General features: G+C 42.4%; 1 protein-coding gene across 2 annotated transcripts; it reads right to left on the bottom strand.

Moving 5' to 3' along the window:
• Positions 1-6,161: 6,161 nt before the first annotated feature.
• Positions 6,162-42,140, bottom strand: GUCA1C (guanylate cyclase activator 1C). Of its 2 annotated transcripts, none has more exons than XM_037378484.1 (4): positions 41,805-42,140; positions 14,283-14,432; positions 11,476-11,563; positions 6,162-7,711 (listed from the first exon to the last, which is right to left on the bottom strand). In XM_037378484.1, exons 1-4 carry the CDS (start codon positions 42,006-42,008, stop codon positions 7,581-7,583), a joined length of 573 nt encoding a protein of 190 aa, XP_037234381.1. In that variant the 5' UTR covers positions 42,009-42,140; the 3' UTR covers positions 6,162-7,580. The 2 variants fall into 2 exon arrangements, with proteins under 2 accessions (XP_037234381.1, XP_037234382.1); XM_037378485.1 differs by lacking the exon at positions 41,805-42,140 and adding an exon at positions 35,866-36,137.
• Between the last annotated feature and the right edge of the window lie 18,808 nt (positions 42,141-60,948).

Here is a 60,948-nt window from a genome sequence, read left to right as displayed (position 1 = left end):
TGGGAATAGTGTCACAAGTCCTCCTTGCACCATGACACTCATTTCCAGATGTCTTTGTTTTAGATATATGGGAAAAGATGCTTTATTTTATCTCTCCAGTAAACAGGACAGTTCATCTTCTCAGTGTGCCTCGAATGTCAATGCAAAGCAGAAATGAAAGAAATCAAAATAAGCAGCAGGGGTAGCATATCTGTGAGTAAACCATTTTCTCCAGCACAAAAGCTACTCCCCAGATGCCAGAAAGCCTTTTTTATCTGTCCTCTCCTGCTTGTTCTCAAGGTCTGACTCCCTCTCCCTTGAGCTTCCCCTTGAGCTTCCAGTAGTACTTTTGGCAAGTAGGAGAAAGTGGGAAGAATTGAGGGGGGGCGGGTGGGTGGGTGGATAAGGAAACCCACCTCAGCCACAAGCAGACGAAAACAGTGGGAGCAGGAAAAAAAGACATGGACAAACAGCCCATCATACTGCGTTCATATCTTATTTGCTTGCTTGTCACATAAAATATTCCCTCCTGGCAGCTGCGGGCTGTTTTGCCACAGACATACTTTGCCATCACCACTTTCAGGAGATAGTGGGGATGGGGCTAGAAGGGTTTTGCTCTGAGGATTTCTCTTCCATCTGAAACAACAATACAGGTTTATTTGTTGAACTCTTTCCCCCTAACTTTTGTACCTGCAGAACAGTCATTTCTTATGTGTCCACCATCACTTTGGGCTGTCTTAAAGTCGCTGGGCAGCACTTTGCTGGGAATAGCTTCTTGCCTTCTTCTTGGGCACGTTTGGCTTCTCTTCAGAGACATGGCAGCATTCAGTACTTTTCTAGGCAGGAGGCAGAGAAGGTGACAGCAGAATGCATCCTCTATCTGAGCAGGCACAAATGTGCTTTCAACAGTCAAACCCACCAGGAAGCACCAGGTTAAGATTTATAAATCCCTAGAAGCATTTGCTAACCCTGACAGCCAGAATGCATCGTTTTGGAGTTTCCCATTTTGGGGAGCAGCACGACACCTTTATTTTCCTTGATTATTCCTATCAGCTTCGTTAGGTGCTAGGTCTGATGTGCTGACCTACCACTACAAGAGCTTCCTCTTTCTCCTGACTAAGGAAAGTCAGCTCCTACCCTGGGTGCTTGGGAACCTCACCAGCTTAGATACTTAGAAGAAAACTGACCGATAATTAAAAAGCTTCAAATTTTTGTGTGTTTTCCCTGTGCACTTTGAAGTTCTAGGGAAAAGCCTAAATTTTCTTGGAAAATTGAAAAAATATTCTGCTTGGAGGTAGTTCTTATCAGAAGTTACAGTTTGTGTTTTACGAGCTGTTTGATGTTCACTGTTTATGGAATGTTATTGGAAGTCATTACGTTACTTGGAAGATGACTAAATTATGATCTTACCAGAAGTTGATTGCTAGCTGACATTACCATTAGAGCTGAGCTGGTGAACAGGATATCAAAGGGAACACTGACCTAATTAAAAAATAAATGAGGGCAAGGGAATAAAGATCCTCTTTTGATATAAGCACCATTAGTGTAATAAAGGAACAATAAAAACCCAATAAAAACGTGCTTAATTGCAAATGTTCAACTTTTTCTTCTAAGTGTTAGAAGCTCTTTAAATGTGAGCTGTGTTTTAAATCTCAGGGGATTTGGAATCCTCCATGATAGAAGCAGTTTGTCAAATATTTGTAATTTAAATAAAAAGAAGAGAAAAAGTGCAAACTGTTCCCATATTGTCCAGGACCATTAGAGCGATGTGCCAGAGGTATGCTGCCAGTGTAAAAAAACACGTAATTTTTATTGCTTTGGGGACAGGGATGGAAGGAACATGTGAATGAATGCTAAGAATGAAAAGCTGTGCCTGAAGCCTGATGGGAGTTTAGTTTCTTTTGATACACTCAAAACTGTGTCAACCCTTTCCATGAATATTTCATTGATTTTTAAAAGGAAAATGATCATGGCTGTAATACATTACTCTTTTATTATTATTATTATTTTTAAGTGTTTTCAAAATACTTCATTCATTCCCTGCACCCTTCTGCATTAGTCTACAGAAATACTGTGCTGCAGAAAGGGTTAATAAAAGTCTGAATAAATCAAGAATTTGATATATTCTTTAGATGTTAAGAATGAATGAATTATGTTCTAGTTTTCAATCAGTGGAATCATTGACATGTATAGGACCACAACTGGTCTGTAAGTCCACATGTGTACTTTGAGTTTTCTAGGAAAGGTGGAGTTTAAAAGACCTGTAATTGCTATGCATATTCAAAAAGCCAGGAGACTAGATGTCTCATGGGACAGGATAGTGGAATACCAACCTTTTTCTCTTCAGATCGGTTGCTCAAACTCAGTTGTGAGAAACAGTGCTCAAGCACCGTTGCCATTCAGAGGGTGTTTAGCGATGTGAGGAAGAAATGGCTGCGTTTCCTAAAATAGTTTCCCACAGCATGCAAAATTCCACATGCCAGCACAGCCGTTGGTACCTTGCTAACTTGGACAGCTAATGAAAATAGTCTAGAGAGGAACATCAAAAAGTACATTTGTTTTGCTGGGCTGTTGAACATCCTCTGTGAAGAAACAGAAGATGTCTTGTGTGGTTAATTCCCTTGGGATTTGAGAAATCAGGTGAACAGCAGTAACATCCCAGCACTATCCTTGGGGAGAAAAAACTGCTAGGGCAGAGGATCATTATTTCAAATTCCTTGTTTGTAAATTGCCAATCTGATTCTTTCTGAATGTTAGGCAAGCTCAGAAGGCAATTTTGGTTTGTACCGTTGTGCAAGAGATAGGCATATACGGGGCAGCGTGTATGAATGACCTCTGTGGGATCTTCCTTCGATAGTGCATCCATGGAGAAATTTTGCATTTCCATTAGGGCAGCAAGGAAAGCTAAATCTCAGACAGTCCCAGATGAAACGCTTTATACTATCTATGGTGAACCCTTGCTTTATTCTCCAGTGACATGACAACTTCTGACCTTAAGGTTAGGAAAGGAGGTCCTGTCAGCTGGTACGTTTAGGGAACCTTCTTCTTCTGCAGCCCAACTGGGACACAGAGCAGGAGACAAAGCTCTAACTTGGATCACCTTGGAAAGTGACATCCTATGCTTAGGTCTGCGCCGATTTTTGCCTTACAGCAGCCACGTCAGAGCAAGTTCATCCATCAAAGGTAACAACTGTCAAAACCAGTTGTTCTAAAAAGCTTTCCTGTATCACTGCTTCGTTTTTACTTCTGCCTCCTCTGCAGTAGAACTGCAAAAGGATTGAAGACGGCTTGCTACGCGGTTGTTGCTGCGCTTACTCTAATGGAATACTGGCTTTTGAGTTACTAAGCCATCAGACACTACTGGCTCCAGTTTGAATGTCTAGTTGCTTTTAGTAAGGCCTGAACTTCTTGTCTCATTTAAAGCTGCGCAGTTTACAAAACCCATAGGTTAACCCGTGTCCCATGCAGAATACTGGAGAGAGACTGGGAGGGTGGATAGTGGGGGGAGTCACAGAACACCCAAAGAGACCACAGGGAAAGAGAAGCAGGGGAAGGAACCTGAAGAGGGAGAGATCAGCCCCATGGTGTGACAAGGTCTGGCCCTAAGGGACATGCTCTAGAGGAAAGTCCAAATGTCCAAGTATAGAAAAGAGGAAAAGGAGATGAGACAAAGGCTATGCAGGGGCACGTCCATGTTGTGGCTGTTCTGTGCCTCAGATGATACTTGACAACTCAGCTGCTTCTGCGAGTGCTCAACAAAACCGTAAACTGGTTAGTAATGTAGAAACGCCAGTGATGCAGACAGTTTGGGTAAGGACCAGAAAAAAGTGCCTGTTCCAGCCTATCATTATGGTTATTATTTCAGACAGAGCTCTTGCAACCTAAAGTCAGCTACAGTTTGCCATGTTAAAGCTGTATACTTAAGCTGTTTGCCTCAGCTTTCCGATAAGGACAGGTCAAAAAGTACAATTTAAAACTACATACATTTCCGCTTTTTTAAAATATTCTACCGTATTTAGCAGAAGTTATAAAAATGGTGTTTAAAAATCCCTCCCTGATACCTTCAGCAATTTCTGTAATCCTGCAAGACTTCCAGAAATCTTTCCATACAGAAAATCTTTACCAAGTAAATGGACATATGTCCTTGCACACAGGGGACTCGAGCTTTGAATATTTAGTTGAATATTTAGCTGTAATGGTCTATATGGTACAGCTAATCCTACATAAGGGCAAAAATTAAATGCAGCTATGAGATCTATTCCACACCGTGGCAAGCTATCCTCCTACTTTGTCAGGGATGCATGACTGTAGCACAAGGTTTAATCATGCCTGTTGATGCTTAAGCAATTTCATATCTACAAGAAAAGGCAGTTTGCTTGTGGCTTTGAATTCCCAGATTCTCAAAAGAAAAAGTGCCTATTTATTTTCTAAGCACATTGAGCTACCAGAAAAGGAGATAATTTTAGAACAATTAAGAATTGTTTGAAAAAGGGGACTGTCAAACTGATTACCTTTAGCTATTTAGATGCAATAAAAAGAACATAAAATCATAAGGATTTCTTAACAGTAAAAGAGCTTATATTAGAAGAGAAATTAGCAATTGCCCTGTTGATTGGCAAAGCTGACCCAGCTGCACAGAGTGAGTTTGAAGCCTGTGATTCTTTCCAAGGTGAATACAGTGACAAAATGATGAGGCATTCTCAATACACATCTATCTTAATTAAAGCCTACCTCCCTGTGACGATGATACAGGCAGCCCAGCTTCTCCAGACACTCCCAGCTGGCATCAATCTTGTTGACAAAGACACTTCTTGAGAGCATGTGCTGTTGATGTTTTTTCTCTCCCATCCGGGGCTTTGAAGCAGAAGCATTCCTGTGGGCTTCAGGAGCCCTGAGGAACAGTGGCTCAGCACTGCCCATTAACCACTTAAGTGTTTGCTAAGGGGGTACCTAAGGTGACCTGACACCGGGCTTGCTTTTCCTAGCTAATGCTTGCAATTAGCATTCCAATAGTCAGGGCAATTTACCTTCACTTACCTCCACCTCGCTGAGCTGCAGCTTCAGGCTGTTTCAGAGCAAGACTTTGGGGTGTCACCCTTGACAAGTTTTCCATGTGCCACCTTATTCCACTGATATGCTTGATGAGCAGCTGACAAATTTAGGAGACCGATAGAAAACTGTGGCCATAATGCATTTATCTCAAGCAGTTGTGTGTCAAATTGTGCTTCAGTAGTTACAGGCAATTTATGTTAATCCACTTACAAAAATACTAGATAGAATCTCAGGAACAGTTCCAAACACATGTGGAGTTACTGTAGGTAAATATTTTTGGCAATGATGTGCCAAAGCATTTACATTAAACCAGCAGAGATACTTGCTTCTTAATTGCACAGGTTTCTGTTAAATGATTTTAAAGTGTGGAAAATGAGCGTGTCAGCTATGCCATTAAAATTTAGTCTGATGAAAAATGTCAAACAACTTCCTTATGTACATAATTTTTTAATACAACACTCCTCCTTAGTTGGCAATTCAGTTCATATAATTACAGTTACACAGAAAAATTAGATAAATTTGGAGAAATACTCTTTTTAAAATCCCTTTATTAAGGAAAAAAAAAAGAAGAATCTGTATGTAGATAGTAGTAATTTGACAAAGACCGTAACTTGACTAGTTTAAAAGCAGAATCCAAAACACAGCCGTTTCCTTACACCCAAGTTGCTTAGACTGGACCGTTTTGTTTTAAATCTTGTAAAGTCAGTTCTGAAGGACACCACCCCCACAGGATCTAAATACAAAAGTGTTAGATTAAGAAAAGTAACTTTTTGAAGTCTGGCTGTGAGAAAACTGATACTGACAATGACATCTTAATGTGTCAATGATGAATAAATACAAGAACTTAAAATCTGAACCACCAGCAATCTCATACATCATTCTCTCTTTTTTTTTTTTTTAAAGAGTATATAAGAGATTCAAATGTCAGAACTATAATGTCAGAACTGTTTATAATGTCAAGTGATGCATGTTGCATACTCTTAGTATATTCCATTGATCAAACCAGAAGCTGGGATAATAATTGCAGATGATGGAGCACATTTCATGTGCAAATGGACGTAGATTTGAAGTGAATTTGCAAGAAAAACATTTTCATATTGAAATGTTAATAATTGTTCCGTTAAACCTGCACTGATCCATGCACACTTTATTTTGCATAATGCTGATGCTTCTAACAATAATAAATATTAGTGTGATGCCTGCAGGGCACTGTCAGCCAAGGAGGATTTATTCTCAGGATATAATGTAGTAATTTGATAAAACTTGTTGCAGACTTGAGAGAGAATCAATCCCAAGAGAACCAGAGAGAACTGTAATTTTCCCCTTGCAGACAGTTCACAGCAGTTCCGTTTCAGCTCATATAATTATCCTTGCTCTTTATAAACTAAGGTTGAGCTGGTTTTAGCCTGGTTTCCTAAGAAAATGAGGCATAAGTGCTTGTGCTATCTGCAGATGCCTTCCCTGCCCTCCTAACAGCTACCACCTTCAGAGACAATTGAAACGCAGTTTGAAAGAAGGTAGAAGTTTCAAAGAGACTAAACTGCTAAAAGCTTTCGCCCAGGTATCTGGGCAGGGAGAAGATACCTAAATTACTACTCTCTGACAGGGAAAGACAGAAGAATTCAGCTGTTAAACAGGCTGTTTGGCAGAAGCCAGCAGTTGCATCAGCAGAGATGAATTGTGATACTTCTTACCTTTTGCCTCACGCAGCTGTGGCAAAAAGCCCAGTGAAAATGAATTGGTTTGAAAAGGAGGGCATGTGAGTCAAAGGACACAAAACAGAGTGCTTACAAAATGATTTGGGTTTCGCTATTCTTTGAACTTCTAATTTTACCCTACAAAGATAACAAAATTTCATTCCGGTGCTTCTATATATAAGGTTAATTTGAAAGAACAGCAGCTGAACCCTGCCAAAACCATCAAACCATCACGTTATTTTAATTTATGCATGTAATAAAGTCAAGAGCGGTAGATAGATTGTTAAAGAGGATGCACATCTCAGGAATATTAAGCTGGCTGAGGTGTTTCCCAGAGAACTTACTCCAATTTTGAGTACTGATTAGAGCAAATGTTAGGTTAATGGAAACCAGGCTTCATTCTTAATTGATCTGGATAGAACCCAGCCCTACCTAGAAGTTTATGTTCACACTTTAAATAGCAGGTCAAAGAGCCTGTGCTTAAAAGAAGACATTTATTAACTCCATGTTTTCTCTAAAGATTGCATTTTGTGATATTTCCATTATTTTATTGATTAGTCTGAACAGTGTTCATAGAGACCAAGCAAGTTATATGTAATGCATCAAAGTAGCTTTTCTGTTATATATAAGCAAAGGGTTGTGTTCTGTGGCTGCCACAGTTATTACTGAGGGAAAGAATACAGAAAAAAAAAAAAAAAAAGAGATAGGGAGTCAAGAGTGAAAATTGTTACTCCTGGAGCAGGTTGCTCGATATTGCCCGGGCAGGCTTTGATGACATCGAGCTTTCTGAAAATATCAACTATTATCTTCCTTGAACTGATGCCACAGATGCCACATCTGTCGCTGGATCCTTCAGACGCTGTGCCTCCTGCCGTTCTGTATGACTTTGAGTACGTTGGAAAGGTCAAAATTCTTTGTAATCAATTCCATTAGGCCCTCATCTCCTTCCACGCCATTGATAAATTCTTCTAAAGTCAGTTCCCCTGAAAGGAAGCCAGATACTCCTTAGGAACCCAGAAACCCAGCACTCCCTCTCAAGCCAACGCGAGGCCAGCCGTGCCCGATGGACCCCCTCTGGAAGGTTTCTGTTCTCTGCTGACAGGCAGATGCAGGAAGAGTATTTGCTAATTTTTTTTCCCCACTTTGCATCAGATCCTGGAACTCAGAGTCACCTTTTTTCTGTTAAAATGGTTCAAACACAACTGTCACTGGTCTAAGGCAACTGTGAGTACTCAGTACCTGTGGCGACATAAATGTATGAAGAATGTATCAAGGCTGAATTTAGATGTATGGACCTCACTCAGCTAACTTAAATTTATCTTATAACTGGTTTTAACAGAGATTAGGGTGTGATTTGCTGAGGATTACTAGGCATACTCCCCGTGTTGACTACTTGGATTATTTAGGGCCATAATAAGATGGACAAAAAAGTCACTTGAGTGGTTTGATCAGATAAATTCTTCCAAGCAACTGAAATGGTCATTTAGAATGTGATTTTTTGGGCTCAGGTCAAAATCAGGTAATACCTTGGAAGTTGCAGGACGACTATAAAATCTCTTTTATTGAGGAGCAGGAATGCCTGCTAGTGTTCTTCTTTTCCTGCTCCCTTCCCTGTTAGCGAAGGTGAAGGCCAGTTCTAGTTGTGTGCCTGCTCGCATTGTGCACGGGGACGTACCCAGTTCTCCAGTTAGGAGTTATTCTAGTGATAACACAGGGGTGTACCCAATTCTTCAGTTAGGAGCTATTCCAGTGATACACGGGGGTGTACCCAATTCTCCAGTTAGGAGTTATTCCAGTGATACATGGGGGTGTACCCAATTCTCCAGTTAGGAGTTATTCCAGTGATACACGGGGGTGTACCTAATTCTTCGGTTAGGAGTTATTCCAGTGTTACTGCCTGTTTTTCCCTGAGAGGGGAAACAGAGTTTGGTTTAATACGAAGAGCCTGAGTCTTTCCTCTGGGAACGGTTTAAAGTTTCTTGTTCAAATCACAAGAATGAATAATTTCTCACTGAAATGAGAAATGACAAGAGGCCAGGCAAAGAGGAAAATAGCTGGATGAGTTGGGGCTCCAGCGTGCCGGGGAGCAGCAGTTCAAGTCATGTGCACTGCTGGTGAGTGCTTAGCTCGATGCTTTGGGCTGGTTTCAGATTTAAGCACTCCCCGGAGGTTTTTTTTGTTATTTGGATTTTGTTCATGGCAGCCTTGGAAACTTCATCTGATGTGAAAAAGGAAAATGACCATAATTTTAAAAATGTGAAACCCACTTTCTACCCCTGGGCAGTAAAGCCTGCTTCCTCTTCAGTCATATTGTTATCCCACACCTGGGTTCTGCACCCGGCGTGCCAGCGCCGATCCCCGTGCAGAGCCCACATTTCATCTTTTGCACGTCTGCGCCGAGATGGTGCTGGGTGGTAAATCCACCCACCAGCACACCTCTCTACCCCCAAGGCAGCGCTTGGTACGCACTTGGAACACTTGTTTACAATTACCTTTAGTCACAATTCCTGCTGGTTCTTAGGAGGCTGTGCACTTTCTGTGGGGAGGGGGCTTTGGTAGTAGGGGGCTCTCTTTGCTCCAGGGGGGATGTTCTAGTGTGCTAATTGGCATAGTTCACACATACTTCCAGTAATTTTCTGTTTAGTCTCATTAACCATTTGGTTCTGCTTGAGCTTATCTTGTTGTGCCCCAGCTTGACATATTTATGGGTCTGTTCCTGCTCCCAAGGCCAATTTTTGTTAACTGTAAGGATTAACTAACATCCTCTATTTTTCAAGTTCTTTTTTTTTTTTTTTCCCTATACATACTTACTTCTTTTCCCCCTCTCCTTTTTTTAAAAAAGTAAATAATAAATAAATATATTCATATTTATATCACATAAAATAATACTAAAGTAATAAATATTAAAAATTGTATCAATATGGGTCCTCCCTGCACTGGTGAGCAGACTCATATCCACACTATTAAAGTGGAAAGACGTCCCTTGGCAGAAGGTCTGGCTCTTGGGCTTCAACGAGAGGAGCAAGACCCTCTCCAGGGGCTGGCGTGGAGTGCCCTGAGGATGTTTGTGCCTCCCCTCTCAACACCAGAGCCCCTACATAAACCATCCCAGGAGCAGAGACAGAACAAGCCACCTCTCTAAGCTCGTCTGCGTCCTCCTGCGTTGCCACTGGTGCGCTCACTGCCTCTGAGCTCCCATCCCAGGCACTGCCCTTACTGCCCATCTCCTTCTCTCTGTGTTGCCTTTGGCTGGATGAGGGCTCATCAGATGGACATGCGGCATCATTTCCCTCTTTATGCAGGTCAAGTGGTCTTGAATTCCTTCCTCTTGACCCCAGGTTATATATTTAAAAGTACCAATACCAGCATGCAGGCACACAAACACCGCACTGGGTCTCAGATTTCCTTGAGCTAATGAAAATAAATTGCAAAGTCATCAGGAGATTTGTTTTAAGAATCACTCCTTACAACCATGGGATTATTTCTTGTATTTTAATATGAGGAAGGACATTGCAACTTCCTTGTCTATTTGCCCATTTCTTTAATAGGAAGCTACAAGAAAGTAGCATAGTTGAAGGTAAACTTGGTAAAATTTTTCCCATGCCTCAGGTGGAGCCAGTCCTGCTGCCCTGCAGCTATTTAAAAAATAACTTAACTATGGAAAGCAGTTTGAAATGGGAGTATTATGAAGATAGTTTTGAATAATTCATGTTCTGGCATTTCATTCATAAAATGTAAGGCGCAAAAGTTACTTTTTTCAGCTGATGCCCTAGCTTCAGATAGAGTTATTACTTGCAGTAAACATATGGTCAAAGAGGGGGCCAAAGTACAAATAATTATAGAATTTGGGTTAGATTCTAGAATATGACTATTTGGAGGTTTTTGGTAACTTGCCTTCACCTAAAAGATGAGCCAAGCAGGTGGGGGGAAAATCCTCCATGAATTATTCACGTGCATCACAAGATCACTGTTTATACTCCGATGAAATGTCGCAAATAGCTTTTCAAAAAAATAACCTTAATGCACCACATCAGACCAGGAAAATCAACCAAAAATGCCCAGAATACTGGCTGGGATCTGGTTTTGTTCTGCAATGCTTTCCTAAAATTCCTAATTTGTCAATGATTGCAGTAATTGATGTAAAGTGTCATTGCCAGTGGAAGGAGGATCTTCATGATTAGAAGTACAAGGGAAGACATTTACATGAGACGAGTTTTCTATTAGAAAACACTCTCAAGCAGTGAATTAAAGTTTTAGTTTCCAAATGCAAGTCCCATTGGCTTAGTCTAGCTATCTTGAGAAAAAAAGGATAGCATGTGTCTTAGCATGTGTTAACAGTCAGCCTTCAAGGGACATCCAACATGCTGTCCGATCTTTAGAACATGCTAGAGCATATGGTGGCATGCATCTTGATTAGTTTTCTTATCCATTTTAGAGGAAGCCAACACAAATATACTAAACCTCCCCCCCATCAAACTTTCATTTTGCTGTGCAACCAGGGCACACAAATAGTGCGAGACCTCTCTGGTTTAGCCCCTACTGCATGTAATTCCCGTGTCAGCTTAATAGAGTCCGTTAATTTACACTTCACTGTAAAGCTGAAGTGATCTGAGTAAAGACGAACAGATTCCAGCTTTCACTTAATCTAAAAGTCACTTCTTCAGTGGCGTGTTCCACTCCCCTCTTGATCCCAGGCTTCCTTGGGGAGGTAACTCCCTGCCAATGCCAACAACCCCTCGATTCTTACCGTCATTGTTCACATCTATCTTCTGAAATACCATGTTGGTGAAGTCTTCAGCTGACAAGTTGCTGTGGCCATTAATAGCCTGGATAGCCTGAAGGCAGAAAACGCAGAAAGTTCTTTCAGACTTTTTTCCATCAAGTTGTGAAAAAAATACTCTGGCAACTGCAGTCATTGCCATGCAACTCTTTGGATCACCAACCCTTTCAAAAATCACTAAATAAAAAGCTGTTTCAAGTAAATCTTCACTAATGAAGATTGGAAATTTAATTAACATAACACAGCCTGAAGATTACAGACTAATTTACATATCTCTGAAGGTCTTCTGAAATCATGTGGCACCTCTGCTCTGCAATACACTTTAGATTCCACACCAGCATCTTTATCTGGCCCTAGAGAGTTTGGTGTCTTCGGAGAGTGCCCTATCGTCTGTGTGATTTAAATATAGTGTTGTTTTTCACAGCTGGAAGCACGTGCAGAGAAAGCCTAAATCGCTTTTCTATTAAGATATGTTTAACTTAAGTCAGACCAGCAGTCCTGGAAGCTGGCAGAATTTGCTTGTCCTCCAAAGAAATTAAGAAACCCAGAAGTCTCTCTTCTACTTTTTCTGTGGCAAAAGGACCCAATATTTGGAATAAAGGTATAAATGATTATTTTTGCAAAAGTATGTCCCCTTCACTGAGGCAGTCATTTTTGCATTATGGTGTTCATTTGGGTTAATAAAATAGGAGCCTGTGTGTTAATAGTCAGTGGTTCAGGTGCAACAAGCATGTGTTTATAGAGCGAGATTCAAATTCGATATCCCAATTGGTAAGTGACTGGGAAAATACTTGCATATATAATTATAAATATACATGCATGTGTTCTATAATGGGCATACTATAGAATTTGTTTTTCTACACCTGAATTGTCTTGACCTGAACTGTGTTGTGCAAGATAATACACCGTATATGCCAGCTGTTTCTTTCAGTATTCCTGATATGACAATAGAATTAATTACATTTAAATAAAATGTAAGTTAAACCTGTTCAGCACTGATGTGGAATTCTTGACCTTCGCTGTATTTATCTTACTTTGCACAAACGAGTTCCAAAAGGCAGCAAGAATTTTACAAAACTAGGTACACACACTTGTTTGTATTACCAATCCATTCTTCGGATACTTTTGGTGCTTTATATGCCTGACCCTGATGCGGTCTTCAGAAGAAAGTTGTGCCTCTGCCACAGTTACAATGGTTGTAAGTGCTGAGTAAAGCAGTGGTTCCTGAAGTGCTTGAATCCCTGACTACCAAAGAATCACCATAAATAATAAAACAAAATAACTGGGCTGTTAAAAGGCATTGAGAGGGTGCATGGTTGTCTGGAAGGAATTTTGATGGTTGATAGTCATTTGTTGGTTCAAAGTATGCATAGCTGCAGGGCCAGGTGAAGTTTTAATAGGACTTCTGTGATTTAACTTAATGCCTCAGATATGGCATATCTTTTCGGACAAGCCCTTGTTTACTGATGCTTAGTATAAGCAGGGCCCCTAATGACTGTGAGCCTGTATTTTTGTTTTTGTTTAGAGCCTGCTGGTTTTAATCTAGCCTAGGTTAAATGGCACAGGCAGGTTTAAGTTAAAGTTCTCGTACTCCAAAAGAGAAGAAAACACACAGATCATTACACTGGTTTAAAAGCCAGATAAGTTGAAAAAGAAATCTTTATATGAAAAGGATTTTAATGCTGTTTTTGAGTAGATCCCGAGAAAAAACTCAGTTGCCTCACTACCTCTGGGTGAAAAATGATGGAGAGTATCTGCAAAAGAAAGATGTCATTAGTCTTAAATGAGGAGAAATCTGGGAGATGAAGCCTCTCCTTCTACCTTTAGAAAGCTGCTCTTTGGAAGGTGATGCATCAGCGTTATTTGTTCGACCCCATGGCTCCGTCTGGCTCCAGTTCCTTTTAATTTGGGCAGTGGCTCTTGAAAGTCTGAAACAGTGACTAGCCAGGCACCAGCAGTGATACAGAAGCCAGGAAAAGTATGTTCCTTGTTTATTATGACATTAAATCCCTATTTAGATTTTATTCTCCCTGCAGCAAAACCTTGATCTGTAACAAGTCCTGTACATTTAGGGAGAGTATTAAGTCATTCATATTTGCAAGGAGCCCTGTAATACCTTTTGGATTAAACCAGCAGGTTGAAAAATACAGAGATCATTTAAAAAAAAGAATTGCACTGCTTTGGTTTTATGGGTTTCAAATGGATCCATTTTCAGCAAAATTCTCTACAATATTTGTATTCACACGGCACTGCATGATTTAGTGGTAAAATTACATTTCCCCAGTTTTATTTTAAAATATGGGCGATGGCATTTGTACTAAACAAATCTAAAAGCCTTTCAAAAAATTAAAATACTGGATTATTTTGATGAGATCTGTATTGTTTCTTGCAGCAAGTTCTGTTTGAGAAGCCAGTTTTCCACAACAGACTGGCACAAACACTTGCAACCAGCTGTTTTATTCATTATACTGCTTCAGTTCCGCTCTGCCTTGTAGTATAGTTTATCACGATAATCTCTCTACCTTTTTTACAATTTTTCACTTTCAGTAAAGCATTGTATCTGTAGAACTATGGGTTAAAGCAAAATACTACTTAGATATTTTTATTTCAGTAAGTGAGAAACGAATGGCAGCAGTGTCACTAGCCAGAACAATTCTGGTTTTACAGCTGTAAAACATTAGGTAAAGTGCAGACAATCCGTTTACAACACATGATGAACCACAGGGGCAATGTACCGTGTCAAATACTCTTGCTATTGGTCATAACTTGCTTACCGTGAATATGCTTATTAGTTCTTTTTTGTCAATACATCCGTTTCCATCAGCATCATATAGCTTAAAATACCATTTCAATTTTTGGTCAATTTTCCCTCGTATGACCAAGTTTATTGCAGCTATGAACTCCAAGAAGTCTATAAATCCATCCTAAGAGAGAGAGAAAAATAAAGCACATTTTAACATTGGGTTGCTGTTTGTTCTGGCAATTTCACAGAAACAGGTCATCGAATTCTCAGTCATACACACTGATTTATAAAGCACTTTAACATAGAAACCTCCTGTGGTGTTTGAAAAGGATGCACTCAACTGGAAGTGCAATAGGAAGGGGTGTTAGCACAGACAGTTTTGTTCTGCCCTGAAAGCCGGGGGCAGCATGGGTGGGGGGCGAGTTGGCTCTGAGCAATTGTTATTGACCTTTTTTTGAGTAGAAGAGAAAGAGGTTTGTGCTAGACACGTGAAAAAGGGGAACCTGAGATATCTGGTTTGGTACTAATGCGATACCTACAGCGGGTTTGCTTAAATTCACATGGGTACTCAGAAGTGCAGATGGTTCTCAGTGCAACAGAGCTGTTCCAGGTGTTACCCATCCCAGAGATCATGTGCTAAGTGTTACACGTAGTAACCAATAACCTGGCATGGAGCCCAGGTGCTGTGGTTTATCCGTGTAAACCCCAGGTCTCTCTGACCAATACATTTCACATGGGATGTAAAGCCTTCAAGTCATAAACTCGTTTCTAAATAGTAAGGATTGGGGATAGTCCTAGGGAAAGAGCATTTCAGATCAATTTGATTTCATATTTTCTGCTTCCTTCTCTGAAGCTACTGATGGAAGCCTGTCAAGGACAAGCCTCAATGGTCAGGTTCCTCAGTTTCTGTGAAAATGTGGTGAGGATGGAAGAAACAGTTGCTGAATTTGGAGAGTGCTTGCTCCAACTGTTTCTCCTGTGCATGTAGAAAGAATTAACAACTGGTAAATTTAATCTTGTGATCTTTACATTGGCCATAATCCAATTGCATGGAAAACCTTGGAAGGGCTGTCATCAGTTTCAGATGGTCTGTGATTGAGAAGAGAAGGCTGGATAAGTACGTAGTAGGTTTAGCATGTTACTAATTTTTATTGTCGTATATCAACACATATCTTGCCAGCTGAGGTTTTGCAATCAGCAGGCATTAATCGGCCCTCAAGACTGTACTAGACTAAAGGAAAAGTCCCGTAAAGGCGCGGTGTGACTCAGTGCCACGCTTGTAGCGCTTGTTTGGATTTCTGTGCAAGGCTTTTTGGTCAGAGTAGCACCCAAGAGGTAAATCCAGTGCTTCAAACACACCAGATTCAATGTGCACGCAGAAATGGTGCATGCCTACCTGGTGCAGCCTCAGCACTGCTTCCCGGACCCGCTGCACAGGTTCTGCTGTGGTTGCTGGGTTTGCTCTGATTGCAATCATAGCAAACACAGCAAAGGCAGACGCCCTTCAACCGCTGTTCGGGATTAGATGAAATTTGGCAGTAACTGCATAGTTTTCAAAAAAGATTAGGCCCAGTATTAAAAGCAGATGCTTTACCCAAAAATGACATATCATGTACCACAAACTTTATGCTTCTTTTTGGCACTCCAGCTTGAATTTCAATTTTGCGAGTATTATTCCAAGAAGAGTCTGAACGAGTATTTTGCTGGAGGGCAAGGTTTATTTTTCTGATTACATTTCCATCATCTCATTTGATAGATCTATTAAGAATGTGGTGAGATGCATTTCACATTGCTGCCTTTTTATTGCACTTCATACTACTTGCTGAAACTACAGATTAATTTTAGGCTTGCTGGATGTCCGTGACCAGATTAATTTTCTTCTTTTTCCCTTACTTTTCCCTTTGGATTTTGGAAAATAGTATTTTGCTTGCTTTCTTCCTATGTCTCAGTGTCACTGTGATTGCTCTGACAAAATATCAGAGGTTTAGACAATGTAATAATCACTTTAATATGTTTGGGTATGTAGTTCTGCTCTAGTGGATTGTTTGGCCCATCCTGAGCAGGAAGGGACTGAAGGCCAAGGTCAAAAACCTCCCCTCTGAAAAACACCTGAGATAAATTGTAGTTGCCAGGATAGCCCTGGCCACATTCTGTAGACATGCAAAGACCACTGGCAACGTGTTAACCTCAGCAGCCGGTGCACCAGGAGTAGCAATGCTGATAAAACAGACACATTTAGCTATACAATGCAGAACGAGAAGTGTTGCACAAAAGCATTGATGAGAAATGTACTGGTTTTCCTTTCCACACCAAAAAACGTACATTGTAGGTAGAAAAGAAAATGCTTATGTGATGTAGAAGGCGATGGCGGTCTTGTTACTCATATACAGAGCTTTCCCAGACAAAGAAAAATACTGCGCTTTTTACAGTAGCATCCAAGACCCTCAGAATAGTACATTAAATAATTTAAGAAATCATAACAGCTACCTATGAAGATCGTCCTGTGGTTCTGTGAGTACAATAGATAATACAATAAATGTGTTATGATGTTATTAAAAGAATACTGCCGTGGTGATTTACCCACCTGCTGCTCTATAACCATCCACAATACCAGTATCTGGGTAGGTCCTCACGTGTCTGCACTCTGTAAAACTAAACTCCGTGCAGTGCACACAGTAAAGTCTCTGTGGCTCGTTGGGAAGCCAGTAATTCACAAGCAAAGGGCTAACATAAAAATAACAAATGATAATGAAATAAAATAAAAAAAAAAAACAAAACCAAAACAACCTAACCAAAACAACAACCTCAAACCATAATAAGCTGATTATTGGTAATGGAAGATACTAATAATTTACTTCAGGTGCTTTACTCTGTTGTTCCAAAGGGAAAATTTCTAATATTTTTAATAAATGGAATTAATGCTGGTGAAGTCTAATTATTTGGCAACTTAGGATACTAGCCAGATCTGAGTGACGGATGCATTTCGTGTGTGGAGGCTTATTTTCCATGGCTGTATGGTGCTGGCCCTCCCTTCCTTGGCTGCACCACATTACTGGGATACCGTGGGCATCTGCAGGGTGGGTGGGTGAAGTCCTGCTCCCTTCCCTGCCCGAATGGGCAGAGCCAGCTGGGGCAAGCTCACTGGGTACCCTCTGCATGTGGTGTGAAACAGGGGCCAGAAATCCCCTAATACAGTTCTAAGGAGCAGGCTGGAGAGACCCCCCCCAAAAAAAAACCCCAAAAAGCTCAAAACTTTGTTTACATGCCCCAAAGTTTTCTGAACTTTCTACTTAACCTAGTAGACTTAATTAAATAAAATATATATTATTCTTTTTAGTCTCTTAACGGCCTCACCAGATGAACTAGATGCTGAAGGATGCATTGTGGTTGTGTGCCTGTGCCTGTTGATGCTGTGGTTTATATAATGTGTTTTGCTTTCACTGATGAGTGATTTTTTTTTAAGCTGCCCTGTACAGTTTGATTCACAAAACAAAAACAAAAGGCAGCTCCAAAACTGGAATTTGCTGATGGTAATGATGATGCTGGATGATGCTGGTGTCCTGAGGGCACTGCCAGCCCTGCCCACCCCTGCCCACAGCCCAGGTCTCATTTCAGTTGTTTGTTACTGGCTCTCCTGAGGAGAAAGCAAATTATTTTTTTTAGGAGAAGTTTCTGCTTCAGAGTGTCAGCCGATGCCCAGTTGCTGGCGGCTGCTGGCTGTTCAGTGGGGATGGGGATGTGTCCCCTGTGGGGGCAAACTGGGCAGGGAGGGACCGTGGCGTTACACAACAGCCACCAGTACCCCCAGCGGGGAGCTGTGGGAGGGCATTACCCTTCGGTGCCAAGAATAGTCTTGCTAATCTTCAGAAGCCTTAAAAAACTCTCGCAGCTTCAAACTGTTTGAATACAGCTTAAAAATAATTGACTTGTCAGCACAGCTGATCTTAAATAGCACGGTAATTCAGATGCGGCCAGAAGGATTTGAACTTGGCGTTTTGGCTGCCCAGCTCTTCCCTGGGAGTGATTTCCCAGTAGTGCTGGTGCCATGCTACTGGGACAGCCACCCAGCTCCCAGCACGGCCGTGCTGGTGGGGAGGGACAACCTCTGTCCCTGCAAAACCCTACGGATAGGGAGCTCATCGCCCTGGGGCACTGAAGGCTCCACCAAGAGTCTATAGACAATAAGCAGTGTCTTGTGTCCAAAATCTGCTCCTGAAAAAAACCTCTCAACTCAACCTGCCACCAGGAGAATAGCTCAGCAGGCTTTACCAGGATTAACAAGGGTGCAAATAGAGATGGTCGAGGTATTTCGAACCTAGGGCTTAGGACATTAAACCACCTTCCCTCCCCACCTGCTGTCTTCCAAAATACTACTACTTAAACCTCAGGAGGCAGGGAGGGGAAGCACAAGTCAAACAACAGATTACAACAGCTCAGAGTAACCGTGACATTTATAGCTAATCCGATGTGCTTCCCTCTTTCTCTCTAGATCCCCTTTCAAATATAGTGCTGCTTTCTCTGCCCTCAGTGGCCTAAAGGAGGATTCATTTCACTCCGTTTCATCTTCCCACATTCCCTTGCTTTCTTTTCTGCTTCTGAAGGCTCTCAGGTGTCCCTCAGAGGTTGCATACGCATTATTGAAATATGGAGCTACCAGGGTGACTCTGCTCCTTTGACATCCCTGCAGGCTATGGCCAGAGTCACCGCTTCCCTAAGGAAGCAGAGCCGGCATTTGCCGTGGCTGGGGGGGCCTCTTGGCCAGCAAAAGCGATTTGGTAAGAACGAGCAGGGAATTAGTAGCTGCAGATCGTTAAGTGGTTTTGTGAGAGTTGCACACCCACCGTTATATAAAGAGACCAGGCTGTACTGACCAGACCGTTAGACAAGGTTCTGCGTTGTCCACATGAGGAGGACCTGTGAGATTTGGGGATTTGGAAAATACCAGAACCTTTGCCTTAGAGGAGCTGGAAGTGCAGAGCCAGCTGTGTGTCCTGGCTCTCAGACTCATAGGCCACGCTGGTAAAACCTTAACCAAAATGTTAAGATGAAACCCAATTTTTATTTCTTTAAAATGGACAACTACCCCTCAACTCTCTGCCGTCACTTGTGATTTTCTTTCGGGATTACGGGGGAAGCAGGCGGGCGGGGGTGTCAGCAGGGCAGCGGCGGGGTCCGGTGCTCAGCCTGCAGCGGTGCCGGGGGCTGTGCCGAGGGGAAGCATGTGCGCAGGGACCCAGCCCTCTGCCACCATCGCCCGGATCGGGGGGCAGCTTTCCGCACCCCTCATTTTGAGCCTTTGCCTGTGCTTTTCAGAGCGTCTTTCCCAACTTAAAGCAGTAGGCAAGAGAGAGGAAACTAAAAATAAGCAGCCATGACCACATAACACATTTTCCGGCAAATTTCTTGCTGACAATTCAAGCATATTTTTCTTGTTTGAAAGCCCAAGAATGTAGCAGGACAAGCCTCCAGGAAAAGAAATTTGAAGACCTATATGTCTTCTAGTGGCAAAGATGCTCTATTTGGCAGATTGTCTCGGGTGCTCCTAGATAATATTTTTAGAAATTGATGTCTCAAGGGATCTATGCAAGAGGGCTCCTAAAAGTTAAACACATATAGCATCATTCTGTAAGCAACTCGGTATTATCAGATCAAGGACCTCAGGGAAGGGAAAAGTTAATACTCTCTACCTTCTTTACCTCGTAGGCATTTTTTATTTCTGTAAGAAATGGGACTTGGTAGATCATGTTTTGTCACCAGAAAGCGATTACCAATTTATTGTCACAACATGAGCTTGCGGCCAAGCTAGCTAAACCAGATCATTCAATTTCTGCTGTATTTTTTCTGCAATTATTATTTCCAAAGCGTGGTTCACCAACATCATTGTTAGCAACAAATGTGTGAATCACGATTGCATATTTCTGGATGTTTCAAAGCAACAATTACATGATAAAGGGAAAAAAGAAGAAAATACGAACCTGGAGTAGCTTCTAACTGCTGCACTTATAATTAATAAGGAAATACATAGAAAAAAAAGACATTTGAACTTTAAAAAACTAGTTAAAATTTCTTTAAGTAAGTGAGGCAGATTCTTGAACTGCTTCTCATTAAAATTACTTTCCCCTTTATCATAATATAACAAGTAGTATTTAAAAGTAATTATGATTAATTGTACAGAGTTAATCTTGGCTATTCACATAATGTGACGAAATTACAGCGTTAGCTGGTGATGGTGGTAATACGCTCCAAGTGCTTTTTAAGCTCAGTGAAAGCTGCAGAGTACATGCTAATTTGTTTACACCTAAATGAAAATTTCAAACAGCCCTACAGGTGTCGTTAGGAAAGTGTAGTTGCTTCAGTTTGATGTGCAATATCGGTCTCTGAGTAACTGCAGAGGAAACAAGCCTAAACCCTTTCTTTTGTTCTAAAAACAGCCAGGGAGTGTAGGAGCTCAGGCAGCACAACTCAAAGGGAGACTGTGCAGACAATGAAGATTGTTTTGAAATAAAATTAAACTTCATCATTTTTTCGTATTCCTCCCTTTCTGTACTGACACACGTTGAGTTTTGCTACATTTGCTTCTGCAGGACATTCAGTAAAAATGTATGTGCTACAAACTTAATCAGTGTTAAATTAAAAAAAAAACATGGAAAAAATGAAAAAAAACGTTAAGCCAAAGAATCACTTGATCAAACCTCTAAGTGCTTAACTTTTATCGTTGGGACTTTTCCCTGCTGGTTTCTCTGTATCCAATGCAGTGATTCATTTTCTTTAGGTCTCTTCTGCACCCTGGCACCGCAGCTTGCTGCAGGACCGGGCTGGGCTCTCCCAACCCCCGGCTTTGGGCTGCTGGGTCCCGGTGTGAAAGCGGGCTCCGGACAGCCCGCTGCCGAGGCACCTGCACCGTGCACAAATCCTGCCTTTGGGCCTGGCACGCTCTGCAGTGTGCTGGACCTGCTGCCCAAGCACGGCAGGTCTCCGTGACGCAGCAGCGAGTCTGGACAGGCGGTGACCGTGGGGGCGGCGGGGGCTCTGCAGTGAGGTGGGGGCAGCCCGCAGTGTGCACTGTCCCACCGCCCCACCGCATAGCTTCACCCGACCCCGCCGAGCATCCAGACTGCAACGCGAGGGAAATTCAGTGGGGTTACTGCTTAATAGCACTTGCCTACATGAATGTTTTGAAGTTTTGTTTATAAAGAGAAAATTTCTTGGGCATCCAGATTAACTTTTATGAAATGCAAAAAATACATCAGCCACTGACCTGTGCAATGCTGTGATAGAAATCTGAGACAGAACTCATTGTAACATCCCATTACAGATTCGGCCTTCCGCACTTGATGGTACTGTGCCACTGCTGGGGAATTATCTCTGGTGTAAAACTTCTAGATCATAACTCGTGCCATCAAATCCCATAGTCAAGGATTTGATGGTGCTGATGTTAAGCAAGTGATGATTTTACTGATAATGTTAATTTAGGCTTTTAGCTGGCAATGACACATTATTGCAGCATGTTAGTAATATTACAGCAGTAAGTCCTGTGCTGAACCACTGGAAAACAAAATTAAGATTGTGAAATTACACCAATAATTGTGGGAGGTCCTGACAAGTTAATAGATTCCCTTTTGGAATCAATCTATAAAATTGGATGTAAAAAAATTCTGGAAGCAGGTAAAAAGTAGAACAAAGACATTCTTTAAGAAAGTCTATAAATAAACAGAGTAGTATTTAATGGAACCAGGTAAAATATTAATAGAACATAGTTTCTATTCCATGGAATTTTTTATAAGGGTACAGTACCTTTCAAAATCACTTAAGCATGCTTAAGCATGATGTAACTACACTGCTTTGAACCCAGCAAGGCATTATTTAACCTCCTCTTTATTTACAGTAATCAGACTAGTTACTTTACATTTGAGATAGTTTTATGCAACATTACTCCAGATTAAGGAGAAACAAATGTTTAGGCTTTCTTGTTCTTGTTGCTTTTGTTGGATTGTGTCCAAAACTAATGGGAAGCAGATATGTACATGTACGTGTCAGCTCCAAAAAGCCCAAATATTTCAGGAAGTAAGAGCTGTAGGTCTGAGAGAATTCTTTCTGGCTAAGAGATATCTTGATTCTTCTTTTCTTCTAGCCCTTGTTTGGAAGCTGATTTATTTTTTGACACACAGGCTTTTATTGCTGACTCTACAATGTAATAGCTATGACTATCATGAAAAGAAAATCAGTTTTTCTGAGTTTACTGCCTTGGTTAAGCTGACTTGTTAGAGTAAGCTAAGAAAAGTGTACCTGCCCAGAGAGCCATTTCAGCCTGAAGACATCCCTAACATTGTGTGTACAGCTGAACTTGCATTTGCACAACTATTGGAATATTCAGGATACAAAAGAGGAAAATTGGTTAGGAGAGTTTGGGGAAATATTTCTGTAATTATCATCCTCTGTCACCCTGCTTTGGATAACTATTAACTATTGCACCCAATTCTGTTGCGTCAGCATTGGTAACGCCTGCAAACGTGTAAGGATGCACAGTCTAGGCAGCTCCTTGGGCAGCCTGGCAATTCCTACCACAGCAGCGATTCCTGCTCCTGAGGACACATTGGAACAAGGCAACCTGAGAAAGGAAGCCCAACTGAAGATCAAGTTTTCCAACAAAACGGAGTTAGCAAAGATACCTTGAGCCATTATAATTAATGCCACAAGATGTGAAACCCCTTAATATTTAGGTTCCAGGTAGTGTTTGAAGCGTTGCTGACTAGCAGTCATTTTATTTCATCTTTTAAGAGCCTCCACAAGAACATGGAAGGCAGCTATCACGCAGTGCTAGGTAATCGTTGCCTAGCTGGACCATGCTTGTCTTTGATAAAATAATGTCTCCAGTAGAATCTCTGGCAACTATTTGCCTCATATTGATGACAATAATAATCCTCTGTCTCTCACAGTTCTTAAGAAGGGGGAAAAACTGGAGGGAGGAAACAACTGAAAGACAAATGAAGAGTGAGTTCCATTAATCATCAAAATATTGCTGAAAAATAGCACATCTTTCTGTGAGCACCTGCATGCTTTTCTTGGAATATGAGGTGCAATCACTGCTTTCACAGAGAATTTCATGGCCAGATGATTTGCATTCCTTCTACTACAATACCTGAGAGGATAGACTTGGCTAATCCCATTCGTGTCCCTACAGCCAGAGAGGATAGCATCTATTTATAGCCAGGACACAGGTGATGAAGAGTCTGCCTGAAAATTGGAACTATAAAGACCCAGCAGGACAGTGGGGAAGGAGCTAGGATAAGGAAAAAAGGAAGAGTGGTCTGCCTCCTAACACTTGTCAGCACAGTGCAAAATGTGAGGAGTGAAGTGAAACTTATTCTTCAGGAGAAAAAAAAAATGTGGCTTGAGATATAGTTCACATTGCTACAAAGTCATTTCATCACACAACAAGGTTCTATTCAGTAACACATTTTTGCATTTATTTGCTGTTCTATGTTAAACAGCCTGTTTTAACTTCTTTAAATTTAAAAATGGATTCCTTTTAAAATCTTTTTATAGTTCTGAGCGGCGCAATGATGTCAGAGGATCCCCAGTTTATCACAGAACTACTTTAAATTTTAAATGAAAAAACACAAACTGGAAAGGTGAAGATTTACATTAGCTGGTAGCTCTTTATCTACAGACTTCTTCAAGTCTTTGCTGTGGAGTGTCCATTCTTCCGCATCTACCAAATTTATCTCTGCCTAAGAAATGTAGCAGAAAATGCTGTTCTGTGTTGAGGACTAGCCGGTGCTTTATGAAATGTTAACAGAAAATCCTTGAACTTGCATAATTTTCCTTCAATGCCACATACCTATTAATCTTCTTCATTCTTCACAGTATATCCTACCTTTTAAAATCCAATTTTCTTACAAAGCAACAGACCCTTATTCCTGGAGCTAGTTTCAATTAATGCCAAAATGAGCAATAAGAGAATGAGAACAGCAGCATCCCGCTTTTGGTGCATTGCTTCACGTGGTAAATGGCTCTGCAAATTTTGCCTTCACAGGCCATAAGAACACGATCAATCAATCAGTTCGTACAGTGTGAAATTTTTATTTTTAGTGGTGGCAAAACCTATCTGCAAGCCGGTGGAAGTGGATGATGATGGTCTGGGTTTCCAATATAAAGAAAGATTTTTTAGAATAAGTGTTAAATAGTAGCAGTGCCAACTGTGGAATGTTTCCTTAGTTCTGTTTAAGCGCAACTAACAATTCCAGTATATTATGGATACACCAGACATTATTTTTCTAGATATGCTCTCTCCTTTAACATCAGAGTAACCTAATTTTGAAGGATATAATCTCTCTGAAATAGGATACATATTATCACAAAAAACTTAAATATACATCAGTATACTTGGCAACTACTGAAGTATTTTAGTAAACATAACTGTTTCTAAAATTCATCAGTAGGCTGCACAAACTAGGACTGCATGACAGTTATGCATGGACTGAGATGCAGAAGGAATAAAAAAAGCAGGAGGAATTCAGCTTGCTTGTATGTGGTTGCAGCTTTTTCATTTTTGTATTGCAAACAGCTGAAGGGTGAAGAAGACCGAGATAATTTTTCCCTAAAATGACCTAATAAAGAGAAACTTTCAAGAAATGAACTCTGTTGCACTTGTATTTTAATAATCACAACATTCTTTTTTAAGATTTTCTTTGGAAAGCTGTGGCAAAAGATAAACCCACCACTTATTATACTGCCAGTGCCATTGTATAAATAATGCTTGTGATATTAATGTGTGAATCATGAGTAAAACGTTTGCCTAAACGCTACCTCCTGCACTCCTTGTGATAATCTCAAGGAAACTTAGCTCGGCAATTACAGTTCTGAACATTCAGCATCTTTATTTTTCACTGGAGCTAGGAGTGATGAGGAACAGCTTTCAAACTCCACTAGCAAATTGGTTGGTTGGTTTGTTTGTTTATTTAATTATTAGCAAACCATCCCACAGCAGTCAAGGAAGGGATGAAAAGTCTTGACATAGAATTCTCGTTTTTGAGAAACATGGAAGAATTAAAGATATCTGCATACTTGGCATAAGGTCATTTAATTATGAAATAGCTGGCGGTCTGGACAAGAGACACACCAGAGATGGTTAGCATGAGTGCTGGGCCCAGTGCTGGGCTCCCCAGTTCAAGGGAGACAGGGAACTGCTGGAGAAGGGTGGGCAGATGCTGTGAAGATGATGAGGAGATGGAGCATCTCCCTGATGGGGACAGGCTGAGGGAGCTGGGGCTGCTCAGCCTGGAGAGGAGAAGGCTGAGAGGGGACCTTTCCAGTGTCTACAGACACCTTAAGGGCGGGTGCCAAGAGGACGGGGCCGGGCTCCTTTCAGCGGTGCCCAGGGACAGGACACGGGGCGATGGGCACACACTGCAGCACAGGGGGTTCCTTCTGAATATGAGGAAGAACTTCTTTACCTTGAGGGTGATGGAGCCCCGGGACAGGCTGCCCAGGGAGGCTGTGGGGTCTCCTTCTCCGGAGACATTCAAACCCACCTGGGTGCGATCCCGTGCAACCTGCTCTGGGAGACCCTGCTCTAGCAGGGGTTGGACTGGGTGGTCTCCAGAGGTCCCTTGAACCTCAACCGGTCTGGGATTCTGTGATTTGGTATGTTCCTGAGAAGAAAGCTTTTAGGACATAGCCTGTGTCACTAATCCCCAGTAGAAGCGGGCAGTGACTGGGAACAGCGTTTACGCTTGGAGCAGGCGCAGACTGCTGAGCCGGAGGCGTGCATCCTGTGCAGTACGGTGCTCTGCTGCGCAGAGACATGCACAGGAGCTGAGTCCACGCAGCCATACAGCCACAGCAGCATCGCCTCTTTGGCACAGTAAGCTAGTGCAATGCTCCGAGCTTACATGATCTGCCTGCTGCCAAGACCAGAGGTAACCTCATTCGCTCCATGACACTGAATTATGCTGTGAAGTTGTGCCCCCTGCCCCCCTCATACATCTACTGACCATTTCCATGAGTGGGGGGCTGAACTATTCTATTATCTCCAACCTAAAGAAATCCAGGGAATTATAAGGTTTGGCTTGCAACTGAATTCCTGTTGGTATTTGTATGGATGACTTGAATGAAACAAGATTTGACTAGGCTTTCAGTCTATCACAAATTGTCAAAAAACCCTACCACACTGCCTTAATTCCCTTTTTACTGTTTCCAGTTTAGTGGCAAGTTGTTTTCTTTAACGTGGAAATACTAGGGAGAAGAAGATGTCTATAATCCTAAGTGGAAGGGTGTCTGTAACAGTCTTCAGCTGGAAGCAGCAAGGCAACAAGGAGATGAAATACAATTTCACAACTGTAATTACACCCTTGCCCCAAGACCCACTGGCATTTTACGAGATTAATATTCCACACTTTACCTCCTAGAGGTTTCAACCTGGGCATGCATGAAACAGAGGAGAAAGTCTACACACGTTTTAAGAGTGTTTTATCATCTTATTTGATGATAGAATACCTCCAAGCATGGATGACCCCAACTTAACTCAAGGAGCATTAGGCTGCTATAGTCAGAATTGCAGATTAATCTCAGGCCTAACACTTTAGCACAGCTTTCTGAGCAGATTCCTATTTGTGAGAAAACAGAAGTCTACATAAGAATAATATATTTTATGCTGAGAGTAGAAGATCTTTTTAAATGACTTAAGTTTTCCAGAATGAGTTTCTTCAGATTTAGATCAACTGTAAACCAGTCCCCCAACTACATGCTTTTCTGTATAAGCTTTAGCAATAGAAGTCATGACAATTTTAAGCTGTAAAAGCCCCAGTATTAAATCATAGTATTTTCTGGCCACAAAGAGTTAGACAAGTTAAAGAAACAGGTCATATTTCTATATAAGTCAGCTGGGGAAAGCATGGGAGAATGTTCACATTTGCTAGCTGTCTAGCTAAACAGCACTTCTATATAAAGGGTACTATTGAGAGAAAGGAAATAATTTCTGTCAGGACATTTTGTATACTTCACCACTCACTGGGATAATGGCCCCATTATTAGAAAACAACAACCAGACAAGAATACAACAGCAAAGGAAATAAAATGTTGATCTACAAACCTGAGAAGATGCTATAGTACTGAAGGAAACTGAACGCAAGGAACAACTCAAATGGCCAAATTATTCCTGTGTTATGCATGCAAGCGCTTGCATCCATTAAATTCTGTGGCGTGGAGATGAAATCACATGTTTAATGCTGCACAGTGCTTAGATGTTCTACATAATGTCATGGAAGGATAATGACCCCTTATTTGTACAGTGGCAGCTGCCATTTCAGAGCCCACAGTTTGATACTCCCAGCCAGCCAGCCACTGACCGCTCCTCACACAGCTGTACTTAACTAAAAGTGCTTTCTGTGACCAAAGCCTACATTACTGCCAAAAACCCCAGTGAGAAAAAAAGCTCTAGAAAGGGTATAAGACAAAAAGTGAGCGTGTGGAATAAGGAAATCCTATTGTTTTGCCTCATCAATACCATACAACCTTCCTTTCTCCTGCCCTGAGGGGCTGGTCTGTTGCCACTGTATGCCCACCGCAACCACATAAAAAGCGCCATAGCCCTGTACTTTAAAAGTGTTTGATTGATGCTTGTTATTTCTAAAAGTATATCTTAAAAATAGTGGTCGTTAGTCTTGGTAATAAAGAAAAAACCCCATAATTAAACTTAGGAAAACAGAGTGCTGCTAACAACGTTAAGGAAAGAAACAGAGGCTGCATGGTGACAGAAATGCAATCGTTATACTGAATAGAGATTAAAATACAACAAATCTTTAAAACTCTGTGAGAAGTTGTCGTGGGCTCAGGATACAAATCTTACATGTTAAATTGTACCTTTCCGTTTCTGTTCTGAATATACATCTCTGCTGGTCTCAAATATGCCGGATTTAGTTCCGTTTGCCTGACATCCTTCCCCAGCAAGCTGATCCTCTCAATACCTGACATCCTTTGGAAGTGCTCAGAGCTGGTGAGCAGCATGGCTTTCTGACCTTTGCTGCCATCTAGCTTGATTGCTAGCTGCTGCGTTGGTTAATACCCATTCCTCTACTTTGTTTTTCTGAGTTGTTTTTGCCTCATTTTTCTTTCAGCTTGGAAGCTAATCTACAGGTTGGGATGTCCTTGCTGTAGTCACAGCTCAACTCCACATTCCATAGAGAGCTGAAATTTTCAGCAAACCTAGGTATGAAACAAATGGGAGAAAAGGATATCTATAAGGACTGGAAGAGCTGCTATGCTAAGACCCTCCAAGAGGCATTCAAGGATCACAATCTCTGTCAATGGCCATGCATCTGGAGAAGTCCTTAGCTGTGAAGTCTGGCAGATGCGTAGGTTTTCTCTACTTGAGTGGCCCAGCCCCATTTGGCAGGTGGTGGGGTGCTGGTGCTGGATGCACGTGGCCTTCTGTTGTGGAGGGACTGCTGTTCCAAGCTGCCCAGTTTGCTGTAACCAAGCAGGGCACCCCTCGTTGGTCTGCCCTCTGGGGCCTCGGGTATTATAAAATAGACGGGGGAGAAGACAGGAGGGAGAAAGGCTTCCTCTTGTATTGACTATAGAGCCATACCCTGCTGTCCCCCCAAGGATGTGTTCCGGAAAGGTGTGATGGTTCGCAATACTATGGGCGATGAAGCCTTTTTTCTGCAAGACTGGATTCCTGGTCATTACCCTGTTTTACCATCCTTTAGCCTTGATTGATCTTTGTTCACCTGAGGAAGATGAGGATGTAGACAATGATAAGGTGAAGTTCAGAAAGATGCAGCAAGGAGGTTCCTGTTGAAAGTGGGAGTTCAGTCACACAGATGAAGCAGCTGAGATCTTTCAGGATGGTGATCCTGAAAGCCATGCTGAAAGGAAAGCATGTTCTCCAGCTGACCATCCTGGTGCAGCTCCTCCTGCCTCTCTGTCCTCCACACTATACATACTGTCCCTCTGTGTTTACAACACATGCTTTAAGTCCCCCCCAGCATCTGCACACTGCTTCTTAAGGGAAAAGTTGCTTTGCTATCTGGCAGCTTGACCACTTCATACGTGACAGCGGTGACAGCCTGCAGAGCAGGGTGACGCAAGTCTGAAACACCAGATAGAGAAGCAACGGTTAGTAGAGGGTTCCCATTTTCTTTTAAGTGTGTTTAGCCACCGCCACAGCAACGGAAGGTGAGCAAATGCTCCTTCTGAAACCTGCTTTTGTTCCACTCTCCTCACTTTCGCGTTAATCCGAAGGCTGACGGTCTCACAGATCTGAAGGTTGCACAGTTCTGTGCTGACAAGCAGTGCCCTGGGACACTCCAGCGTTGCTGTGAGTGGAGGGCTCAGGGTGGCCCGCTCCAGGACCTTACAGCACGAGGCAGTGCCCAAGGCAGACCTGGAAAACAGCCCGCACTTGCCTGCCAGCTGTTAGATCCCCTGATGCCTATTGCCCATTACCTCCACAACCACATGGTCTAAGGTCTTCTACACCTCCTGAAAGGTGCTATGCACAAGTACCAGATGGCCATGGCTTTGGCTTGGTCTGTACACCTAAGGAAAATATATATTGTCTGTCTGGGAGCCAGCTACATTATGCAGAGCTGATTGCCATCACAAGCAGTTCTTGCAGCAGCAGGGAGGGTAAATTAGAAATACAGGCTGGAGAAGCTGCTTGACCTTTTCATTGGGTAGTCTGTTTGGTCTTGTAACTCGGGCACTGTGTGTGCACTCCTCACCTGGGTTACCTTTTCCCCTCTGCTGCAGGTTCAATACAGTACTTTGTGCAAATCTGTTTCTCTCTGCTGCATTTCATCATTGGTTAAGTGCAGACCATATTTTCCCCTCTTCTAGCATTTTGGTAAAAAGTACTAACGTTGTATTTGAGCACACCAATATTTTCATATGCATATATACAAGTACAGGATAAGCAAAGGATGAAAGAATAACCACTGAACTGCAAATGACATCTCATTTTCAGAATTGTTTCTTGAGGTTTTCAAGTGCCGCTGGAAAGTACTAACAAGAGCGCTACTCAAAGCCCTCAAAGCCCAGTCCCACTTCTTCACCCCTCGTGCACCGTAACAACAACCCTGTTCACAGAAGCAGGCAAAGAAGAGGCTGCAACTCGCAAAGAAAACAATAGTATGAGATAAAACAAATAAAGGAAAGAAGGTTTACCTGGTTCAGATCAGAGATATCAAACACTCATTTAATGTGCATAAACATTGTTAACAAGGGCTGTGGATCCAGCCCTCGCAGACCCAGGAGTTTCTTGCAATTCATGCAGAAAGCTCCCCAGATGGGCTTTCTCTTATAAATTTGCTGTAATAACAGGGCATCTCCGGGGCAGGGCCATCACCTGGCAATGATTCTTTGGCGTGCATGTTATTATGCAGAAAACCTCTCTTTTTTCTATTCACATTTATATCTCTCAGGTTCAGATTCTTGCTCATGACCAGAACTCAGACAAATACTGCACTTTAAATCTTTCATCTCTTCCACTTGGACAATGACAGCTCTCGCATCTCTTCACATGACCTTCTGCAAACACTGTTCACAGGATCCCACTTAGGCGTAGGGAGCTTGGGAATTGCTCACATCTACTGATCCCTTTGCTCTCCCTCCCATTTTCTCCCCCTGAAAACCCACACACTTCCTCTATGCAAGCTACTTGCTTCCAGACAGCAAGTTTTTGGGAAATGTACCCATGGTGACGGAGTCACATGAGAGACACTGCTGCAGTGACTTCAAGATGAGGCCTTAGAAGTCAGATTTTAGTCAGATTTTGTACATTCTGGTAAAAAACTTACAAAAGAATGTTAAATTAAACTTGGAATGATTTTAAATTATTCCCTGTTTTCAGGATCCCATTAGTTTAATAGCAATAAGCAAGATACCTGTAAACGACAGCAAAAATGCCTGGGGAATAAGTGATCTGATTTATAGTTGAGTCTCATAGCATCCCTCACCCCTAGTAGGGGACTGGAACAATATATAATAGCTGATATTACACCTGACAGAAAAAGCAAGGCAGGTTTCGTGGGGCAAAAAAAGGCTAATATTTACCGTTGCATAGTTTGACATGCTTAATAAATTCACAAAGCGTGTGCTAAGGCAGTAGAAATTCTATAGAGATCGCCTGTTCCAGAAGCTGATGGCAATGGAGAAATTCTAATTTTATAAATAAGAATAGAAAAATGCATAACAATGTGGAGCTGAAGGAATTAATCTAGCAAAGCCATTTCAAAGAGCACTGACACAATGGGCATAGAGCCTAGTTTATCTATAGGAATCCCAGTGATGCAATTCCAAGTTGTAGCAAACTGATGCTAAAAGATGAAGATAAAATTACAGCATCTATTGAGATCTACATTAAGCAAGAAGTTTTCTGGAGCCTGTACAATATTCTGGGGATTAAGAAAAAGCTACAAACGGGCAACAGTGGGACTGTGTATTTGCTCTGGACATGACAGTCCCGTAACAATGACGATTACTGGTTCAAGGACAAACTGTTGCTAAAATGCAAGAACATAGGGCACATAGAGAATGCACACTGCAGGTAAAGCAAAACTGTCTCCATAGGGAAACAGGAGAAAAAAACCCCAGATTAATTAGTCCTGCTGTGAAAATGGTATAAAATCTCATCAGTTTTAGAAGAGATGATGTAATTTAGATTTCTTTACAAGTGAAAAAAGGGAGTCTTTTGACAGAGTTAAAAAATAGAGATTGCTCCTTTTAAAAAAAAAAAAACCCGAACAAAAAAACCCCCAAACAAACCAAAACAAAAACAAACCGACTTCACAGCAGGGTGATCGGGAATTACCTTGATATGAAAAATGACAGAAAAGTAAAATAATAAACATGACATCCCCTTTCCCGTGGGCATTGTGAAAGCAGCAGTAACGTGGCTGTAGGCAGCGGATACTAAATCCCTGTGTTGTGAAACAAGGAGGTCACAGGCATCTTTCCACTCTGATAGATTCAGCTGAATGCTTAAGACAAGAAAAAGACAACTGCTGGTGCCTGAAGTGGCAAATGCCAACTTGTAAATGTATTTGCATAAAAAGTGCATCTGCAGATTTTTATCTAAATTGGTGTCATCTTTGCTAGCTAACTTTTTTGCCTTTTCCTCTTGATTTTTGAATCCACTCTGGCTCACTCCAGCCCCACTCCCTTTTTCCTTCCTTGGTAATTTCTACCTGCTGTTTGCTCTGAAAAATGCCATTTTTGCCTCCTGGGTTACTCAGCTCATGCTTCTGGACATTGCCCCATTGTTCTCTTCTTCCATCCCCTTTCTTCCCTGTGTTCCACTGCTGCCAGATGCCGGATCCTGCCAGTGCTGAGCTGTGGGGCAGGACCAGAGAAAGCACCACTGGGGCATTCCCACATCCTTTCCAGCCCAGGCAGAGCTGGGTGACGTATTTGCAGAGGGACTACCGAGGCTGCCCAAATGAGAGAGTCATCTGGACAAATTACGCAATTGTAGAAAGAGGAGCTTAACCTCTAGGCAGAGCTGCAACAGCCTATCCTGGTCAGAAAATTTACCTCATGAGGTCCTTATTTTTTTTGTATTTTTTTTTCAAGGTCCCAAGCGTCACCATCTTCTCCCTACGGCCCACCCTACATTTTTCTAAATATTTGAAGCGTGTTCATCTGCTCAGTGCTGCTTTCCTATGCATGTCACAAGGAGGAGGACCAAACTAGCCTTTCCTTCTCCTGTATCTTTATCAGAATATACCCTGCTTTTAAGGATTGTTTCCCTCTCCTTCATTAACCAGAAGGCTTTTGCCCCGATAAGGCAAGTTTCTAGTAGGAACGACCTCTAATCTTTGCCTGAGAGGAGAGGATTTACCAAATTCTTGCTAAATCAGTCATGGGGATGAGGAAAAGAGAGGTTATCGCTACTTTCCATGGCATTTTAACCATGCATAGACAGCAAAATGTGTGGGAATATGCACACGATTGCTTAATTATTCTGTCATTGAAAACACTGATCAAGCACTGGCACAACTTTGTTAGTTCACTGTCACATTCCTTGCATGCCTGCTGCTGTATTTCTGCAAACAATGAACTCCTTGGGTTTGCGTGTGGATTTAAAACCAAAACAGAAGGGCAGTGACCATTTCAAAATCCATCTATAGAGGCCCATTATGTCTTGTTCATTCCTTTTTGTACTACTGCTTCATTATTCCTGACATGGAGATTATGAGTGTAGCAGAGTGATACGTGCCCTGGCGACAAGATAAGCAATTGCGCTTATCGCAGTTGTGCACAGTCTAGCCTAGGCTTTTTGTTTTTTTTTTTTTTTTAATTTTTTTTTTTTTTGGTCATTAAACCAACCATTTACAGACGCGATTTTGTGGGTGTTGTTAGCCACACATGCTACAGCGCACCGGTATCTGTGAATAACCAGCAGACCGTGCATAATGAAATAAGCCTTATCCTTCCCACAGAGCCATTTGTAGCGCGGTTGTTTTCATTTTAACGACTGTGGGAAGCGCTCTGAGATACTTTATGGTTTCTGTTTTGGGTTAAATACTTAACACAATGAGGCCCCGCTCTGGAAGGTGTTATTTTCATCAAGGTCTCTATTGCCAAAGAGATGTAGCCCCTGTCAGGAGAAGAAGTCAGGAATCCTTCCTTTTTGTAGCTATTGCACAACTCACTGATTCTCCTGCACTCGGGGCTGGCAAGCGCTGGGGCTGCTCCTTGCTTTGTGGGCATCGGGGAAGTGCAGTGGGGCTAACAACAGCTGTGTAAGGATGGAGAGGCAGCGTAAGGACTGTTAAAGTGTTATTTTTAAGTGGTCTTATTAGAAACGAAGTGAAGGAGTCCTCTCACCCAGGGAAAATCTGAGTGGCCACTGAAATAACCCTGGCTCCAACGGGGAGAAATAAAAAGGAAAGAAATCCCTAAAGTTTTGCATGCTGGTAGTCTGGGGAGGAAGGGGGTTTAGATTTATTGAAAATAATTTAAGTTAATAAATTGTTACAAAAGTCCCCAGAGGTTTTGTGTTAAGGATAGCATCTCTGAATGAACCCCCACGCCAATGACATTTTGATGCCACAAGCTGTTTTCATGAAGGATTTCAGCTTAAACAAATTGGATTTTTCCAGTTAATAATGTTACATATAGATCCTTAAACAACTCTAAATCCTAGCTTCCTCTTTTTATCTGCCTACGCAGCGCAGCTATTTGGAAGAACTTTGGATATGAAAGCATCCTTCCCTTCCCCTCCCCGCCACCCCAGCAGTAAAATCCACTGAGTAAAGCATTTTGGAGAGGGGAAAGCCAAGCCAATAGAGAGAGGCAGCAGTAAACATTTAATTAAAAGGAGAGGCTGTCTTCTCTAATTAGGTACCGCTATTTTGGTTGGAGATGTTCTCCTTCTTGGCGCCTGAAGTCTTTCCCAAAGCCAGCAGACACTGAGCAATGTGCATCTCCTAGGGCTCTGGCGGGCCAGGCAGGGGTGTGTTGCAGTTGCTGAATTGCACGGCAATATTTACACCTGGTGATCCCTGTCCAGGTGCTTCTCTGGGCCAGCAGAGAGGCAGCCCCTGCGGAGGGCCACCGCGAGGGGCTGGATCTGGCAGGGACCATGGCCAGCCTCTTCTCCCTCTTCCTGCAGCTGAGCAAGTGACCGCGCTTATTCCCGCATGTTGGTTTTGTCCAAGTATCGGCCCCATTTCGGATGGAGAAGGAATCTCTCGCTAAGATGTTAGCTGCCTTTTCAACGCTTGTCCCTGCGCAGCTTGCATTTCAGTTCCGCCAGGGTTTCAATTAGTGCACCAAGAAGGGATGAAACGCTATTTCCTCCTTCCACTCTTTGAACATTTTTTTTCCAACCCTTTATACTTGTGCTGAAATTTGGGTGGATTTTTTTTTACTTTTCATTTTTATATTTCACTTACTTCTTCCCTCTTCTGGAAAGCTGATATCTAATTTACCTTATTCCTGGCTCTTCCTGGGTTTTGACTGTACTTTTTCTGCTGCATTTCTTGATTCTTTCCATTTGTCTTTTGGAAGCAACAGTCTTCAGATTTCTGATCTCTACAATAAATCAAGTCTACCTTCCTTTTACTGCTCAGCTTTAAAAGTTGCTTTCTTTAAGAGGTGGGTAGGGAAGTGAAACAGCTATATTACTCTTTTACAAACTTTCCAAACAAGAATAAAAATTGTATTAATAAAATAAAGAAAAAAAATAGATTCATTGTAACTATAAAAAAAATGCAGCTCAATAGATTTGAACAGACTTTGCTTTGGAAATGGTGGGGAAACTAATTTCTAAAAAAGAGAGCGAGGATAAAAATATTCACACAATCTTCCAGTAGTGAAAGGCAGGAATATAAGGGGTTTAAGGCTCTTATCCAGGCCCACCTACAAAGAATCAAACGTGTTTAGTAGGTTTTGAAGAGCCCTTCTCTTAAACAACCTAAATGACATTGTAAGTGACTCAGTAAATCTGTTTTTCTCAGTTTAGGTAAAGCTGCTGGAAATTAATGAGGGGAAAAAAACAGTTCCCAGTTACCTACTGCTTCTTATGTGATATCACTAGGCCAAAGTCCTCTACTGTCCATGCTAACAGATACATTTCAGGATGAAAATAGAAGAAAATTTCTTACCTGATTCTTATCAAAGGTGTGAAACACCCGCTCAATATACGTGTTTGCCTGAGGGTTCATACCGTGTAAACCCAGTATCGTCTTAAACTCGTAGAGACTAAGTTGCCCGGAGGGACAGTGGTCCATAAATTTCCTGTACCACTGGCTGTTTTCTGTTGCAGCAAAATCATCAGCTGATTCCCCTGCTCCCATCGCACCGTCCACCCTTGCTCTCTGGTGCTCCCGCGTTCCCTGGCTCACCTCCAGCAAGAAGTGAACCACAAACTGGGAGCTATGAAACTGTTGTAAACCTCTTAAAGATCCATGTGGATCTGGATTAGGTGAAAATAGAAACTCCATGGGATGGTGCTCGTGACCTATTTGAACGCAAGCAGGCTTGTCAATAGGTGGTGGATCCTTCCCCCTGGCCAGGGCAACCTTGTTGTGTTCCCAGGGCTCAACATGCCTCTGCCATGGCTCACTTGAAAACAAAACGTGGCATTTGTGCTCGTTTTGGGCAAGATCCTTGGTCAGGTTCGCAGCCCTGGGACTCTTCCTAAACTTACAGTGCCTCGCACTAAAAATGCACTGGCTAAGGTGACTTTGTGTGCGTCCCAAACTATGAAATGGTGTTGCTGTGCTTTGTTTGGAGGGCTTTGCATTCAGCACCTTGGGAAACGAGGAGAATCGTAAATCCTGCGAGATACTAATGACGCATATGGTGACGCTGGTGTGCATTCTTCCAGCTGAAGGAAGATACATAAACAGACCAGACAGCATCATAACGTTAGCATTGAAAAAAAATGTTCTGATAAATGATTCCTCTCACAGGAAACATCAGGTTATTTAAATACAAAACCTGGTGAAATTCACACAGCAGAACTTGAAGAAAGCATATAAATCAGAAAATCAGGAAGGGGACTTTTTAACTGAAGGCAGACTCTTTGTGACTCTCCAATTAAAAGTGCAGACTCTGAATTTGACTTAACATCCCATCTAAACCAAGCATGTGATAAATACTTTTTGTCTAATCTTAAGGTAAAAAGAACTAGGAACATGTCCTTATGTATATAATTCTGAAACAGTAAGAGCGTGGGGAGGCACTAAGCAGTAATCATATTGCATTATTTGCATAATCCACTTAACACACGTGCTGTTCACACAGTCTTAGTGATGGGTTTTCAGATAATACAGTGGGAGAAATTTGAATATTTAAAGCCCGGCACTTTCAGTATCACAGAAACTGGAAGCTGGCAGAGGCACCTTCAGCAATTTCAGGTTGAGGGAGACACTCGCAGCACACCAAAGTGTGGTGTTTGCTTGGAATCTCACTTCCTAAATGCCAAATATGTGCTGCAAGAGATTAAATCCCAAATTCTTTTCCTCATCCAGTCATGTCAAAGACCTGGCAGTGATTTTAACCATCATGACAGTAGGCAAAATCTTACCCTCTAACAGAAGAAAAATAACATATAGACCTCAGGGAAAAAAAACAACAAACAACCCTCCCCCCCCAACTAACTTTGCAATTTTCAACTTTGAAATATAATTGCACTGCAGAGGGCAGGACAGTCTGAACGATAATGATTTCTTGCATGTCTAAATGTTATGGCACTTCAGAACCTTGTATCATGTGTAGTTTCTTTCGAAACCAGTAAAAAGCATCTGCTTATTCTGTTAAGAAAGAGTTAAATAGTTTCTGCTGACCAAACCAGTTATTCCACTGAAGTGTAAGGGAGGGTGGTGTAGTGGGTTTCATCTGACTTGTGAAGAGCTGACTCATCTTGAAATAAGATCCTTTGGCTCTGCTAAGCATGGAAAGGAGTCCCGAGCTGGATTTCTGTATGGAGAGCAGAACCCAGAAGACGAATGCATTTTGACTGTACTACGTCATGTACAAGTCATGCTCTTGTTAGAGAAGTGCTGATACAGTCAGAATGATCAAGAACCGCATGAGGATACGTTACTGAGGAAGCCGATGCCAAGCCCTAAAGCCCCCCAAAGCATTACTCTTGGCCAGCTGCTACGCCAACAGCTCCTTCTTCTTCTCCTGTAAGTAAGCTGGCTCCCTGAGCCAGCCTGAGGGCCCATAGAATGGCCTCACTGGAAACATAAGTTGCAACAGATAAATATGTGCATCCTATTAAAGTAAGCAGGCGTGGTGTGAATCCCAGAGGGGAAGCTTCTGAAGTCCTGCCCTGTGGCTTGAGAGGTCCCGGTCCGGTTTGCCGCAGGCTTTTCAGTGAGGCTCTCACGACAAGACTTCGAGGCAAGAGAAAAATAAAACTGAGCTACAGCTTACCTAGATGCTCTGTGTCGTGCCTGAATCTTGTAGTTATACTGTTTTATACTCTTGTCATTTCATTAAAAATTATGCTGTTGCTATTTCATCAAAAATAGATATCCCCCCCCCCCCCCCCCCCCCCCCCCCCCCCTTATTAAAAAAAGTAAAACATTCAGGTAAAACATCCTGGTTCACTTGATCCATTTCTCTAAGCATTTAAGCCTTTCCAGACACTGCATGATACAAATAGATTGGACTATGAAAAAAACTTGCCAGCCTTTTATCCGGTAGTAGTTGCCATATTCTTCATATTCTTTCCAGCTGAAGAAGGGTACAGACTGTACAGCCCCACATATACGACTACCCTAAATGTGCCATTCCAGTTCTGCCTCATACATAACTGTCCCTGGGCCTATTGCTGCAACAGCTCAATTAAGAAAACATACAATAAAATCTGCGCCTCAGATTACAGTAGCTGATGAAGGGTTGTTACAACATCTTGCAGAACTGGAAATGAGTATCAGATCTTTAGCAGGAGCTCATTATTAAATAATGAAGTTATAAGCCTAGCATAAGCAGTTTTATAGCGGATTTTATGAAGCCCTGAAGGCCAAATCGCTGCTTAATTTCATTAAAATGGGGGGAAGGCTTCCAAACGGATGAAACATTGAAACATCTTTTCCTTTCTAACATGGAACATTAATTAAACAAGCTCTTCTGGGAACAGCAAAACAGAAAGCCTAAATTTGTACAGGCTTTGTCTTTTGTCCCCTGAATCTCTGGCCCCTGGTACCCCAGCTCCAGCCAGCATCCTCACGGGGCAGGAGGGAACCCATGCCTGGGTGTTCTGCCAGCTGCCAGCTGCTGCCCTGACAAGGAATAAAAAGCTGAATTCTGCATGAGCGGGGCTGCCACTCGGCGTGTGTCCCTGTGACCCAGCTGCCAATTTCTGTGAAAACTTTAGGAACCAATGAGATGAAATGCCTGCTTTTTGAAATTTCGTTGAAATATGACGATTGATTAAAAAGTCACGTGGAAACAGGAGAAGGGGGGCAGAGACTGATGGATAGGATCAAGTAACAGTCAAACTCTGATGTGGGAATAACCTGACAGGTTTAAGGAGTATGTCTTAATATTCATCAGATAACTTGAGCAAGCTTCTCCCTGGCTGCTAAGCTATTTGTACCGGGAGGGGGCTCCTGCAATTAGTAACTTGTAAAAAACCAAAAGACACCCTCTGAAAACGAAAAAAAAAAAAAAAAAAAAGAAAACCAACAAAAAAAAACACCCCAACTAAACAACTCCCCACCTTTCTGGTTTGGAGCTTTTCCCATGTTTAGACAGGTTCCAGGTTCACCAAGGGCTTGTCTTCATACAGAGTGACTAGCTACATGTGCAAATTATTTTTCCCTCACAGAAAAGTACTTTATATAATCTAGCTATAGGAAAGTATTCTTCGCAGCTGTAACACGTTGGATTGCAATAGTTTAAGTATATAAAAAGCAAAGGGCAGCATCTATGTGCACATTCTCAATACTATAAGCAATATAAACAAGCGAAGAAAATGTGGGTTTGATTACAGACAGTATTACAAAGACTACAAATAGGAGAGAAAGCTGAATGGGGTAAGGTGGTAAAGAACAACTGCACCCTGAAAGTTTGTATCTAATTTATTTTGTACCCTCTGCCTGTACTGGATGCACCATTTACCGAGTGCAAGAGATATTTTCAAATATATAGTCCAAGCTCAGCAGCAGTGGTGAGTACTCCTCAGCATTTCTGTTGGCACAAAGTGATCTGAAGGGGACTTTCTTCTTCCCTCTCCACACCCTCAGCTATGTCATGACATTCAGTTTCCCCACACCCATGGTCAGTCCTGCACTGCTATGCTAGTGTCTTGGCAGAAGCCTGATTTTCTGGATGTATTTATTTCATGTTCCCCTTTTTTTTGAAAAGTAACTAAAAGCAGCTGCAGGCTCAACTTCCTGCAATGTCCTCAAGTCACTACCTGCTTTGAAAGTATTTGTCTAAAATAAATTTTGGAAATATTTCCAAATATTTTTCAAGAGCACTGAAATGTCAAGGGCTTTTTGCAGTACACGTTGAAGCTGACCTGAAAAGGCTCTTAAATGAGCTCAGACACTGTCCATGCCTGTTACCCAACAAAATTAGCACCAGTAGGGCTTCACCGGGGAACATAGTGCATCAATTTATTAATTGAAAAGAACACGGTAAGTTGACAATTTCTGCCAGCCATGTGCCATATTTATGGACTAGAGGTTTGCTCATCATCTGTAATTATCACATCTATTGAATTAGCTGATGCTACTTGGTCTAATTCCAGTATATTTAACCATCTAATTGATTGGGGGGGTGTGTGTGTGTGTGGAGAAAAGAGCATGCGATGAGCCTGGGTTTATAGGAAATCTTAACTGACAATTAGGTAAGAAAGAATTACATGATACCAAAAGCACAAGCAGAAGCAGGTGTGGGGCTGGAAATACACATAGCAAGAAAAAGGTGTAACAAAGATACCAACTCTGGGAATTCTTAGTCTACTGGGCACCATACAGGAGATTAAAAATTGGATGTAAAACCACAAAAGGTACCTTTTACTCTCAGCATTTTTCGAAACAAATATAATTCATTTCATAATAAAGAACAGAAAGGCCATTTCTGGAAATTGAAACTGTCTGGAGTAGTTCTGGCTACAATTTGGACCAGTTTTAACCCGCCACAGAAGTAATTCATGTAATGTAATAAGACATTTGTCATTACATCCCTGAATTCATTGAGATCAATGGTGTGAGTAGAGAACACTAATGGTGGTTTTTGTTTTCTTTTTTAAAATAAGTTTTTATACCATGATGAGCCCATCTGTTCTATTAGCTGGAAGCAGCCTTTGCTTGTGTAGTATTGACAGTTCAGCCTAAACCTTATTTCAGTCAAGGACAAACACTTTTGTAGGAATTACAAATGACTCTCTGCTTCTTTTGTAACATTTGATAGAAAGTGTTATTTTGTCCTAAGGGGAAAATAACAAGGCACAGTCTTCTTGGATGGGTCTCATGGCTAGAAGGAACCTGTACAAACACCCAGTTGGAGGAACATAAGACAGCAACGCAACTAGCAGCTGCTGGATGCCTTTGGGATGACCTAGGATGTTAGACATTAAAATTGGGATGATGGATCAAAACCGGACAGATGCATCTTTGGAAAGGGGAGATTGACTGATACCAAACTAAACCACAGAAGGTGCTTGGAATGGATCCAACAACAGAAGGAATCATGTTGTGTCTTAAAGCATTAGTATCTATGAATCCAGCCGAACACTTACTGCTTTAAAAATAGTTTTCCAAGCACACTTATATAAATAAAACTTCCAAATATTCACACACAGTGTAAATAATAATAAAAATCTGGGTTTCAAAGACAAGAAACCATTCAACATGTATTAGAATGATTGTATGCAGTCTTCAAAATGGCAAATGTACCGGGAACAGAGCATTCGGAATTGTTTGCCTGCCACTCATTTTTATTTGCCCATAGTTTTCTGTTGAATCACCTGTGAATAACTTCCATCACCTCTGAACATTCAGCACTGCCAGCCCTCTGAGACATGGCGCTGAAGGAATACAGCTGTAAGAAAACCGGGAAGGTAAGGATGAATTCTTACCTTATTCATGTCAAACGTGTGAAATACTTGTTCAACGTAGTTGTTAGCTTCTGGAGTAAGTCCATGTAGATCCAGGACATGTTTAAATTCATGCAGACAGAGTTGTCCAGATGGGCACTCCTTCATAAATTTTGTGTACCAGTGGTGAATTTCCATAGCATTTATGTCATCTGCTGAGCCGGCAGCACCCATAGCATCAAACATACCAAGTAACCTTTCTCAGTATTTATTCATACAAATTCTTCCTGCCCAAGAATGAACATTCAAACACCAACTCTGCCTTTGAGAGCCACTTTAAACCTCTTACAGATTGCTACCGATATAGACTAAGTAAATATAGCACCCTAGCAAGATTACTGGTGCCCAGTTTTAGTGCGCCGTGGTTTTATCAGCTGATTACCATCTTTATGCACAATCATGTCTGCAAAGCCTTAGTAGGGGCACAAGGACCGATTATGCCGATTCTCGTCTGGTGTCGGCGTCTGCAGTGCTAAAGCTGTGCAAACCGGATGAATATTGAATAAGCAACACACCGGGACTTTGAGAGTAGTTTCTAAGCATTTATTTTAATAATTCACAAGGTTTTAACTAAACCTTCAGTCCCATTTTAATACTTGGGCGCGTTTTGTGCAGCTGCCTTGTAACAGTGGACTTTTCATTTTTATCACTTCTATACAAACTGTGGTCCAGATCTTACCTTACGGGCCAAAACCGCAGCATGATTTGACTTGGATAACCTGAAAAAAAATTAAAGCAGCTATACACTAAGCACAAAAAACTTGCCAGTGTCTTTAGACAGCACTTTGACAAGCATCTAAGTCTTGCGTAAGCCGACGTCATCCCAAAACCTGCTCCCCTGCTGCCACTGCTCATTCCATCCCATGCTTTCCCTTCCCTTGGGCCAGCCAGAGTGTTTGTGGTTGCACTTGGGAGCAGCTGTAAGAACAGCTGCTCGAGCTAAAATGTCCTCTGGGCCAGGGTTCAGGCTGGTTCAGTCGCAGAAGCAGTATCAATAGCCATGAGAGACAAATTTGGTCTCAAAACCGCAAAGAAATGGGATGCTACTGTTGGGCTTGTCACGAAACCTGGTTTTTGGGTGACAGGAGGGATGCAGTGGTGCACCTCTTGGGTGTGCCCGGGGAGGACGGTGTACCCAAACCGGGGACAGCTGCCCCTGCAGCAGAAGGCTTTGGGCAGGCTCTGTGTCACAGCATACGGGTTCAGGTAGTCATCCAGTATTTTGACCTCTCTTTAATTCTTTGGACAAATAAAGAGCTGGGACGCACTAATCATGTAAGGTCAGAGTTGCGAAATATTTCTCAGAAGTAGGTACAAGCCTTTGCTGCAAAAGGTGGCAGGGACAGAGCAAGCTGGGCCGTCTGGAACAGGCTTTCGGTGCCTATTTATAACTACGTTACATAAACCAGAGCCTGCAGCCCGTCAGGGCAACGCTGCTGAGGAGGGAGGGAAGGGGGAGAAAGCATACCTGGGTGCCTGGAGGACTTCAACAGCAACGTGGACTGTAGCTATCATTAAAACATGATTTTTCTAATCTCTCGTCTTCCCTCGCACTGCTTTCAGCAGTCTCCCCGGAGCAATGTGAGCTGTCTGCTAACATGCTGTCAGTGACAGGATCAGGGGCTTCGATACCGGGGAGCAGCAGGGATTACCTATGTAAAATACTGAATAAAGCAAGAATAAATCTGAAACATGTGAAGTGGTATTTGGAAGTACTCCACTTCAAAATATCACTAGCAGGCAAAGAATGCTGCATTTGTAAAGAACCAAGAACAGCAAGCAAAAGAAAGGTAGCTTGAAGTAGCAATCTTCAGTCTTTCATCATGCATCATCAAATCCAAATTTTCAATAGCTAGTAATTGGAAATGCCGACACAGAATTTTCAAAGTTCATACCTACCAAATTGCTTGTTCAATAAAAAAGAGGAAGTGTTTTAAAATTCAAATGTTACTCACACTTCCATTTTTTCCCAGAAATAACAGCAGTATTCAAAGGAAAAAAAAATCAAGGATGTCAACCATAGGTTTTGGAAGCCAGACAATTAGGTTTTTTTGCAAATACAGGAGCCTGCAATCATTTTTTGTACATTTTCATTTTCAAATGTCCTTCTGAAAAAAGGAACAGCATAAGTGTGAGTATCAAAGACCAAGCATCTCAGTCCTTGAAAATATGCATATTTCTTTCATACGGCATGGAAGGATCTCCTCCCTCTGTTGTGTTTGTCCTTATGGAAGACAAGGTTAAAACACCAGAGAAATCCACATTTTATTTAACTCTTCAAGATAATCATCAAGCTGTTCTAAACTATCTATTTGATGAATCTGAAAAAAAGCCCCTTAACTTCTACACTGCAGCATTTGACAAAATAAGGCTATGAAGAAGCACGACTTGCTTATCAGCAAAGGTCATAGTTAAAAACCAAGAGGGAACACCCAGAAGACTTGAAGAAGCAATAGCCCAAAATAAAATGGAAACGTGGAAGCTAGAATTAATTGCAAGCGGGAGAGCTAACTGCTTTTAAAGGAGTTCTTGTACAGGCCACGTTGCTGTTAAGATAGCTTTCCTGGGGGATTATAGCAATGGAGCACGCACAGAAGGGCTGTGCTCGCAACACTGTTCTTTTTAGCAATTTAATATTATCCTCACTTTCACTCTGAGGAAAAGGTACTTCTTTAGTTAAAGGACAAATTTCTCCGACTTGTCATATCTGAACATGCAGGTTAGCTGGGGATTATATCCCTGCGCGTGTGTGACCCTACAAAGCCCAGAGGTAGAACAAGGGAGAATGCAGAAGTAGTGGAGAACTTGTGTGGTAGGTCTGCAGGCAATGTGGCAGCAAGGGGGTGGGAAGCAGCTCAACGAGGAGAAGAAGCACATAGCGAACAGCCTGGCAGGACTTTGAGAACGTAAGGCACTTCAAGAAAGGATGAAAAAAAAAGCAGTATAATTCTGCCATAAAAGAAGTGTGAGGCCTGGAAAGAAGCAGCTGAGTTTACGCATTGAGAGTGAAACCCAGATTTTAATTCCAAAGACTTAAATCTGGTATCAACAGTTATACACAGAAACCTATTGCCTGAGTAGCGCCTGTATCAAACATAGAGCGTGTGCTTAGTATCCTCTGGATGTGATTGGGAAAAAACCAAACCCCAAACAACAACCAGGTCACCTGGAGCCTCCCAGCACTGCAGCAGATGGCACCTGCGCTTAGACCATCGTGTGTGATGGCAATGACTACAGGCTACTGACACAGGGTATGAAACAAAAGCCCCTGAGGCTCTAATAAACTGTGTCTAGGAAATGTCAAGCTTGCTGTGCGTGATGCTATGAATTATAGGGAGAAATGCGGTGAAACATTTGGAACATAAAAGTTACAGACAATGAGGACAATGATACCAGGGCAGAGAAATGTACAGCTGTTTTATGGAGGAGCTTCAAGGGACTAAACTCTGACCCCAGCTCTTTCCCCATAGCAGAGTTCTCACTGCATCTCTCTCAGCGTTATATATGAGCACCATCAGCCTCTGCAGTCCACGGGAATGAGATGCTTGGCCTTTAAGGATGCAGGAAGACAACACCATTTAGAATTTTTATCTGACCCCTTTGCTACGGTGACAGGCAATGATCTTAACTGCTGCCATAGAAATCGCAGGTCGCAGAACTGAAAAGTCTTGTTTTCCTTTAACCTCAGGAGAGCCTTTCTGGAGGTCTTTGAAATATTCCTGCAAAATAATTTGAGAAAGGATCACTCCGATTTCTTTAAAAAAGAAAGAAGAGTGTTTGTGTAATTGTACTGTGGAACTGATTGCCACAAGGTGGTATGGAGGCTAGAAGTAAGTGCGAGTTCCACAAGGAATTAGACAATTTCATGGAGGAAAATCCCATCAAACCCACTTATTAAACTTGTTACTTGATGGAGTGGCCATAGGCTGCTGGAAGCGGAGAGGGTGGTGGAGGGGTACCCGCTCGCTGGGCACGTGCTCCTGGCTTTTGCCAGAGACAGGCGAGTGGACCACCGGTGCTTGTCACCTGACTAGTGAAGCCTGGCTATTTTTACATGCCAGGCATGACCCAAAGAGTGTTTAATTGGCTTATCTTTATCCAGCTGGTGGCCAGACAGACGGAATGAAGTGCAATCATTTTTGAAAAAATGATGCTGTTTCTAAGGTCCTGTCTTAGGTGGATGACTGGGTCCAATGCAGGTAAACCCCATTTACTTGTAATTTGCGCATTGATCATAAAAGCGCTGATGTAAAGTGTTTTTTCTGTACAGCTTCTATTTGCATCTTTCCATCTTTTTTTTTTTTTTTTTTTCACACAGGCTTAGTGCTTCCTTATTAGGACTCTTGGCTTTAGTTTGGCTGTAATCTTCTCAGTGTGCTTCTATGTAAAAATATGCAACTCTGAATACCCACTAATCAGTGGCTTATTATTGTGTTATGTCCTATAGCTGTTTTTTTTAAAGTGACGAACCAATACATACGCAGAAATCTGTCTTCTGCCATCATAATGCACACAGGGACAAAACTGATATAAGCTAATAAGAGAACAAAAATCAGAGTTGTGATACCCTACACGGAGGAGATGACTAGGTGGCAGTTAACCTGTAATTCTTCCTCTTCTGTTGTTTTTATTATTAATAATTAATTTGCTGTGGTTCTCATAAACTTTATTAGGTAGCTTTTAAAATTAGATTTGTGGGTGGTTTCTAAATTATTGGTAAAGTTACTTAAGTAATATTCTAATGCTTCTAAAGCCCTTTATAAAGTATTAAAGTGACATCATTGTCTTGCTGGGACTCTTACACAACCCAGACACTATTTTATCTTTAAGAAAAACTAAACAAAAGGCAACCATCCCCTTCCTCCCACCCTAACTGGAAAAAAGAGATAGGATAAATACAAGTTATTCCTCCTTCAGCAGGATAGTAAAGATCATAAAATTCACCAAAAGATACTAATGAGACAATTTAGCAATTCATACTTGTCAAGTGATTACACAAACTTAAATTGAAGAACATGCAGAACATGCTTAGCACCGCTAGCCTTGAAAAGAAATCTCAGTCAGTCATATTTTGGTTTGATAGCAGTAATCGCGTCTAATCTGTAAATCCCTGCTGGGGCAGAGCCTGGGATTACCTGCGCGGCGGGGTGGGTGCAGCGTGCACGGCACCGGGACTGGCAGCGCCCGGAGCAGCAGGGGCCGGCGGGGCAGCGGGGCTGGCTGGGCAGGGGGCGCAGGTCCGGGACCCCTGGCCAGCTGCTCCCCACGTTGCCCACACACCATCCCTGGGCGGCCGCCTGAGCCATCTGGATGCAGCTCCGCTTACCTCCGGTCATGCACCTAACTCTGGAAGCCCAGGACAGGCCATGCTTGTCTTCTTTTGTTCAATAACTAGAAATACTTGAAATTAAATGTAAGGTACCCTGGGAAGGCACTTCAGTAACTCTGCCATCCTCCCCCTCAGGCTGCTCAGTTTTCCTTGGACGCCTGTGTTTGCAGCTTGCAGCTTTGCTGCAGTTTGCTAGAGTGCTTTGCAGATGCAGAAGCGAGGGACAGAATTTTTCCTCTCTATTTATTTATTTATTAATGGAATGAAATAGTCTTTCAAATCTAAAGAGACTGTTTTGTTTCCTGTCCTGACTAAAGGCAACCCTGCCCTGCACTCCCTTTAAAATATATTTATAATAACTACTGTACACGTTGCTCTGCATGTAGAAAACGACTAGTTAATAAACCATCGTGGTTAATTACCCATAACAGAAGATGTGCAAACAGTGGCCTGTAAGGTACATCCGTGGCTCATGTCTGGGCACAGCAATGGACTCAGTATGGACTCAGGTGATATGTATATATATAATATATATATAAAAGTATATATAAGAATATATATAAATAACTTTATAGTGTGTCCAAAACATTTTATCCAAACCTTTGATGGCTGCAATGCCAGTTTTTACATTATTGAGGTAAGACTGAAAAAAACTTGTGTTTTCTCCCTCCTATTCTTCTGTCAAAAGGACCCAAATAGTTGAGAGCAAGATCTGCGAATGGAATAGGACAAAGAAAACAAAAAGGAAAGTGATATCTTTTTATCCTACTATCGGCATTTGGTATTACATGCTGAGAGGCAATACACAAAAATAAAACCAGCATGGAATTAAATTAAAAAAAAAAGATGTGGGAAAATCTTTTGACCTTTTGTAGTTCATATTCCTCCAGAGGATTTTCATCACCACTGTGCTATGCAGCACTGACTGTGCTGCAAAGTCGTCTCACACTGCCACGGCAACCGCAAAGATCATTCCTGACTGCTGTAGCTCTTGACAGATTTTAAGATATGAAAAAGTATCAGTAGGCACAACATTTATTCAAGTAGTGTTTTTTTTTCCCCCTGAGTACTGACAAAGAGTATTCCTCTGCGTTTCGGCCTGAAAAACTGACAAAAATACGTGCTGGAGACTTTACTCTCCACACAGAAACTGCACTCTGAGTAAGGCGGCACAGCCTTGGGACTTTTAGGAGAGGCATGTACATGCTTAATCAGCACATGCAATTAAAATAAAGGCACGGGAAATCTGGTAGAGTTTAGAAAGTACAGATCACTGTTTGCAGACAGTTTTGCTGATGTATTACAGATTTCTTTTTTTCATTTTTAAAGTATTTTCATTGTCATGCAATAGGCCAGCACATCAGCATTCACTGTTAAGGGTAAACTGCTTGAACTCTAAGTGCTGAAAAATTGGATTCAGATTTGCCAGCAAAATTTGAAAAGAAACAAAGAAGCGATCGAAGTTCCAAAGCCATTTGAAGGTTTGATTTCATGAAAAGAAGCATTCCCTCTAGCTTAAGAAGTGGAGGTCACATATTCCGATTGTGAAAACAAGTAGGTTCCTCTCAGCCATTACACTTAGGTGGAAATTGAGACCTCAACCAATCTTCCAGTCTCATGAGATGGCATTTTAAGAAAGTCTCGGACCTGTTCCAGACTTCCCTTTTCTAGACAATACAATCTCCACTGAACTGGTAGAGGGTCCCAGGAAGATATGGGATGACAGAAAAAAATTCTCATTCCTTAAAAATCACACATTCAACGTGCAACAGCGAGCATGAAGCTTTTGCCAAATTCTTTTCCATAATGGGTACAAAAAGCGAAAAATATTCTTGAGTACTCCAGGTTCATTTACTTAATAAACCAGACCTCATCCTTGACAAGCACATCGCAGTGAAACATGTGAACTCTTCTTGACAGCAAGTGCAGTTTGCACAAGCCTGGAAAGCTGACCTTTAATAGAATAATATTGCTTCTCTCTCGGTGCCTAAAAACCACCGTGTTGATGAGATTTGCCTAATACACAAGATACACCTCATAGAGCAATTCCTCTAACTCTGAAGATTTACTCTAAGAACTACCCTGGCTTTACACTAATGAGTTTGAGACCAATTTCCCAGTCTGTTATCAAAGAAATTAGTCTACTCACAATGCCCCCAAAATTTCACAAAAAAAAAAACATTTCAGTGAACTAAATTCTTTCTGCATTTATCTTTTGATAGTCTTGATGGCCACCGTATTTTGCAACAATAGCTGAAAGCTAAAGCTCTGCTCAGGTTTTCTGAATTAGGCTTAACCTTTTTACCTACCTCACGTAATTTAAGGCGGTTCCCCAGAGTATTAAACGTACTTCAATTAATAAATTCAAAAATACAAATAAAAAAATTCTCTTTTCCTTGGAAAGCAGCATCCACAAAGAATAATTACACCTATCTAGTGGCACATCATCCTGGAACAGAGACGAATTTAATTAATATTTTTTTTTTACCTGGGTGTAGCATGATTCTGACTTCTTTAATTATTCAGGAGGAATCTCTGGTTGTTCTTACTTAGAAGTAAAAATAGTATTTACATTCTGGAGGTGAGCATTATGTGTGTGTGTAAAAGGAGTCAAGAGAAGTCTGTAAAGGAACAACAACTAACGAAAGCAAATAGAGAAAGGAGAGGACACCAGTGAAGTTCAGGAGGGTATGGAAGCCCTAGGTGAGCAAACTCTTTGCTGTCAGCTGGTGAATAACAGCATTTTCACAGCTGAGTTCTCCTCCTACGCCTTAAAGGTGACATTGGGGTATCTAAAAATAATAAAGGCCAGGACAACCGATAAACCTGCCCTGTGATACTGATATAGGTTTCAAATCCTTTGATCTAAAATGAAGCTCACCAGCAGAACCATAGCAGGCTGTTCAATTCTGTAGATCATTTCCAGAGAAAGTTTGAAAACCTGGAGTTTGTTCCTGTGACAGACCTCAGAGGATGTGAATGTGCACTTTGGACACCCAGCTGCTGGCATCTTCCAGTAACAGAAGCCCCCAGTAAACTTGCATAGGTAATGAACATTCCTGAAGCTGCACAACAGCTTAGGACAAAATACAAAAAGGTACCTGAAAACAGATCGATGTGCCTCTTGGGTCCTTGATGGGGAAGCGATTGAACCTTTGCATGAAAATACCTGCTTTGCCTTTCACCTTAAAGGCGTCTGGAAGCTCTTCCCTTTCTACATTGAATTAGCAATATGTAGAAGCTGGGGGAAAGCAGCTGTTTAGCAGGGCAGGGTGAGCTGCAGCTTCTCTGAACAGCCCTGTAGCCCCGTCCTCTGAGTGTGCCGTGCAGCTGCAAAGCTTTAGAAATAAGTGTGAGACACTTTTTCCACAGACAAAACATAGCAACTAAGCACATGTAACGTGTATAATCAGCCTGAATAGCTGTACGTACCAAGAGTGACTCCTAAAGCATACCAGTGTCTGTTGTAAACGACCATGGTGGGTTGACCGTGGCTGGCTGCCAGGTGCCCACCCGACCGCTCTCTTATTCTGCCTCCTCAGCAGGATGGGGGAGAAAATAAGATGAAAAAACTCAGGTTGAGATAGAGATGGGGAGATCACTTACCAATTACTGTCATGAGCAAAACACTTGACTTGGAGAAAATTACCTTAATTTAAATTAAATTAGAATTCAGTTAGTTCCCAATTAAAATAGAGTATCATGCTGAGAAAGGCAGACAGGCAAATAAAGCCACCACATTCCCCACAGCCCCTCTTTTTTCCATGCTCAACTTCATCCTCTCATTCCTGACCCCCCTCCCTCCTCCCCCTGAGCAGCGAAGGGGATGGAGAATGGGGGCTGCCATCAGTCCACAGCAGCTCCTCCCTGCCTCTCCTTCCTCCGCATTCTTTTCCCCTTCTCAGGGTGGCCCCTTCCCACGGGCTGCAGTTCTTCAGGATAAACCTGCTCCAGCGTGGGCTCTCCATTGGACGCAGCTCCTTCAGGGCATGTCCAGCTGCTCCAGTGCGGTCTCCTCCAGGGGCTGCAGAGGAATCTCTGCTCAGACACCTGGAGAACATCCTCCTCTCCTCCTCCTGCTCTGACTTTGATGGCTGCAGGGCTGTGTCTCACACTCTTCCCCTCCTCACTGTGCAGTATTTTGTTCTTTCTTGCAGACACTTTTCCCAAGACACCATCATCTTGGCTGCGGGGCTCAGCTGTGCCCTGCGGCTGGGACTGGCTGTGTCCAGCACGGGGCAGCCCACCCGCCCGTGACAGAGGCTGCGCAGAGCCCCCAGCGCATCGACACCTGCACCCCCTGCACTGCTTCAAGCAAACTTCAGTGTGGCCGAGATGGAGACAAAAGCAGACACTGCCTGCACTGAAAAACGGGAGAGGGAAATCACTTCCCTTCCAAGCTCATTGGGAAAACTGCATCCATGCGCGCCTTGATACCAGTTCTGTAACGTCTTCATGTCTCTGTGTGTTGGTTGGTGTCACTGTGGTTTCCAATGAAATGGGAACGGTACCTGCATCTGTATGTCAGAAGCACTTAAGAAAGCAGGATATTTCCCCCTATTTAGAAAGCATCTTTTTATTGTTTTGTTTTGTTTGTTGGGTTGGTTTTTCTGTTTTTTTTTTTTTTTTTTTTTTTTTTTTAATTACACCTGTATGGACCTTTTCCAGTGGAAGATACTTTTATTCTAAGTGAATGTAATCAGGCAGCTGTAGGTTCCCATACTGTAAAAGCAGATGTTTACATCCTCCATGGGCATGCAGGTAACCTGCTGTCTTGATAGCTTACATCTGGCAAGAAACCACAGCAGAACTCCAAGAAGTTCAATGACAATCAAATCAAATACATGTCAGTGATGAAGATTTCTAAAGCACCAAGGCCAGGAAAGTCACCTCCTGGTCACTTGGGGCATTATTACAAAGGACCATGGCTGGAGGCGAAGCTCTCCCCCGGTACAGTGGAGGCAAATAAACTGTCTGTAACAAATGAAACTGTGCTTTTAAACACAGCAAGGCTTTAATTTCTTGTTGCTTGGTCAGAGCTTTTATGCAGAAAGATTAAAATCATACACAAGAAATGTGCTTACAAGACTTCAGTGCACACCATTCTGCTAGAAGAACTAGCAGAAAATTTACGTAGTGGGCAGTTTCCAATTTAGTACGCTTTTAAGTAGCAGAAAACTTCTCAGTTTTATGAAGATTAATTCTGTTTATTCAGCCAGCTGTATAAGATGATACTAAACCATCTGGCAGCCATAGTGTGTAATTTGGTGTTTAAAATTAAAGGACTGGACAGCAGGACAACCATTTATACTATCCAACGTGTCTTCACTCCGTGCCTGTGCTATCCGATGCCACCAATGTGTCATCCACATAGTGCCAGCAGCAGAACAGTGAGCTTGATTTTTTTTTTTTTTAATTTATTTTGATTTTACATCAGTGATGGAAAATGGCCATGTTTTGCAAACCACTTCCTTGTATTTCAGCTAGGAAGCTGAGCACAGAGAGGGATTTGTCTCAGAGCTGCAGCGAAACCATGCCGGGGTCAGCAGTGCCGACCTGACACCTGGCTTAGTCACTTGGCATCTGAGGGGTGAAGTCCCCTCCCGCTCCACTCGCTTTGTCCTTGGAAGGGATGCCCCAGGGCTGTCTGCTGCTGCGGGGATGTGACAGCTTCCATTGAGTGCCGTACAGTGTATTTACTTGTGTCACTGCGTGCGGTGGTTGTGAGTTCAGTAGAAGTAGGAAGAGAAAGGATGAAGGACGGTCGTCTTTCAGAGAAAGTATTCATGTTGCCTAGTCTGCATTGCCTAATAACTCTGCCTGAATTACTGAATGCCTGAAGATGGATGCAAATCCATCACGGATGCCATTTCAATAAACGAAGGGCAAGCCCAGTCACAGACAGAGGCCTAACTCACCTGGAAATTACTGCAGGCTCCTGCCAGACCCTACCTTACACATTCAACTACCGTGCCACTGCACTTAGAGAGTAAGGGAGGCTGGCTTCTGACAAGCTTAATTTTACCTGCAAAAAGTCTGAGTGTAAAGGCTGGCACTGGCAGCATTTCAGGTGCCGGTGCTCCTGGCCTTACGGCAGCCGTGCTTTCCCATAGGACGGTGTCGGCAGGCTGGGTCTAAGGCATTTCTCCCTATCAGCAAACAAGCCACCTTAGGGAACCGCTGGCAATTCTGGCAATTTTATTGGACAGCTGCTCTGTTTCAGGCCCATGATAACGATAAGGCTGCAGTATCACACTTATAAGACGCACGTGAAGAGAGCATTTAGTGCATGAACTGAGATCTGACAGTTCAGCCGCAGCGTGCTCCTGCTCATTTGCAAACTGCATCTGCCGCATCAAAGAATAAACAAACAAAACACAGCAGTTTTTCCTCTGTCAAAGTTATAAAAAGGTTTTGCAGTGATTTCAACACTTCCTCTAATTTAGGAATTATTTTTCTCCTCTCAGAAAATGACTTGGAGCAATTATATTAACATTCTTCATGATGTTGCTGGCCACAGCAACTACTCACTGGAACAGAAATGTCGTCATTTTGCCAACAAACGTCTTCATATCTCTTTTTCACTGCACAAGTTGATAATCTTTAAATAAGAAGCCTGGTTAAGTTTAGTCTGCTTAATCTTAGTTCCTGCCTATATTTTTTTCTTTCTTCTTTTAAGAAGACTCTGCTAAGATATGCTTTGTCCAGTGGCTGTTTAATGTAAGAGACTCCTGGCGAGCAGAAGCCTACTGTGGGACCAGATGCTCTTTATACCTGACCTAGAGTGTCTTGCTTTTAATGACCAGTGTTAAGAGGAGCATGGAATATGTCCCTAATTCTGTCATTTGCTCGGCACATCACTCCATTTTGTTTCAGGAGATAAATGGCCTGAAAACATCTAAAACTCTTTTTGCTTCAGTCTTCAGAACCTGACATAACACGTTGCTTTTTACCACAGAGCAGACAGTCTCAGAAGGCAAATCTGCAAGTGACTCGGTTTGGTGTTTTACTCCCTATGTGAAACACATAGTGCACGACGAGGCAAATTAAAAATGCAGTAAAAAATTAAAGAGTTGCAAAAAGAGTTTCAATAGCACTGCTACCACAATGCAACTAATTTAAATTCTAAAAGCAGCATTTCAAAGTTATACTCCCAACTCCCCATTCCTCCTCCAAGTCTGGTAGAAATACATTTGCCAAAAACTTACGTATTCAACTTATGCTGTTTCCTGACCACTGAGTTCAGCACTAAACCAAAGATTTCCTCCCTCATCCAAGGTCAAACTACTCGCAGCTTCACTTTTAATTCAATTCACTGTCCAGAGGAAGGAACAGTCTTTCACTCCCTGAAAAACAGCCCTGAGCACCCGCAGAGAGTGGGGCTATTCCTGGCTTCAGAGGGAGACATAAGAGGTAGTAAGAGAGGGAAAATCCTTATTTCACCCTGCTAAATCCACTGCTGCACTTGGTGATGTGACAGGAAAAGAGCCAAATACCTGCCACCTTCATCCTGCTGAAGTGCTGAAACCAGGATCAGAGTTATATAAATGTTGTACAATGGGAATTCAACTTGCCAAGGGAGGAATCTCCCCGTTCCCTTCCTTATTAAAATCACAGCTCATGCAGCTCAATAGCATTGCCCCAACGTGAACAAAAATCACGCAGAACCCAAGTCCTCCAGGTAGTAACTCTCACCCAAGCACAGTCTGACAAGAGCACGCTCCAGGAGATCTACGTGCACCTGAAACTCTCTGCTTAGGGTAAAAATGTCAGGGTACAAATCCTAGACCGGTGAAAACTCGATCAGATGTTTATCATGTTCTGGGTACTTTGCGCAGTGCTCAAACTTTTATATTTCTGCATAAGGCTCTGAAGCACAGACTTAAATTGGGTTCTGACCTGCCTGCCCACAGGATGAGCACAGCAGGACTGCTCAGATGTTCACCGTAGAAAAGCTTACCTTAAACGAGAGGGTGGCATTTCCACTGTCCTCCTCCACGCGCACAGGGAAGATCCCACGAATGCTGTCACTGCATCGGCTTCCCACCTAACAGTGCAGACTCCTTCAGCATGCTAAATAAGCAGAGAACAGAGTCAACTCAAAGCAAGCCAGAGGTACCACGCTGCCATGGGGAGTGTCAAACTAAAACCTGGAATCGGGGAGACCACACCATCCTTATTTTTGAGTCAAGGTGTGGAAGCGGGTGAAACCTCCACTGGACAGAAGGTGCTGGCTCCAGGGCTGCAGACTGGGAGCTCCAGTTTTCTCCAGCCCAGCTACACAACCCTAAAGTGCACTTGGTCCTGAAAGCAGGGAGTAAGGCGCTGTCGTGGTTTAACCCCGGCCGGTAACTGAGCCCCATGCAGCTCACTGCCCCTCACCCAGGGGGATGGGGAGGGGAGTCGGAAAGGAATGGGAAACTCGTGGGTTGAGATAAGAACAATTTGTAAGTAAAGTAAAAGCCGTCCATGTGAGCAAAGCAAACCAAGGGATTCATTCACTGCTCCCCAAGGGCAGGCAGGGGCTCAGCCATCCCCGGGACAGCTGGGCTCCAGCACACGTTGCAGTTACTTGGGAAGACAAACACCGTAACGCTGAACGTCCCCTGCTTCCTCCTTCTTCCCCCAGCTTATATACTCAGCGTGACGCCATACGCTATGGAACATCCCTCTGGCTAGTTCAGGTCAGCTGTCCTGGCTGTGTCCTCTCCCAATTTCTTGTGCTCCCCCCAGCTCTCTCGCTGGCAGGGCCCAAGAAACTGAAGAGTCCTTGACTTGGTGTAAACATCACCCAGCAACAGCCAAAACCATCAGTGTGTTATCAGCGTCGTTCTCACCCCAAATCCAAACCACAGCACAGCACCAGATACTAGGGAGAAAATTAACTCTGTCCCAGCTGAAACCAGGACAGGGGCACCTGCGCCAGCCTCTTTGGTCAGGGAGCAGAAGAAGCGCATTTAGAGTCGTAAGAGCCAAGTGGAAGGAAAGGGCTGGCAGAAGGGCTTGCATGTGGTGCTAATGAGGTGCTTTGCAGTGCCTGGGTGGCATCTGCTTTGCATATGGGGCTGGTGACCCAGACTAGGCACCACCGAACCACTGCTGAAACTGGGGGTGCTCACAGCTGCAGCTCCCATCACGTGGTGAGGGGCCATGGGACACTGCCTGGGGCTTTGGATGGCCCCTCTTCAGTCTTCCTTCCCCACCTGCCTGCAGCACCGGTGAGTAAGAGAACATCAGGGTGGCAGAGCTTTGGGGTTTCCACATGAGCTGTGGCTTCCCTTAGCCCACGGAGATGTCCCACTGCCTTAGTTGCTCTTTTTCTGCTGTTTCAGCCTGGTGCTGAGGGTGGAAGGTCCATCCAAGGCACAGCAGAGTGATGTCCAACCCAAAAGGAGAAAGAACTCTTTCCCATAAAATCTGATGGGGGATGTCAAGTTGAGCTGGTTTTGGGTGTTCCTCATCTGTCACCATCCCGATACTTTCCTTGCCCTTTCTTACTGGTCAGGGTATCTCAAACAAGCTCTTGAGCATGCCAGAGCTTTGCAGAGCCTTGCAGGTCAAGTAGGTCTGAGCCTTTCCAAATTGTGACAGTACTAATGCCTCTCAGGAAGAGTTTGGAAGAAGTGGAGTGAAAGCAGCTCAGGTATTAAACATCTGCTTTTGCTTTGGGAACAAGAGTATATGTTTCCTGGAAAAGCATGGTCTCCCTGACATCCGGAGTGCGATACGCACAAGTGTAAGCCAGGGAAATACTGCTAAACGTAAGTGTTTTGCCAGCTAGAGCTCAATAATACCAGACAGGGATGAACAGAAGGCAGCCTTCAACCTATTCTTTCATCCAACAGAAGGCAGGTACTTTTGTACTAGGAAGACAAGTCAATTAGAGTTGTAAATTTTACTAAAGAGCAAATAAGTCGTTGGTGGAGTGAAACCTTAGAACTTTATTAGCTTACACGTGCAAAACCAAACAAGTAAAAGGTGAATATGCACTTTTGTGAAGAAATAAAGAAGGTGGGAAATAAACTAAATCCCTTAAGAAACAGCTAGTGTTAGGTGTTTAGGATTTTTTTAAAAACTGTTGGATATTTTGTATGAATAAATGATCTTGTATTTTAGTACTGACAAGCCAATATTCTGACTGTTACCCTCTCCACAAACATTAAATTACTTTGGGAACTCTGCTAATAATAAAGCTTTATTCAGTGGGTTTCCTTTCACTGCATTTTAAGAGAAGTGCATGAGAAAATTCAAAGCAACAATTCCCAGTTTTGATACATACTGTTAAGTGCAGAAATGGATACTGCACACAGCAACAGTCCAAGATACCACATAAATATAAACGATCGAGGTACCACAGAAAACATATTTGTCCAGACACTGCCTTATTCTGCTGTAGCATTATTTTAATGCCTACATTAGTGTTCCTGAAGTACCTTTTCCATTTATCTTACTGCTGCGCGGCAGCACTCTACATGTCTTTAAACTCATTCATCCAACAGAGCCAGGACAGTTGTCTGAATGCTACATTGCATTTAACCAGCCTGACAGGACTAGGGTCAGGCATCCAACAGCTCCAGCCTAGGGAGTCTTATTATAGCAAATTTATGAGAGCAGATGTTGCTCCAAGCCTTGCAACAGTGTTCTGTTTGGCACGCTGGAGATGAGCAGCTACAATGGTACATATATTTTCTCACAGCTGCATAAAGTAGTAATTATATTGGTCTAACTACATGCTAAAAATGTACAGCTGAAGCTAAGCTAGCATGATTAAGGGATCTGAGACCTTGGGCAAGTCCTTGACTGTGATACACTGGGTGAACAGCCGCCTCCTAGAGGAATTTGGAGAATTTAGGAACTTAGAGCAGTTTAGGGAATAGGTGTTTTATCGTTGCTTTTAAAGTCTTTCTGAAAATAATTGAGGCTGTGTTTTCATCAAGAATGTCAGATTTGTTGTATTAACCCTATATTTATCGAATAAAGTACCAGGAAATGAGGAAGAACAAAAATAAACATGAATTCTATAGCTATAATTTACATCTAGAGACACTTATTTACGGAAAAATGTTGCATTAAAATTAATTCCTCAAAAATGACTGGAATTATGATTTAAATCTTTAAAAGAATAAAGGAGAATTTCAATGGGTATGGAAGGCAAAATTTCATACATAAGACTCAAAGTCACTCTCAAATCTAGGAAGAGGTTGCTAGCAAAGAACATTTTCTGTTACTTTTAGTAAAGGCAAGGCTGCTGGTCTGCTGCTGCAGTGTTATATGACACTGTTGACTCTGGGATGAGGAGGTGGGAGGCTGTCTCAGGAGGATGCTCCTGGTCATGTCATCCTCAGATAATACTCACACTCTGATACATATATTGTGTAAATTAAATATCATACTGAACACGGTCCCAATCTCCCAGTGTACCTGTTGATTGAAAACAGCCTCCAGTCTGAAACATTTCTTGAAACCAGGACGTTTTTAGCAGTCGCTTCACTGTATAAAATCAATGAAATAGTTTTAATGGCTATGCAGTCACCAAAAATAAAGCGTAAATACATGACACCAGACATCATTCTCCAGGGAAGGTCTCATCACTGAAACCTGAGCAAGTCATTAGCCCCAGTATTTAACTCACTCTTTTATATAGAATGGTCTATGTTATGCTTTGCATTATGCTTTGTATCATTGGCTGCAGCTATTCCAGATGGCATGGTTACTCTTCTCACCTGTCTGGTTTAGAGGCAGCAAGCTACTTCCCTTTTCCTCCCCATCAAATACACGTTTACACATCATCACTTTCTCACTGCTCTCAAGTAAGCCTACAGACTTGGCCTTGAACATCAGTCAAATGATTTGAAAATGGTATCTTTAAACAACTTCTTAACACGTCTACCCTTAGTAAGGATGCACCTGCTTACTGGTTAAAATACCGTAGCAATCATTGTTTTCAAAGAGCGTACACGGAAGAATCATACTGCTCTGTGTTGAGTGGAAGCAGAACAAAAGGCTCCTCAGGGTGGCTTTTCTTCCAGGTAAATAATCTGTAATAGAGAGATGGCATTCAGATTAGTTAGCTGCAGTTCCACATGACATACTAGCAAAATAAGGTTTTAGTCCTGTTATACATAAATAGTTTAGTTTAAAACTATTCAAAAGCAATAAAATCTCATAAATGCAAATTAAAGCTCAGAGCAATTTTTTTCCTTGTCTTCCATAAAGCCTGTTCTTAACTTTCCTCATGATAAAGTCAGTCCTCAATCTTGAAGCAAAGTTTATAAATGTCACAATAAAGTCAGCTTTTCTATGTGCTGCTCTACCTAACTTTGATCAAAGCACGGGTATAGCTAACAAGAGTCAGATGCTATTGTTCCATCAGGTGCAGCACATCCTACTTTACCTTTGCTTTCGTTTTCATCAGAATTATGTCCACCGATGTTAATGGGTTCAAACTGGCAGAGACGAGCTATAAATATTTCCCTGCTGGTTGTTTCCCATGTCAAACCAACACATTTTCAGACGCCAGCTCATCATTATTATGAAACAGATTATGAAACTGGATTCATCTTGAACCACGAATTTTTCTCACTTTTGCTCTTTCCATTCTCTCCCCCGTCTCCTGGGGGCTGGAGGTGGGTGGGAGTGTGAGCGAGCGGCTGGTGGGTGCTCAGCTGCTGGACACAATATAGAACAAACAAAAGTGTGTGGACACAAAGCGTTTTGCTACAGTTGGTGAAGAAGCTTAAGCTTTCCGCAGGCTCTTTGATTGATTTAATTATCTTAAATGTGTCTGTATCCTGACTGTTACTAAAGAACGTAGTAAGCAGATACGCAGACCTTTAAGAGAAGTGGTTGAGCTGATGCTAGTGGGAGAACACTGTTAGGAACGGCTGTTGAAAAGCTGAGTGAAAGAGCTTAAACCAAACAGCCCAAGGCAGCAGCAGGTCAGCCTCTCACCTCATTCTGCCCTGCTACATGCCAGGTCCCAAAGGAAGAAGTAGAAGCCAGACTGGTTTGGCCGGGAAGGCACTCAGCTGGGTGCAGGCTGGCTGTCGGAGACAGAAACCGAATCCGCTGTTGGACCAGAGGAGTAGATCTGTAAAAGCCTTCAATTCCCGTCAATTATATATAGCCCACACCCGCTTCAACAGCCCTGTTTACTGCCTGCTGAAAAGCCAGCGCGTAATTTCCCACTTGCTCTTGGATATTAGGTTTATTATACCAAGCCTTACCTTAGAGTATATACTTTAAGAACTGTTATATATTTCGAAAGAGCAGGGATTTGTAGCAGAGCTAGTAGCAGGCCTTCGTTATAGAGGTGATAGAGTTACCGTCTGAGAATAGTAGAGGCTTTTTCCCAGGGTAATTGGCATTGATTATCTTCCATCTGTGCGCACTGTCAGTTATCGGTACAGATGCCCTGGAACGATGGTTTTATGAAGTGTCCGTTCATGTACAGTACTGCAACTTTCTTTGCAGTAAGAGCAAGTTTATTACCACCTACAATCAAATCAGAGCAGCCAAAAAAGTTAATCACAGGTCTAGATGTCTGGTATAGAAGTCATAGAAAGTCAAGAATTATTAAGCTCACAAAAGGAGACAGGCAAGCTTCTAGCTTAAAGGGGACACCCCCCCCCCCCCCCCCCCCCCCAAGAATTAGAGCTGTAACAAAAGAGAGAGCTCCTGAAGTGCAGGGTGCTGTTAATGGACAGCAGGAGGAACATCACTGAGTGCTCTTGTTCATGTGGTTTGGCCACAGTGGGTTCTCAGGTTGGTTTAGACCAACCTTAGCTGTGCCATTTC

The sequence above is a fragment of the Falco rusticolus genome, chromosome 2, assembly GCF_015220075.1.
Source record: "Falco rusticolus isolate bFalRus1 chromosome 2, bFalRus1.pri, whole genome shotgun sequence".
Lineage (NCBI taxonomy): Eukaryota > Metazoa > Chordata > Aves > Falconiformes > Falconidae > Falco > Falco rusticolus.
Note: the sequence above shows the minus strand (reverse complement) of the source record. Positions and strands in the feature narration are given on the sequence as shown.

Excerpts from the sequence above, each read along its gene's own strand:
- GUCA1C (XM_037378484.1), bottom strand. The coding sequence starts at position 42,008 with ATGTTTGATGCTATGGGTGCTGCCGGCTCAGCAGATGACATAAATGCT. Across the intron at positions 14,433-41,804 it reads ACACGTTTGACATGAATAAG|GATGGATTTATAGACTTCTT; the intron begins GTAAGAATTCAT and ends TCTCTCTCTTAG. Across the intron at positions 11,564-14,282 it reads AACTAATAAGCATATTCACG|GCTATCCAGGCTATTAATGG; the intron begins GTAAGCAAGTTA and ends TTCTGCCTTCAG.